The 72,089-nt window shown below is 34.8% G+C and overlaps 1 non-coding gene and 1 pseudogene across 1 annotated transcript; one reads left to right on the top strand and one right to left on the bottom strand.

Moving 5' to 3' along the window:
• The first annotated feature begins 13,989 nt into the window (after nucleotides 1–13,989).
• On the top strand, nucleotides 13,990–55,957 carry LOC119877416 (annotated as a pseudogene).
• Nucleotides 55,958–57,509: 1,552 nt separating this feature from the next.
• On the bottom strand, nucleotides 57,510–57,722 carry LOC119865257. Its single transcript, XR_005376643.1, has one exon. It is a non-coding gene; the product is annotated as a small nucleolar RNA U3 (small nucleolar RNA).
• Nucleotides 57,723–72,089: the final 14,367 nt, after the last annotated feature.

The following is a 72,089-nucleotide window of genomic DNA, read 5'->3' as shown; positions in this document are numbered from 1 at the left end:
CACACTTAATTATGTTAATAATTGTTACTTAAAAAATTTAAAGGACATTTATAATAATCAAAAAGTCTTTAAAACTTTTTGTCTGGGATTGTTTACCTTAAAAAAAGATAGACTGGTACCATACGCAAGATGAATAAATTAAGTGAAATAAATTTTATTTAAAATCATGATTTACAAGAGATCTTTTGTGACAGCCACATCAGAGTGATGGCAAAAGTCAGATGCTAGGAAAAATGTAGTGAATTACTACAATTGCAATGTATTAAATACTGTTGCTCATTCACGGTTCTGTAGAGCTCTGTGAGAGCGATGAAAGACATCACAGAGGCAACCCATAGTTTCAAATGACTTTGTGGTGAAGATGTGAACATGAAACATCAGTGAACAATATGAGACAGAACATAATGAACCACTAAATTACCTGATATAGACAATATAAATATTGACTAAGAAAATTTCAACTAATTTGATGTAACTGTAGACAAGATGAGATCTGAGGCAGCTTTGGACAATGGGCAGGATTAGAACAGACAAATGAAATAAAAAGAAAAGGACATTGAGGGTGAGAACAATGAACAATCAAAAGGGGTGGTCAGGTTAAGAACATTGATTTAAGATACAATGAGATGAGGAGATCAACTTAGTGCATGGGAAAGTGCAATGAAACTATAGATTTCCTGGGATCCCTGGGTGGCGCAGCGGTTTAGCGCCTACCTTTGGCCCAGGGCGCGATCCTGGAGACCCGGGATCAAATCCCACGTCGGGCTCCCGGTGCATGGAGCCTGCTTCTCCCTCTGCCTATGTCTCTGCCTCTCTCTCTGTGTGACTATCATAAATAAATAAAAAATAAAAAAAAGAAACTATAGATTTCCAAAACCAAGCAAATAAGTATTACCTTAAAATATAATGACCAGAAAGATGTCAACTACTTCTGAATTGTTTAATGACCTGATGGTAATAATGATGATGTTAGTGAAATCGCTAATAATACCTGCCGAGTCCTGTGGTTTTACATAACCTTATTTAATTCCCACAATATTTTTTAAGGGCAGCAATGTTGCCACACAAATTTTACAAATGATGAAGTAGAAGTTGTTCTTGGTTATATAGACTCTAAGAGTCAGAATAGAGATTTCACATCAGATGTGTCCTAGCAACTACATATAAATGGTAGCTAAAGGTCTTATTAAAATATAGAAACTTTGGTTAGTATAGACATTTTAACAATATTTATTCTTCTGACCCATGAGTATGGCATGTCTTTTCATTTCTTTGTGTCATTTTGAATTTCTTTCATCAATGTTTTACACTTTCGAGAGTACAGGTCTTTCACCTCTTTGGATAAGTTTATTCCTAGATACTTTATTGTTTTTGGTGCAATTGCAGATAGGATTATTTTCTTAGTTTCATTTTCTGTTGCTTTGTCATTAATGTATAGGAATGCTATGGATTTCTATACAATTGATTTTGTATCCTACTACTTTGTTGAATTCATTTATCACTACCCAAATCAATCTACAGATTTAATGCAATCCCTATCAAAATGCCAACAGCATTTTTCACAAAACTAGAACACAGAATCCTAATGTTTGTATGAAACCACAAAAGACCCCAAACAGCCAAAGCAATCTTGAAAAATAAAAACAAAACTGGAGGTATACAATTTCAGATTTCAAGTTATATTACAAAACAATAGTAATTTAAGTGATATGATATTGGCATAAAAAAAGACACAGATCAATGGGATAGAACAGAAAATCCAGAAATAAACTTGCAATTATATGGTCAATTAATCTTTAACAAAGGAAGTATGAATATGCAATGGGAAAAAGACAACCTCTTCAACAAATGGTGTTGGAAAAACTGGACAGCCACAAGTAAAAGAATGAAACTGGAGCATTTTCTTTCTCCATAAATGCAAATAAATTCAAAATGGATTAAAGACCTAAATATGAGACCTGAAACCATAAAAATCCTTGAAAAAAAGCAATGTCTCTCTGACATTGACTGTAGCAACCTCTTACTAGATATGTTTCCTGAGGCAAGGAAGACAAAAGCAAAAATAAACTATTGGAACTTTATCAAAATAAAAATTTTGGCAAAGCAAAGGAAACAATCAAAGGTAAAAGGCAACCTACCAAATATGAGGAGATATTTGCAAATGACATATCCAATAAAGGGTTAGTATCCAAAATAAATGAAGAATTGATATAACTCAATATTCAATACCCCCCAAAACAAATAATCCAATTAAAAAATGGGCAGAAGACAGGAACAGACATTTATCCAGAGAAGACATACAGATGGCCACACATGAAAAGATGCTAACCATCACTCATCATTAGGGAAAAGACAATCAAAACTATCATCCACAGGTATCACCTCATACCTATCAGAATGGTTAAAATAAAAAACACAAGAAACAACAAGTATTGACAAGGATGTGCAGAAATAGGGACACTTGTGCATTGTTGGTGGGAATGCAAATTGGTGTAGCCATTGTGGAAAATAGAATGGAGGTTCCTCAAAAAATTTTAAATAAACCAAAAAACCAAACCAAAACAAAAAAATAAACCAAAAAACCCCACCAAAAATCCTACCCTCTGATTCAGGAATTTCACTACTGAGTATTTACCAAAAAAACACTAATTCAAAGGGATGTACGCACCCCTACATTTACTGTAGCATTATTTACAACAGCCAAACGATGGAAGTAACCCAAATGTCCACTGACAAATGAATGGGTAAAGCAGAGGTGGTATATACATATATACCACCACTCATTTTAAATATATAAAATGAAATATTATTTAGCCATAAAAAAGAATGAAATTTTTCCATTTGCAATAACGTGGATAGATCTAGAGAGTATTATGCTAAGTGAATGAAGTCAGTCAGAGAAAGACAAATACTGTATTTTCACTCATATGTGGAGTTTAAGAAACAAAACAAATGAACAAAGGGGAGAAAAGGAAGAGAGACAAATCAAGAAAGAGACTGCTAACTACAGAGAAAATTGATGGTTACCAGAGGGGAGGTGGGTGGAGGGATGGGGGATATAGGGAGTGGAAATTAAAGAGTTAATACTTATCATGATGAAAAAAAATGATAGAAAAAAATTCAGACAACCTTAAATAGGAGGTAACTTATCAGAGCACACAAGAGAAATTAGACTAAAACTAAAAAAAAAAAAATTGTATTTGGGTAAAATAAAATATTTTAAGGATCACACATGAAAAAATAATGGCTGGGAGCACCTGGGTGGCTCAGTCAGTTAAGCGTCTGCCTTCAGCTCAGGTCATGGTCCCAGGATCGAGCCGGGCATTGGGTTTCCCTGCAGGAAAACCTCAGCAGGGATTCTCTTTCTCCCTCTCTCTCCCTCTGTGTGCTCCCTCTCTCTTTCAGATAAATATCTTTTAAAAATTTATGGCTGATAATTAATCTGGATTTCACAATCCTAAATCAGTGTTGCTCAAAACGGAGTCTATCAACTACCTGAACCTTCGTTCAGGTTGTCCATTTACAATAAAAGCACAGTGTAGATTATTGAGTGTGTTTAAACCAAATAAATCAGAATATAAAAAAATAAAAATAAATAAATAAAAAAATAAAAAAAATAAAAAAATAAAAAAGTAAAAAAAAAATAAAATAAATAAAAATAAAAATAAATCAGAATATATTGGCAGTTACATGAAGAACTGTAGCACATATTAATACCCACAATGGCATACCGACTAAATATTATTTCTCATTATTCTACTTTCTATATACTATTTCTTTATTTACATATAGTATAGCCAGTATTTGGAAAAGACATAGTACTTGGAAGAGCTACCAAGACAACTGAAACAACTCTTGTTTTGGGGGTAATTCTCATGGTTTGCAGGCAGAAAGCTTACCTTTGTTGATTTCTTCATCTATTATGTCTTAGATCAGAACCAGATGTTTGATTCCAAATGCCTGAATGAATTTCTAAATCAGAAGATTTTCATGTGCTGTTTTGAGGCTTTGGAGAAAATAGATGTCTACACATAGTTTGATCACTTCTTCCAGATGACCATTAACAAGATGGCCCAAGGTGGGTGGGAGGACAATCAGAGTATATGCTGAGTAGGAGTTCAACTTATATGTCTTGCTTTGTTCCATCCTGTCCTAAGAGGGGCTATACTCTATCTTCTCTACCCTTTTGAATAAACAGTACTTAGGCTAAAACAAACAAAAAAAAATCAAAAATAAAAAAACCAAAACTATTATACTTTATAGATATTTGTAACTTAATTTTTAGACATTCATATGTATATATGCATATATATATATATATATATATATAATTGATTCCATTATAAGCCTATACCATCCCACTTCTTTAACTCCATCCCTAGAAATATCCATGATTCTCAGGTTTATGTAAATCTTTTCTATCATGCTTTTACATTTTAAGAAAAAATCAATGCAATTTAAAATGCATGAAATTGCTAGAAAGTTCAAACTGTTGTAATAAATATATAATTTTATAACTGAATTTTTAGACAGCATTATGCTATTGAGATTTTTTTCACGTGGACACATGTAAATATAGTTCATTATTTTATACTGCTTTTCAATATTCAATTTATGAAAAAATCAAAGATTATTTACCCATTCCTCTACTGAGATAGAATTAAGATTTTTTTTTTACTTCATCTTAGAACAGTCTTATTTTGCATATTTAATAGCAATTCTCTAGGCATAAGTCTATTAATGGACTTACTGAACGGAAGGGCCTCCACATTCAACTTTATCTGGCAATAAAATTTGTCACCCAAAATATATCTGAAGTGTATGAGAATTTCTGTTCATACTCCTTCATGACAAAAATAATTGCCCAAACTGGGGGCCTGAGGGGCTCAATCAGCTAAGTGTCCAAATCTTGAATTCGGCTGGGGTCATGATCCCAGGGTCCTAGGTGCTCTGGGATCTCAGGTGCTCTGTACTCAGCAGGGAGTCTGCAGGAGATTCTTCTTCTCCCTATGCCCCTCCTCCTGCTTGTTCTCTCTCCCTCTCTCAAAATCAATAAAATCTTTAAAAAAGATCATCTAAATTGACAGCGTCTACATTGGGGAAGTTTATGACATGCTTTGATTTATTAAGAATCATATTGAAAATATAATTTATACTTCGTCTTTTGCTTTATAAGATGTGTCATGACTATTATATCAAATATAATGTAAAGTACAGTAGAAGGGAAAATCATAATTCATTGAGGAAAATTTTAAGAGCCAGACATCCTGGTAGTTATTTTGGGATGTGCTGTTTTCATTTTAAGTTCATATTAAAGCTTCCAGGCCCTGGGTTACTACCTCCACTTTGCTGATGATGTCCTGAGTTCAGAGATGCTAAGAAACTCATCAAGGGATTTGTAGCTCTAAAGTAGAGGAAAATTACGTACACATTTTATGTGACTCTCTAGGCCATATCTTTTATAACAAAACAACGATCACACTTGCAACTCTTTAAAACTCATTTACATAAATTCGTTAATTTGGACCTAACTTAATTATATATAAGGATGATTCGGGTAAATTTTACTAGCTCTTGTTTGTTTGATCATTAAGTCAGAATATATTGTGAGGTATCATGCATATAAGGAATCTTAGAAAAAAAGTTTATCTCATAGAAACCTTATAGAAAAGCAGTTTCCAGGGATTCGAGGGTGGGGGAAATAAGGAGAAGGTGGTAAAAAGGTACAAACTTTCAGGTTTAAGATGAATAAAGTCTGAGGATGTAATCATTGATAATACTATGTTGTATAATTAAAATTTGTGAAGAAAGTAGAACTTAAATGTTTTCACTCAAAAAAGGAGGGGGATAAATATGTCAAGCGATAGACATGTTAATTAACTCAGTGGGAGATCTTTTTTTGCAATGTATATCAAATTATCGTGTTATATGCTTTATATACCTCACAATTTTGTTAATTATATCTCAAGGGACAAGAAATGGAATACAAGAGTTAGAAATAATTTTTCTGAAGTTACTGGTGAAAGTAAATTAGAAGTCAAATATTCTAATCACTGAATCCAATATTTCTTCAATGGAATTTACCTGAAGCTTAAAATAGACTAGTAGATTGACATTAGCTAATGAAATGGCATCAGCAATGCATATACTAAAATGTTGCTGATGAGGTTAACAGTTTTTCATTAATTCTTTAATATATAATATATGCTGTGTGGGTGGAGGTTATAATATTTAGCCTGGATACTAACTTATTTGACCCCACATTACTTTTTCTTATATGACATTATATGGTATATGTGATTATTATATATATATATATAAATATTTAAATTCAAAGAAGCATAGAAATTTTGGCAAATACTAATTTTACAATTAAAAGTACTTTTTGTACCAGAGCTCTCTACATTAGAAAAGATTTATAAATCCAGAGATTAGATGGTAAAAAATAAAAAGAATCAAATAAAGCAAAGGGAAAATTATATATGCCAGAAAAAAAAATAATTGGAAAATACTCATCTAGGGACGCCTGGGTTGAGCATCGGCCTTTGACTCAGGTGTCCTAGGATGGAGTCCCATATGGGGCTCCCAGCATGGAGTCTGCTTCTCCCTCCGCCTATGTCTCTGACTCACTGTTCCCTCATGAATAAATAAATTTAAAAAAATAAAGTCTTTTAAAAAAAGAAAACACTCATCTAAATCATTCTCATAGTTCAGATAAAATTCTGAGGCTCAAATAGGTCATGTGCTTTCTCTTTCACACAGTTCATTGAGAGGATTGAGAACTTAGTCTTCGGCATTTTAGGTAAAATTATTTTTTCTCACACACACAGGTTTTGTTTTGTTACCCATTCAGTCTTGAATGGAGACCCATTTGTTTCTAAAATAATGTAGTACAGTATCTAATACAACCATTCAGTGCTTCTTCCCCTGGTTAAATGTTTTCATGAAGTAATTCTGAGTGACACACTACTACCACTCATCAGATCACTCCACCAAATCTTCCAGGAATTTTAAAAATTCAGGAACATAAAGAGAAAAGCTTTAAGTAAAGGGATTTTATACACAAATGTTTATATACACAAATGCTGAGCTTTAAATGGATACACAACATAAAGTCAATAAAACCTTGTAATTTATGCTTTATTTATGCTTTATATTTACACTTTATACTTCACTTATACTTTGCTTTGCTTTACTTATACTTTATAATTTACATCGTTACTTTGTTCTGCACCTACTGTGTTTCTAGTATTATATCTCATTTAATGATTGGTCTTTTCATGACCACCCTGCAAGGAAGGCAGTAAAATCCCAATTTTACAGATAAACATAGGGAGCAACATAAAAATTAAGCATTATACCCAATTGATGTAGAACGATTAAGAAGGTGAGTCAGGATTCAAAGCCAAACCTGTCTGTATTTTCTGGTGAAGTATACTGACTCAGCCTTCAAACACCATTTACCTCATGCTCAATAATTGACATATTTTTCTTTATCATGAATGAAAATGGTTTGCTCTCATTTCCAAACATAGCATCCTGGCATTTTCCACAACTCCATTGTGTGTGTGTGTGAATCTTGGAGCAGTTCAGAAATTTCAACCTCTCCTACAGTTGAAAAATCATCTCTCTCTCTCCATTCCCTCTTGGCTCCAAGTCCTTGATCATGCAAAATTGTGATTCCATTGTTTCTTACGCTTGAGAGAATCACCCTGGCTTGGGTTGTGGACTATTTATCCTGTTTCCTGTCTGATACTCACAAACGCAGAGCAGAGAGACCTAGGACAGCCAGGGAACAAAAGTGGGGCTTAGCTGCTTTTCATACTCCCTGGTTAGGCAAACAATCTGGCCCCCTTGTATTCTAATACTCCTTCGTTTACTACAATCAACATATTTTAGTGCAATAATTTCAAATACTCACATCTATTTTTTCCTCTTTTTTATGAAACAGTTTTTAATACCTTCCAAAAGTTGAGGACGGATTCCAAGAGCATTCGCAGATAACTGTTAGTCACTTTTTTCAATTTTCTTGTTGCAGTTTAAAGAAAAGCTTTAAGTTTCTAAAGTTTTAAAAGTTTCTAAAGTTTTTAAACAGCTTAAAACCTGTTTTAAGTTCCTACTCTAAAAGTTGAGACATTTTATTTAGGAGAAAAGTTTGATGTGCAGTTTCTAAGTTTGCACTTCATGTGTTTTTGCCATGCAGCATGCTTTGAGATTTTTTTCTTTTGATGCTCTTGAAATTCAATAAATTTAATAGGTGACCCTAACTGTAAATCCTTGTGACATTTTAAAAATAATGCCTAGTTTAAAATACATTTAATTTCACTGATGTCTTTTACTATTTAGAAGATATATGTAGGGAGTAAAGAGAAATCTAACTTATAAGTTTGATGAAAATTTATCTCTTGTCCGTAAATTATTTTTCCACACTATATTACATGTATAAATTAAGATACTGCTGATCAAGAATTTTCATTGGGAGTGTAGCTATCTATTTCTGAGAATATCTTTCTTTTTTCTAACCTTTGGTTTGAAAATCACTAAACATTTTTACTCCACAGTCACCACAGCCTAAAACTCCATGATTACTTTGCAGGTGTGAGGGAAGCAATTGGAGGAAGTGCTATTTTGACCAAACTTCATCCTCATTTAATTTTGACAAGTTTGAAGGCATGTTTCATCTCTACTGATTTAAAGCTCTTGGATTTGATTTGTATTTTCAGGCAGAGCTTTGGAGAGTTTTGTTTTTTCAAACTCTGAAGAAATATCGAACCCATCAGACTTTGAAAATCAACAGTAGACATAATAAAATTCCTCAATGCCTCCCCATAGTCTTTCAAGACAAAATCACAACTTTCTAGTATGGCAAGAAAGCTCTCCCTTTATGACTCAGGGCTCAGAAACGTTCAGTTGACCTCATCCTTGAACAAAGCCATTGTCCCGGGCATACATGATGACTACAATCCTAAGCACTCAAGGCTCTCTCTAACGGGTTGACCCATGCAGCTCTCCTACTCAGTACATTCTTTCTCTGACTGCTTCTCTCCTATTAACACCTCCAAATTGCTGCAGAAATTAATTAACATCAGTGAAGCCCCTGTATGTCTGAATGTTGTAGCAAGAAGGAACCCAAAGGTCACATAAAAATCAAGCTATGGAAGCAAATGGATCCTTTTCTGAACATTAAAATGGAAGTAACTTATTTCCAGAAATTGATGTGATCTCTGGGCACTGTCTCATCTACAGCTCACACTGACTAGAGCTGTTTTCACTTTGAGTCTTCAATTGATGTTTATGTGGCATAATTGGTACTTAATGCACATGAGCCTGAGAACTTCAGAGACTTCTACATTAAGAGCACTGGAAAGAAACCTTAAATAAAAAGTAAAAATTAAGCTTAAAATGGTAATGTACCGGTGTTATGCAGGTCAGAATAAAGATCTTATTTGGGTTAGCCTTTCTGCTCCCGTTCTAATGTGTAGAGAAAAAATTCCTTGGTGGAGTTTGTTTTGTTTTGTTTTGTTTTGTTTTGTTTTGTTTTGTTGGAGGGGTCAGTGGAGGAAGAAGGAAAATCAATTAGACTGCACTAGCTAACACTTTCATGATGGAGTCCAGCTAAGAAAGGACGGAGTTCAGGAAAGGGTGGTAGTCTCGAAAATGGACAAAGTAAGAACAGATTCACACTATGAAATTGGCACACTTTATTGATGAATTGATTTTAGGACTTTGAGGTAGGGAGGATAGGTAGAGGAAATGAAGACAACTTCCACATTTCAGGTGAGTAAAGGCAGTGCTATTTCCTGAGATGTAGATGACTGAGGCAAAAATTAGGAATTAGAGAAGAGATTGTAAAAACATAGAATGAGTTCAACCACTGGGAACAATGAATATTTCAAAAAGCATATGGAAATATAGTTCATAAAACAAATCACCTTCCTGTAGTGCTTTATGACAGCAATGCAGATATCAGAAATATTGTCCTTGTGGAAATTCACATCATAGGAAACCAAGAATTCATTTTATTCAAAAGAGTGCCAACTCTGCCCCCCGCCATTATTACACCAGTAAACTATTTCACTAATAAAATATTTGGTAAACTAAGTTTTAACATAATTTTAGCACTTCATATATGAATATCCATATGACTCTGGGAAAAAATAGAACCAATTTGGATCTAGTAATTATAAAACATAGCTCCAGAAAATATCTATTAGCAAAATCCATTATGCCTCTAAGGGTTTTGGCAAATTGCTCCCAATAGTGCTTTTAGTAATGCTTTTATGTCTTCCCAAAGCCACATGTTAGACACAGGGTAGCAGTCACTAGTAAAATTAAGTTGAGGAATTGTTGAAAATCCACAGCAGCTCATAAAAGGGCATCTTCATATCAAAGTAACATGTGGTATTTGGCATCTTAAAATTAAGTGGAGTGAAAATTATGTACAGACCTGTCTACATATTACTTTTATTCAACAAAGCAAAAGATTATTTTAATGCTCTGAAAACAAGAGCATGTAGAAACATCATAATCAGTCCTACAGTCTTTACTAGAGAGATGAAACAGTACTGAACAGAAATGAGTCTATGAAATAAAGCACAGCTATATTTTCTTATAGCTCATAAAGTACATAAATAACAAATTTTTCATTAATGATGAACTTTGAAAGTCATCCCAATATCCTCAGAGTAATTTCTGATAACCTGCTCACCGAACCCATTTTTTGCTTCCTGAACCCTCTCATTGCCTTACTTTTGAATCAAATATCACAGCACTGCTGTTTATATTGCCAAACTTTAAAAAAATCATATATAAATAATATGTTAGTCTTATTCTATGTATATATATATATATTTTTTTTTTTTTAGAAAAAAACGTTTTTAAGATTTTGTTCATTTATTCATGAGAGACACAGAGACACAGAGAAAGAGGCAGAGACACAGGCAGAGGGAGAAGCAGGCTCCATGCAGGGAGCCTGACATGGGACTCTGTCCGGGGTCTCCAGGGTCAGGCCCTGGACTGAAGGCGGCGCTAAACCGCTGAGCCACCTGGGCTGCCCTTATTCTACATGTATTTATAAAAATGCAATATATGCTGAATAATTCCAGTGTTCTTCCTCTTCAAAGAGAACCACTTCTTATAATCATCAATGAAACACTAGTTGTTTGGAGGTTTTTTTTGGCTTACTAGTTTTATTTTCTCCAGATCAGTCACTCCAATTTACCAGAACTTGTTACACTCAATGTGGACAGGAATTCTCCATTTATTAGAAATAAAGTCATCTTTTCTGGGACTCAGTTCACTCATGGAATTCAAATCCTTTTTGTTAAAAAAAAAAGGAAAAGAAAAAAGAGGAATTTTTTATAGCTTTTACCAAAAGGGTCTGAATTTTATGAATTAACTGAATCCCAGGAAACTCCTCTTCTTTTTCTAGATAGAATCATTATAAATGTTCAATATATATATTTGCTCTATGCATGAATGAATGAACAAATAAATGAAAAGCAAACTTTCCTCCTTTTGCTCATCCCCTAACTATGGCTATGCTCAACGTATCATCTGTGATCCTGTCAACATGAGTCAGTTTGTATCATCCTCTGGCTCAAAACTTTCCAATAGCTCCCACCTTGCCATGAGTAAATTCCCATCATTATTCTGACCTATAAAGCATAAAGAGGTTAAATCCTCATTTCTCCTCTGACTTCACCTCCTCTGTCCTACCTTCGTTCACTTTAATTTAGCCCTCAGCCTCTGGCAACCCACTATGCTCATCCCAGACAAGGGCCTTTGTACTGTGATTACTGTACTCTTTACACAAATGTTGCTCAGTTGTCAAATGCAAGCTATTCGCTTAAATGTAAACTTCCCAATGAAACATTCCCTGACCACACTATTTAAAAAGCATATATCCTCCATCACTCTCTTTGTTCTGTTTTATTTTTCTCCATAGTATTTATCACCATCTAACACTTCACAAACTTGCTTATTTCTTTTCACCGATCTCCTGTTTTTATAGATTATAATTTATATACACTCCAAGAGGGTGGAGTTTTTGTCTTCTATAGCCCTCATGCCTAAAACAGTAATACATAGTAGGTGTGCAACAAATTCTTTTGTATGAGTGAATGAATCTAACCAACTATCCTGACAGCTTTGAATATTCACATAGTTCTTTCTGTATATGAACCGATAACTATATATAGTTATTTTGACTTAAGCAATAATTTTAAAAAAAACACATTATTATTCAGGCAGTTCTTTTGGGGCACTTCATTTTCAGCCAAATAAACCAGCAAAGTGAATCATGACTAGAAGAGTCAGTAGTCAAATATATCCCACATCCTTTAATGAACTTTATTAAAGGTTTGTGCATAGACTCTAAAATTATTCAGTCTTCAGTTGAGGAAAACTTTCATTATCTTCAAACTAGTAAATAGTTATCATAAAGCTATCCACAACTTCTGCACTGGGATTGTCTATATATAATAATATCTGTCTCATTTCAACTCACATCACAATACTTATCTACATTCCATTCTTCTGAGATGCTAAAAGGGAAATCCACATGAAATTGTGGTTGCTCTTTACTACAATTGCAAATGATGTTTTGATTGTCATTGACTTCTATACGGAATGGCAAAATGGTGGTATTGGACACATAATAATCTGTCGGCATGGCATGACTGAGAAGAAATAAATAAGGATATCTTGAACCAAGAGCCTCTTTTCTATGTTTTAATATCTCACTTGTAGTGAGCCATCTTTCCAATTAGTGCTAAGTATGGCCCACAGGTGACCCAGTGATGAAATGTCTCTACATTCTTTTCAAAGCTTGTCAGTGAAATGAATTAACAAAAGGATGAGTGACATTTATAAATTAGTTTGGTTAAGTTCCAAGCATACCAAATTAAATAAGCTTTGCCAAGCTTGATTTATAGAGAGGACTGTTTGGTCTTTATGATAGCCAAAAGGAGAATCTTTAATTGCAAAATATATTTTATACAATTTCTATGGAAGACAAGATTTCTTTTATTTTCCAAACCTTCCGTTTTTCTTGAAATTATTAGTTAAACCAGACTTAAAGTTTCTTTATATGTCTACCTGACTCAGAGTCAGCAAAAATCAACAAATGTGCCAAAGGAATTTTGCGGCTTCAGTCAGGAGAAAATTATTGAATCTTTGATTCTTTACCATTATGCTATCATAATAAAAAAAAATGTTGTTTGAGGGCACCTGGGTGGCTCAATCATATAACAGTCTGGGTTGCCTCAGGACATGATCCCAGGGTTCTGGGACAAACCCCCATGTTGGGCTCCCTACTCAGTAGGGAGCCTGCTTCTCCCTTTCCTTCCTATTTGTCTCTCTCTCACTATCTCTGTCTCATAAATAAATAAATAAATAAATAAATAAATAAATAAATAAACAAATAAATAAAATCTTTTAAAAAAGTGGTATCTTGATTTATTCAAAGAATATTTATTATGCACCATTAGCTAGACATTGTTCCATATTTCCTGCTATTCAGGAGTTTATTCTTTAAATGCCCAAATCACCAAAATAATACATATAACTGAAAAGTCCATACTGCATGAACAGACTGTCTGGAAAATTCAGAAGATGCTATAATTCTCAAGGGCCAGGAGAAGAAAGAGGGTCTTTCTGAAAAGATGGTCATGGCAATCAGTTCTGCCAGGGAGTAAACAATGGCAATCAGTTCTGCCAGGGAGTAAACAGTTTGACTCAAATTCATTAAGGACAAAGTCCTGATAGCACCCCCTACCCTCTCTAAAGGCAGCGTGTTGTCTTTTGTCGTTTGCCTGATATGGTATAGGAAATCAAATGGAATATTTCAAGAGCATCTAGGGTAAGAAGATGCTGGGAAAAGACCAAATGGCATTGTAGGAGGACATAATTGTGTGTGTGTGTGTGTGTGTGTGTGTGTGTGTGTGTGCGCACCTGTGGGTATTTTTGTGTGTCAGTAAGCCCTAGGGTATGAACATCCAGGTATGTCAGCGACCACAGGACCGTGAGAGTGTAACCATTCCACCACCAACAGAATATTGCTGTGATCCTGGTCAGCAGGTCCAGGCACTGTGCCCACTTGATCCTACAGATAATCAAGAATCCATGCCTACAGGTTAGTCATTGTTGCCCAGCTGCAATGTGACGAGTATCATCCAGTAATCTATACTGTGCACAGCAGTGCTAAGTGGCACATGTGGGGTAATATGAAACTACTAAGGAGGTAGACAATATTGGATACAAGGGGATATGGCTGGCTAAACAGTTTTCCAACAATAAGAAATGACAGTTTCAGACTGACATGGCTCATTCACCACTTGCCCCAAACAAAGCAACCATGCCACCAACCCAAGTACTACTCCTATAAGCTGATCAGTATGTCTAGAAAAGCCATCCTCACTGAACATCTCCCAGTCTGCTGTTTCACCAAAAGTATCTCTTGATCTCATCTCACTAACTCTAACCTGCATGCTTATTTTAGAAATAAATACATGGGTGTTCATCTTCAGGAAGCCTCAAATCCAGTCCTCTTGCATGATCACAAGATAAACAAAGATAAAGTTATATGTCCGTGTGACTGGAAAAAGGGTGAGTTAATAATGTTTCCTGAAATTCTGTACATAGTGCCTCTTATTTATTTTTTAATCAAGAGGAAAAGAAATATATTTTGACTAGAGGAGTATGAGAGGAGATGTATGTTTTATTAAAATAAATTGTTCATAATCACTGAAGACCTCTACAATTTAGAGCTACACATTTCTATGACAAATGCAGTATACGGACATATTGCTAAATTATTGAGCAATATACAGGAAGACGTATTTATGTTTTATATACCTGGCGTGTGATTCAAGAGACACTAGAACAGCAAGAATGGCAAATGGCTTCATCTTGAATTATGACACTTCTCCTTTGATAGTGCTACTTTGAATGCTGAGCTAAGAAGGATTCTGATGTAATTAATGTCTTGAACCAGCTGACAAGGGTGACAAGATCTATGAGCAATGACAGTGGAAAAGGTTGAGGAGGCACATGTGTCAAATATTTGCTCTCCTGGTGCTAAATAGTATAAAATAAAGTCTAAACAAGAATCATAAACTATACCCCAAAACAACATCTTAATCTTCCCCTTAAAATCTGCTCAGTCTTATTTAGTTAAGTTCATGATAACTCCATCTACCCAGTTGTTCAAGCAAAACCTTTGGTATTATCCTTGTATTCTCTAGTTCTTTCATAACACAAATCCAATTCATTAGAAAATTCTATCGGCTCTATCTTTAAGACATATCCAGAATCCAACTGCTATTCATCACTCCTACCAGAACCACCTCATTCTAGGTCACTATCATCTCTTGTCTAGGTTACCAAGAGCCATTCCTAGCTATTTCTGTTTCTACTCTTGCTTTCTAGAGTCTATAATTCTCAGCACAATAACTGTATTAGTTTACTATTGTAGCTGAAACAAATTACCACAGAACTAGTGGCTTAAAACAACTATTTATTATCTTATAGTTTTCCATGGTCCAAAGTCCAGGAACAGTGTGGCTCAGCTGGTGGGTTCTCTGTTTCAGCCAAAATCAAGGTGTCAGCAGGGTTGTGCTCTTTTCTGGAGGTTTTAGGGAAAACCATGCTTCCACAATTGTTTGGATTGACAACAGGATTCAGTTCTATGACATATAAATCTGAGATTCCTATTTCCTTTCTGGTTTTTGGTTGGGTGTGGTTCTCAGCTTCCAGAAGCTGCCCATATGCCTTGGTTTATGGCTTTTTCTTCACCTTTGAAGCTACGAATAGTGACTGGCATCTCTCCTATACTTTCAATCTCTCCTCTGCCTTCCTCTCTCTTCTGCTACATCCCTTTGACTAACACCAGATGGAGAAATTTCTCTGTTTTAAGGTCTTAAGTGATTATATTGGACAAGTCCAGATAATCTGTGATGATCTTACTATCTTAAGGCCTATAATCTTAATTACATTTGCAAAGTCCCTTCACATTAGTACCTAGATAAGTACTAATTGAATAACGAGGGGAAAGGAACTTTGGAGAACAGGTTTAGAATTCTATTTACCATAGCAATTAAAGGAGCCTGTGAAAACATAAAGTAGATTATTCTTCTCCTCTGCTCTATACTGTATAGTAGGTTCTTATCCCGTGCAAAGTAATAGTTAAATTTCTTAGAATGGCCTACAAAAACCTACACAATCCTTTATTCCATTATCTATGACATTTTTTAAAGATTTATTTATTTATTTTAGAGTGAGAGAATGTGGGAGAGGAAGAGGGAGGGTGAAAGAGAGAAAGGGAGAGAGGAGGGGGGGGAGAATCTCAAGCAGACTCTGCACTGAGCACAGAGCCTGATGTGGGCTCAATCCCATGACCCTGAGATCATGATCTGAGCCAAAATCAAGAGTTGGCTGCTAACCAACTGAGCCACCCAGGCACCCCTATGACTCCTATGACTTCATTTCTTATTATCCCCAGTATTCATCTTTTCCTCTAAGAAGACATTTATTGAGTATCTTAGCCTTTTTGAAGAACTTTAATAGTCACATTAAGTATGCATACCTTTTATCTAAAGTACACTAATTTTTAAAAGTTTGTATAAACCAGTGTTTCTCTATCTCAGACTATTTACATTTTAAACCAGATAATTCTTTATTGCAGAGAGCTGTTCTGTATGTTACAGAATGTTTAGTACATCCCTGGCTTCTACTCACTAGATCTCATTAGCACACTCTAGTTGTGACAACCAAAATGTCTATAAAATGGGCAACGTCTTTAGAGTGGCAAATCCCACTGGTTCTAATTTCAGAACTTTTAAACAGTTTATATAAATATGTTATATTGAAATGGCAAAGCAGAAATGCTTGAAGTTTCTGTATTAATGAACAATCTTCATTCAATCAGAAACATGAATCAAACATAAGTTAAAAATGAAAACAAAGTATAAAAATGAAATGGGTGGGCTATAGCAATTACTAACATAGAAAATATAACTGGGCTGGTAAACAATACATGATCATCATAATCAGTCCTTTGTATAATAGATTAGCAAAATCTGTCTTTACATAAATGCCTGATATTAATATCCAATCTCCTGGTTTTAGGAAATCCATTTTCAATAAACTAAGGCTGCATGTTTAAGAAGTCTCTACTGAATATTTAAAATACATCATAAATAGATTTTAAAATAGATTTTAAATAAGAGCTTAATGCATGTCCTCTGGCATTCAGTGTAAGGTTAGTTACTACAGAACTCTAGGGTATTACAAGATTTGGGAAAATAAAACTCTAGTAAATGAATCTAAGTTATCCTCAAATGTTTTGGTGGAAAAATTATGTATGATGTAATGTTCACAAGCTATTTTTGATTTCTGGACAGGAACAAAAGTATCAGTTCAGAAAAGAGCAAAGTCAAGGGCATATTCTAGTAGCAGCAGCAGAAAAAGAGAAATCAAACCTTCAGATACAACTACCCACGATAATTGAAAAAGTTATCTCCAAGGTCATCAAAGAATGTATGTATCTTTAAATTAAAACACCATTAAAAGCACAAAGAAATGCTTCATTTTCGCCAGACAGTAAGCATATGAGTGAAGTTCAGAAATAAAAATTAAAAATCAATTACACAATTATCAATTATTAATATTTGTGAACAAAACAACTATGCCTAGAATATTATTAGAACTGGTATTTCTAATATTTAGCATTCTTTTAAAAATTTATTTATTTATTTATTTGAGAGAGAGAGAGAGAGAGCATGAAAGAGCATAAGTAGAGGGAGGGACAAACGGAGAAGTAACTTCTCTGCTGAGCAGGGAGCCTGATATGGGGCTCAGTCCTAGGATTGAGGTTTCAGAACCTGAGCTGAAGGCAGACACTCAACCGAGCCACCCATGAACCCAATATTTAACATTATTTCTAAAATGATTTAGTCTATATAGTCCATGTTTTCAGTTAGACAAAAAAAGATACCATTTTAATTGTTATTGTTTTATATTTAGAGATGTCTAGCATCCATAATTTTAGAGAGACCTTCTTTTGTCAATACCCAATCTGCCATTCAACCAACATTTCCTGAGAGTCTTCTCTATGCCAGGCGCTGTTCTTTTGCGTTAGTGAACAAGAGAGATCTGGCTCCTCAGGTCATGGATCTTGTGTTCCAGCAGAGGAAGAAGGCAAATAAACAAATTAGGAAATAATGAGTAATAAAACACTAGGCAGTGATAGCAATAAGGATGAAAGGATAGAAAGAGCTTGAGACACTGTTAGATCAAGTTGTTGGGCAGGACTCCCAGACAGAGTGATTCCCAGGCTTAAAGGACAAAAATATTTCTCACATTCTGGGAAAAAGAAATAACCTTCAGGCTGTGTAAAATTAAGCACTCCTTAGCAGCAAGCTGAAGTGCAAGGCATGGTGTTTCTCCCTAGAATCATGGAAAGGAACAAAGTAAAAATAAACCAGAAGAGGCCACAGGTTCTGCTTATTAGCATGTCAGCAGTTGCCATAATCTTACATACATCCTAGAAATATGACACTTTTATGACCTTGGTGATTCTTCAGGCAGAAACGAGTCCTGTGATTTCTAAATTAAAAGTGCAAAGTTCCAATCAAATGGACAAGTTCAAGTTTCTGTGGAAAGGAATTCAAAATTCCAAAATAGAAAAAAATTGGTAATCAAATACCCAACAAAAGTTCAGAAGACTCTAAGATCAAAAAGAAAGATGTGGTTGAAGTCAAAGAAATAACTGAAATGTTTATATGTCCTGGAGTCAAGGGGAGAGGTGTTAAGGAAATGCCCAAATCCAGAAGTTCATGATTGTCTTGCAATTTTGAAGAACATACTGATTTCTTTTTTTTTTTTAATTTTTTTTTTAATTTTTTATTTATTTATGATAGGCACACAGTGAGAGAGAGAGAGAGGCAGAGACACAGGCAGAGGGAGAAGCAGGCTCCATGCACCGGAAGCCTGACGTGGGATTCGATCCCGGGTCTCCAGGATCGCGCCCTGGGCCAAAGGCAGGCGCCAAACCGCTGCGCCACCCAGGGATCCCAAGAACATACTGATTTCAAATATGCTGTCTGATTTTCTTCAGAGGCAAACTAGTATCTGCCAGAACATGAATACTGAACTTGAGCTTGAAAACTTTTTCTATAAAAATGAATCTAATATTCATGCGTGGGAACCCACCTTTTATTTTGTAGAAAGATACCACAATCAGCTCTTATTCTTGAAAACCACAGGACTCTAAACATACCCATTCTCTATCTTTTTTAAAGATTTTATTTTATTTTATTTTTTAAGATTTTATTTTAAAGTAATCTCTATGCCCAATATAGGCTTTCAATTCTCAACCTCAAGATCAAGAGTCACATGCTCTACCAACAAAGCCACCCACGCACCCCTGCCCACTCTTTCTATCCTGATTTGGGAATATGAGTGAGTCCCATGGTAGGGGCTAGAAAAAGCTGAAACTAAGAATGAGGTAGGCGTAAAGGTCATGGGATAAGGTAAAGAAGATGACTTTCTGTTGTTATCTTCAAAGATACCTTAAAAAATCTCTCCAAATTAAAGATCTCCAGTTCTTTGCCCCATTATAATTTATTTATGGCATATACCACTTACCTTCTCCAAATTTCACTCCTAGGCATTTATTAACCCCCAGTAATTTCTTTATCAAATTAATTATCAACATTAAGTTTTTACCATTGTCAATTATTAAATGTGTATTTTTATTTTTTAAAATTTATTTTTAAATGTGTATTTTTAAAATCAGTAATATAATCAGGCTATTTTCCATGTTTCCTACTTTCCATTAAAATTCTTAAGCATTTCTGTGGACTCTGATGGACCTGCATAAATATGATCAAAGGAAAAATTAGATTAAAAAACACAATCTGTTGGTTTAAAATAAAAACCCAAAAGTAGAATGAATAAAATATTGGCATTTAGTTACTCCAAATACATTGCCAAATCATTTGTAAATGCCCGTGAATACTTGTAATACACATTGTTTTTTAAAGTTACTCATTGAGAAGTTTTTTCTATTTTCAGTAATAGAGGACTGCCACATGGTTCAAAAGCAAACAAGACCTATAACAAAGCATAAGGGTTTGTCCTTATTGTGAATATATGTATTTAAAAGTGGTGATAGTGATCTCTAGGGTGATATATGAATAATTTCCACTTGGTAGATGTGTTAAATTTGTCAAGATGTCAGAAGATCATTGAGGAAAGAAGGAAATAATAACTTGTTATGTTAATAAAAACTTAACTGGCACAGTGATTCTTAAAATAGAACATTTTTCCTCCTCACTGTTAAGATGAGAATTCAGGCATAACTAAGTATTTGCAATCAAACGCCATACCTGTATATTGAAAAAAGTTAGTATTGACACTTTAAGTATAAAATGACAGAGTGATTTGTTTTGTTACCAGGGATTTGATAAATTGCAGTTTAGCATGAGTAATTCCTATAAGCATATATAAATGAAGTGTGGATAAAAATATTGTTTAGGGAATTTTGTATTTGTGTCTATTAATTGCCTGAGTTTTCAAGGATGACTGATGCATTATAATTCAAACTTCAAATGCCCTTCAAATTAACAGCCTGTACGTGAATTTAAATCCTTACAAAGAAATAGCACTGGAAGCTCTACTTTCTATTTTGAGGGTATCTAGAAATATAAATCAGTCTTTTTATTTTTAAGCTTAAACTGTCTACTGACCATCAAGCTTTATATGCATCTGGAATATTTTTTCTAAAAAAAAAACAAAAACCACAACAGTTTGTTTAATGGGTATACTTTCAAGGTTAAAGAGAAAAAAGGAAGTTAAAAGTCCTATTCCAAACTTTCAAAAATTCACTTTATCAAAATCAAACAGTAGTAAAATGAATGAATAAGTGTTTCCTGCTCTCTTCTTAGTACCAGCACATTTTAGAATGCATGGCAAGGAGATCTTCTCAGTGATTCGACTCAATCTTGATTATTTAAATGAATAATCAACTCAAAACCCACCTAGTTTTTACCTTGGAACAATCCTTTTTCCAAGTCTCCTAATATTTCCTGGCTCACTGAATGAGGAGTGGTGATTTTAAAGATATTTTTGATAGCTTTTTTTTTTTTTTACCTGTTTTTGTGATTTCATTTCCATTTCCAGACAAAATAGGGGAGTGCTAAAAATAACAAACGTGACTAATTCTCAATTACCTGCAATAAAGAGAAGGCAAATGGAGACCCGGCATGATGGAATAAATTACATCCACTGATAGCTTAAAAATCCAATTTTAACCATTACTTTCAACTTCCCTCTTATTAACAAATAAAATTGGATTTCTCTAAATTCCATTTCCTCTTCCTTCATCTGAAAAATCCCCTGATGGAGTTGCTGGCATGAAGATAAATGTCCCAAAGATTTGTAAATGGAGACAAAAAAGTAGCAAAAAATATGGGTCATTTATATATTTAATATCTCACTCCAAATAAAGAAAATTAGAAAAAAATAACTTAATTTTCTTAAACATTATTTCAAAGTACTTAACCCACTCACTTCAAAGTCAAATTTTAAATGGGCACTAGGATTGGAAAAACATAGAGGATACTAATATTCCTCTGAACTTTAAAAACACAGGCTTTTGTATATACTTAATAATACAGAACTGTATCTTCATAAATGGCTGCAAAATAATTTTTAAAATTCACAAATAGGAACACAGTCATTTAAAATATGAATCTCCTATTTCATTAAACTCATTCAGTCAAATTCACTGTAATTCATTAAATTCATTATAATTCATTAAATTTCATTAAATTCATTGAAATATGAATCTCACAACAAAATACTGTGAGAAAATGTGGATTTTGCACAGAATGTTGATCTAGAAATCATGAATTTTGAGGCACGATTAACCTTCTAATTACCTTGCACCAATCATTTGATTTGGCCATAGATTCCTCATTTGTGTAATGAAGAAGAAAATGAGGATGTTGAGAAGCACATGATCTCCAAATTCTATTCTAGATTTGATTTCTTAATCTAACAAGGAAATATAAGCTGTAAGCAAAAAATCTTAGAAGAAAACATAATTTTTATTAGTTGACAATCTGTGCCTGACATCTGTGTTATACTTAAACATTTTCTTTTATCCTTTAAAATTGAGTGCTTACTGGATAGATGGAGAGATAGTGTATACATATGTAATAAAGCAAACATATGAAAATAATAATTATTAGATTTATGTGGCATATATATTTATATGAGTGTTCACTGTACATTTTTTTCAACTTTTCTGCCTGAAACTTTTCATAATAAAATTTCGGAAATAAAAATCAGAATTCTCTGAGAAATTCTCTACAAGTAAATTTAAGGTAATATTAGAGGAGAATTAAATACTACATTAATTGATCTTCTCTGAGCATATCAAGTGTTTTGAGTATGTGAACTACTAGAACCTTTAATATGGGAACAAAGGCAAAAGAAAAAAAAAAAAGATTAAATCTCCTTATTGCCTACAGCCCTGTGACAAGTCCTTGAAACAGGTAGAGTGACCTTCCTCTGCAAGCTCAACTGTCTTGATGTTGACACTTTGCTGAGGGCAAAAGGCAATTTTAGCCTGACCCCAGGGTCCTGTGAGTCTACTTTAACATATAAAAATTCTTTTGGGAACTTCTTTTGTCTCGACTTGCTAAGATACATGTTAGCAATCATCCTCTAGGCATATGGCCCAATGATATACATGTAAAGGGTTTCATGACTCAGAGTTTACTAAACAGTAATAAATGACCTTTTCCTAATGATTGCTAGTCCCCTTAAGGTTCTGGAAACCCTGTTTCCAAAATATCCTGGAGGCTTGTGCTGTCCCTAACCCCCTCCCAACTTGACAGTATATAATCAATCACCTGTCACAACTCCAGTGCAGCTCTTTCTGCCCACTGGTCCTATGCTTTAATAAAACCACCATTTTGCCCCAAAGACTTCTCAAGAATTTTTTCTTGGCTCTTGGCTCCAAATTCTAACATTTCTTACATTACCTTCACACATTGCTGGTAGGAATATAAAATGGAACAACCACTTCAGGAAACAGTTTGGCATTATCTTAAAAATTTAAACATTTAACATTACATTTACATTTAACTACTGTGTAACTCAACTATTCCTATCCCAGGTATTCACCCTAGGAAATAAAAGAAAACATATTTGACACAAGGATAGCAGCTCTACACATAAGAGCCAAACACCAGAGAAAACACAAATATCTATTAACATGTGATGGGTAAACAGTTTACTGAAAGGAATATTCATCAGCAATAAAAAGGAATGAGGTATTTATACATGTAGCAATACAAATGAACTTCAAAATCATTATGCTGAGGGAAAAAGGCTAGGCAAATGTACATATTCTATGTCTGCAGAAAATTCAAACTAATCTACAGAGACAGAAAGCATATCAGTGGTTGCCATTGGGCAGGGTGAAGGAGAAGAAAGGATGGATTACAAAAAGGCACAAAGAAGCTTTGGAGGATGATAGAAACATTTATTACCGAGGATGCATATGTTGAGAATTGCCAAGTTTTGCACTCTAAATATGTGTACTTCAATGGACTTCCACTAGACCAAAATTATAAAAAATGGCATAGGTTGGGCTTTTCAATACCATTAGAAGCATTATACAGTAATGTGAAGGACTTTATAATAAAAAAATGATATGCACAGGGCTTTCCTTGTGTAGAATGTCTATCTAATGGGCATCATTTCCAAATAACCTTCATGGGCATGGGTCTTATTAGGTATGCCAGTTTTGGGCTTTTGTGGTTGTGCAATTTGAGTCCTCACAGAGGATTCCATCCATTCCAGGCTTGTTTAATGCCCTGCTGTTTCCATCTCAAAATTCTTCATAATTTTTATTTTTATTTATTTTTAAAGATTTACTTATTTATTATTTGGTGTGAGGGGGGAGGGCAGAGGGAGAGAAAGAGAGGGAATCTCAAGCAGACTTCCAGCTGACATAGGGCCTGATATGGTACTCAATCCGAAGATGCCAAGATCATAACCTGAGTGGAAATCAAGAGTGCAATGCTTAACCAACTGAGCCACCCAGATGCCCCTCTTCATAATTTTTAAACAAGAGGCTTCTCATTGTCATTTGCCACTTGCACTTGGCCAATTATGTAGCCAGTTCAGTCCCAGATCATGGAATCTTCATGGAGGCAACTAAAAGAACGAAGCCACTTGCTAATAAAGAGTACATCTGTACTCAAGGCATCTGTATCCATGTTTTAGAAATTCTACAAGGGACAAGATACGGGAAATTAGATGGCACAGTGTGGATTTTTTTTTTTGTATCATTGGCAGAATAGAGTGTTGACCCAAAGTACATGCTAAACATAGACTTTCCTGATGAAACCAGGAAAGAAGAACTATTTGAGTTCTCAAAAGTTAATGAGAAATTTTTAGTCGGTCAGATTTCTTTTACTTTTTTTCTTTCTGTATCAGGATATAAATTATACCTCATTCCCTGATATGTGCTCAGTAGTTATAGGCCATCTCTAAGAGTTATTTGAGCGTGATGACGTACATGTTATTTGCTATGGGGCTCTGCAGAGACAAACATGTTAAACCATCTTCCACAGATGTTTATTACACCACAATTGCAGAGACAGCCATGCACTGTACTAAATTTCCAAATATAAAGCAGAAACAGAGAACGATTGTAAGCGTACTGATGTTATTCAATCTCCTCCCTCCTTTTTTTTTTTTTTTTTTTTTTTTTTAACCAACAGACGTGATGAACATCAACAAAGTGATCCCTGCACTGTCAACAAGTGGAGCTAATTAATAATGTATCCCTAAGGTAACTTGCTGGGATTTCTTTGTGAAACAAAAGCTTACCTTCTCTGTTTCCTTCTCCCACTTTAAAAGCTTCAGGCTTTTGCATATTACTGAGTAGAGGCCAAGAAAAAGCCCTTGCCTTAGCTACAGAAACTGAGAAGAAAAATAACAAGTCCTGGGTCACTTGCTTGATGTCTTATAGCTAGATGCAGCTGCCTTTTACAGCCTGTTTATTAAAAAAAAAGTTATGAGACTTTGCTGAGCTATGAAACGTCTTGTTCACCACAGAAAAAATAGACAAAAATTCAGGACCTGAAAGCAAAAAGTAGGTGAGGAGGTGTTTGCCTTAGTAACTATGAATTGGGCTTGCAGGATGGGTAGATGTATAATAATGGTTATCATACTGCATATTTCAGCTCATAGGCAAATTGTTCATATCATTGAAGAGACTACTGTAAACACATTATTAGAGGTTCGAATCAGAACTCAGAGGATGGAGGATGCGATATGTCAACAAGCACAGTAAATTATTGTAAAAGAGTCATGTCAAGTGGCCTGAGCATTTCACCAAAATGAGTTTTATGCCTTAAATACTGACAATATGTTCCATCCATGGTACAAGGATGACCCTGAGCTGATTATTGGTTGGTTGACTGCCTGAGGAGTATCTCATCTCAAAATTTGCATTAGCACACAGCTCAAGAAATTTGACTCTGTCCTGGATTATCCTAGATCCAGAGTCTAAGGCAAACCAACAAAATTACTAGACTAACTCAGGGATTCCAGGTTCCAAGCCAGGATTCCTCAGCCTTATTCAGTCATGACCTTCAGGCTCAGATGATCACCAAATATCTCATATCATGATTTCAATTGCTGTAGTCACTTTTAAAACCCATTTCAGTGAATACTCTATAAATTTAAAATAATATAGATTAACTGAAATCCTTAACTCAAGTTAAATGTGGCCACACTGCTGAAGTGGACATTATTCATATTTTCATCTTTGTCACTGAGTTTTGGCAGTCACTCTTTTCAAACTTTACTTTTATCACATTGAGTTTTATCCCACAATCTTGAAGTGCATACACTATCTCTCTCCCCCAACTCCAACAAAAAAAAAGCAAAGGAGGAAAAGATGTAGAATTAAATTTGCCTTCCTAAAAGGCAGGAACTGTTCATCCTACCTAGGTATAAGGCTATAATAGAAGTCTGCTTAGCTATCTTTCTGGTAAGATCACAGAGAGGGAAAAAAATTTCAGAATGCCAGAATAATAAAGTCCTTAGAAGAAAGCTATTCTAAGTCCTGCTTCTACTCTAAAGGCAAAGATTTTCATTTTCACAATAATACTATTTTGTGGAATAGGAGTGCAAGTGAGAAAAATACATACTTAAAAAAGCAAGCACATAATAACATAATTTTACATTTATTTGGAAAAGGGCAATGTCCTAATAAAATCTCTATTTTTTTATACTGACCCCACCTTGGTGTTGTCTATACCAGTTTCTCAGCCTTGGCACTGTTGTTATTTTGAGCCAGATAATTATTTGTCTTGTACATTCCAGAGCATTTAGCAGCATCCCTGGTCTCTACTTACTATATGCCAGCAGCAGCAATCCATAATCCATGACTCATGACAATTAGAAATGTCCCCAGACATTGCCAAGTGGCTCCTTGGGGGAGCAAAATCACTCCTGGTTGAGAGAACCACTGCCTAAATGATACTGCCTAGAATAACAAATGTCATAGTCTCCTCACACAGGCTCTCTGTATATAGTGTTTTCTCTTCCTGGCTTGATCTTCTTCAGACACACACACACACACACACACACACACACACACACCTCTTTCAGATTTTTAAAAATGACTTTTTAAGGGAAATGTTAAAATTTAAAAGCTATATTTCCTTATTTGAATTCAGCCAATATTTACTAAACACTATATGCAGAGCAGTGTGCTATTCATTAAATAAGTTATAAAAGTGAATAAGGAAAATTCTCTTCCAAAAAGGGTTTGCAATCTATTAAAGAGGGATTCAAATTACTGGAACACATTGCAAAGTAAATTAGCACCATAAGAGGGGAAAGATGGTGAGGAAATTAAAAGAAGATATGACACTTAGGCTATTGCTCAAACAATCTCCTCAGGGCTCCTTGTAGAGTACTGTGCCCCAGCCCTGCCCTGCTTCTTGAGGACATATTTAAAAACTTCTGAATATAAATCTATCTCCCCAAACCACCTTCTCATTTTTAGGAGTGTTAAGAGACATAGAAGCACCACAGATTTCCCTCAAGTGACAATAAATTTTTGAGTACCTAGGTGGCTCAGTCGGTCACATGTCCGCCTTCTTTTGGCTCAGATCATGATCCCAGGGTCCTAGGATGGAGCTACACAGGGCTCCCTTCTCAGCGGGAAGTGTGCTTCTTCCTTTGCCGACCGCTTCCCCTGTTTGTGCGCTCTCTCTCTCTCTCTGTCAAATAAATAAAGAAAAGCTTTACAAAAATTTTAAAATGTGACATTAAATTTCAAGGCACTTAATCAGAGGTGTGTGGTTATTCATCACTATTCAATGTTAATACTCTTACCTCACGTTCCCTGCAGATGACTATTTGCTCTTCACAGAACTTTGGTAATTAACTGAGAGAATTACTAACTTCATTCTGTGGGAAAGAACTAAAGACCCAGAAAAACTCAGACTTTTTTTTTAAGACTGCTGTGAGAATTAACTTACATTCTCCTTTAAAAACCTAATATTGTCAGCTTAAAGGTGGATTAAAAGTTATATTCTTAAAAAAAAAGTTATATTCTAATGAGTTTTTTATTGAAAGATTTATTTTTTTAAGATTTTTTAAAATTTTTATTTATTTATGATAGTCACACAGAGAGAGAGAGAGAGGCAGAGACATAGGCAGAGGGAGAAGCAGGCTCCCTGCAGGGAGCCCAATGTGGGACTCCATCATATATTATATTCTATTACATTATATTACATTATATTATATTATATTATTATCATATTATTATCATATTATTATATTATATTATATTATATTATATTATATTATATTACATTACATTACATTACATTACATTATATTAAGGACCCCGGGATCATGGCCTGAGCCACAGGCAGATGCTCAACCACTGAACCACCCAGGTACCTCTAAATATTTTATTTATTTATTTGGGAGAGAGAATGAGAGAAAGCACAAGCAGGGGGGAGGAGCAGAGGGAGAGGGAGAAGCAGACTCCCCACTGAGCAGGGAGCCCAGTTTTGGACTGTATGAGTTAATTTAATGGTGGGGCAAGTATAGTGGAGAAATGCAATAGCTCCCAACCTGTTGACCTTATACCAAGTCACAGAGCGGCAGGATGTAGAATATTTTGATAGGAAAATCATCAGAAAAGACGACAACCTCATCCATGTAATAATCATGGATAATGAGATCAGGGGCAGTGGGTTAACTGCAGGCTTCTTTGGTATTTTGATAGCGTTCAAGAAGGTATTTAAAAAAACTTTTCTAAATTTTGAAATAATTTTGGCTTATGGAAAAGTTGCAAAAATAGTACAGAGTTCTCACATCACACAGTCTGCCTTAATGTTAACATTTAATATAATTTTGAATAATTGTGTGAATTAATATTGATAGAATACCATTAAACTACAGACATTATTTGCATTTCTTTTGTTTTCTCTCTATTGTTTTTTTGTCTGGACCAGGATCCTACCTTGCTTCTAGTTGTCATGCCTTCTTAATGTCCTCAAACTTGTCACAGCTCCTTAGTCTTGGTCTTTCATGACCATAACATGATTGAAAAACATTAATCAGTTATTTTCTCCCTTAAAAATATCCCTTAATTTTGGTTTCTCTTATGTTTTCTCATGATTATATTAAGGACACTCTTTTTTGGCAAGAATACCACAAAAATAAAGTAATTACTTTCTCAGAACATCATATTTGAAAAAATAAGTAAATGACAATACATCTCATTACTTATGATCAATATTGTATCTGCCCAGATTTGTCTGCTATAAAATTAGTAGAACCTTCAGAAGAAACACTGCCCTATGAACACATTAGTTTTAGCCAGTGAACCCATTTTGAACTTCTGACTCTCAGAACCATAAAAAATTTTTTTTGCATTGTTTTAGACTACTGAGTTTGTGGTAATTTGTTATATCATCAATAGGAAACTGATACAGTACCCTATTATTCGTTAAAATAAAGATATCCAGTTTGTTAGATATCAGAAGAAAAGGTATTTGTATTAATCAGAGTTTATGTCCTTTGAAAAATAATTTGACCTAACACTCTGGAAAACGAAGAAGCTCTAATTCCATAGACCACAGTAGGCTGGAAACTACAGACTTTGGATCTGAAAATGTCAGCATTTACATTTGCTTTTAATTCTATGATTAGCCTGCTCCAGAATCAACAGAGCCATAGTACCTCCTCAAAGACATAAAAATCAGGAAAAACTTTTCAACTCAGTTGGGTAAATTAATGAAGTAGAGAGTACATGAAGTGAAACCCAGATTTCATTGTAATGAAGAAATTTTAGAAAACCATTCAAGGTTATCTAACTAAATTCTTTGGCTTGAATTTAACTGAATAACATCTTCCACATATAATTTATTTTTTCTGCAACCAAATATATGTGTTTGCATGCATGCATGTGCCTACATACGTATATATTCATAGGTGATTAAATACGGAGTTAATGAGGTTTTTTAAAAAAATTTTATTTATTCATTTATTTGAGAGAGGGAGTAGGAGGGGTAGGAACAGAGGGAGAGGGACAGATTCTGCCCTGAGTGGGGCTCAATCCCACAACTCTGAGATCATGACCTAAGCCAAAATCAAGAATTGGAGGATTAATTTACTAAGCCACCCAGGCACCCCTGGAGATAATGTTTTAATTTCATTAAAACAATAGGTATTGGGGATCCCTGGGTGGCTCAGTGGTTTAGCACCTGCCTTTGGCCATGGTGTGATCCTGGAGTCCCTGGATTGAGTCCTGCATCAGGCTCCTGGCATAGAGCCTGCTTCTGCCCCTCTCTCTCTCTCTCTCTCTCTTTCTCTATCATGAATAAATAAATAAAATCTTAAAAAATAAAAAAAACAATAAGTATTACATAAGTATTTTCTGTTGATGGGAAACATGATGTCGATAACAATGAGAAAAATATTCACATTATTCTTATTTTTTTCCCCTTGGACCACTGTAGCCATTCTTTAATATCAATTTGATCTTCTCTGGGTTCATTTTTCAAAATATCGACTTTTTTTAACTTCAGCTTTATCGAGATATAATTGACATATAATCTTGTGTAGGTTTAACATGTACAATGTGATAATTTGATACATATATATATTGCAAAATGATTATCACAATAAAGTTAGTTAACACATTCATCACTTCACAGAGTTATCCTGTGTGTGTGTGGTGAGAACATTTAAGGTCTACTCTCTTAGCAACTTTCAAGTATACAACACAGTATTATTAACTACAGTTACTTGAAAATCAAGCGCTTATTCATCTTATAACATAAAAATGAAAATTTGAATAATTTTATCAACATCTCCCTATTTCCCCCATACCCCAGACCCTGGCAATCACCAATCTACTCTCTATTTCTATAAGCTTGGCTTTTAAGATTCCACATATAAGTGATACCAGGTAGTTTTTATCTTTCTGTGTCTGACTTATTTTACTTAGCAACTGACTATGTTATCCATGTTATCACAAATAGCAGGATTTCCTAAATTTTTGTAGCTAAGAAATACTCTATCATAAATGCATGCATATTATACCTATATATATATACACACACACACACACACACACACACACACACATATGTATATATACATATCACATATGTTTTTATCCATTCATCCTCCAACAGACATTTAGGTTGTTTCCAAGTCTTGGTTATTATGAATAATGCTGCAGTGAACATGGGAATGAAGATATCTCATCAAATTTCATTTCCTTCTGGGATATATACCCAGAACTGGGATTGTTGAATCATAAGGTAGTCCCATTTTTAATTTCTTGAGAAACCTTCACACTGTTTTCTATAGTTGCTAAACTAATTTATACATCCGCCAACAGTGCATGAGAATTCCTTTTTCTCTACCACACTATTCTTAAACATTTCATAAATTTTTCCCTTTTCTTGGATATTAATTGAAAAAGTCATATACTTCTGTGGTTACAGGAGTACTGTTTTCACTTTGGATATATCCTTTATAATCTTACTTTTGCTGTTCTTCTTGACTGGGGCATAAAATTAAAGCTTGAATTTATTCTCTTGACTATTTCTGATAAAAAATAAATCATTACTCTTTTAAGTTTACAATTTTTAATTGTTGCTATTAGGTATCTAGATTTTGAAAGTACTCCCAAGCAGTTATCCTCATTTTGGTAAAATAAATTTAATTTCAGTAATACTGCTTAAATTTAGAAAATTCTAAAGGATGTCTTTTGGTATTGAATGAAATATAGTTTCTTTACATTGACTTAATTCATTTCAATTTATTTCCTTAAAAAAAAAATCTGCAGTGCAAAACAGAAGCTAAAATAAGACCAGATGATAAAGGTGATGATTCAGATAAATCTTTTAAATCCTACTTCATTTAGAACATTATCAAATCAAGAAACACTCTTATTTTTTCCTTAGTTCCTAAAATACAATTGGGAAAACAAGAATTTCTTATCAATTTTGGAGAACTCAAATGAATATCCTTATTTTCTAAAAATATATTTTGCTTCTCAGAACACAATGCAAGAAAGATTTTGTTTGCAACCTTTATATTATCATATATAAAAATGATCATAAAAATTTATATTAATTTCTGTTATCAGTTATGGAATAAAACATTTTTGAGTGATAAACATAACCAATATGTAAAAATAAACAATAAGATACGGAGAAGATAGCTGGAAGTGTTATTAAGCTTTTGGCTAGACTTTGCTTAGGGCAACACAGGCCAAGAATGGTAATAATAAACTGTACTAAGGCAGCCCAACATGTCAGGCTGAAGCCTGATGAATGAGATGGAAACACAAGGCACCACTGAGCATGCTTTGCTTACACTGATTTAAGTGTAAGAGATGAAACTTAGAAAAGTAAAGCTTTCCCTTAGGCAGGGAAAGAGATGCATGAGTGCTTCTCCAGGGGATGGGCAGCTGCCAGTCTAGAAAACAAGCTAACTAGTGTACCAGTCACAGCCAAGAAAGCCAGGAAGCTTTGCCAGGCAGGCAAGGATGATTAATATTCAACCATTTATTCACCCACCGGGACACATTCACACTTCAGATAGCAAAAGTTGAACACAAAAAGCAATTTTTTTTCCCTTTGCAGTCTTTTGTGATGGCTTGATTGTTAACTAGCTTGCTTAGTGATCATGGTGATCAAATTACTCATATTGTCATCACTTTATTTATCCTCTCATATTCTGGAAATATACCATTGAATTGTTGGTGATTTGTTTCCTGTTAAATATTCTATATTCTACGCTGAAATTTTTAGAACCTTGTAGTGCCTTCACATGCTTCTTGGTCTAAATTACCTTAGAAAATTAACAGGAAGCACAGCTCTCTTAGAAGCTCAGGGACACTTTATATTTCCCAACATCAATGAGAAAACTGGTACCCAAAAACATAGCTACAAATTCAGGAGGTTAAGCAAAGGTGATAGGGGACCTTCACTTATTTGTTATGCTACCCTTCCTGTGTCTTATTTGCTTAACATTGCTCTATTGTTATTAGAACCCCTACAGTTAGGTAGAAATAAATCATAATTAACATTAAATACTTAACCTTTTGGGGAAGAAGATGCCTAGGTGAGTCTGGCACAGATTAAGCCTTCCATGAGAGTCTAATTAGAGTATTACTTATTCTCTAGCTACGACTTGCAATTATTCAACATAATCTTTGATCATCAGCTTATTTCAACATCTAAAAATACTAAGGTACAGTTAGGAGAGGTCTTTTTGAGATTAGCTCCTATACTTCCCTGAAACAATTAGGGAAGTAAAATAAGGAAAAACCAAGATTGTCTTCCTTGGATGATTTAGAACATAAAATGCCTACCTCTATTTCTGTAGCACAATTCTTTTACTGAAGTTCATGATATGATAAGATTCACAAGACTTAGGAAATTATATCCAGACTACTTTTATGAATAACTGTGTACTTAAAACTTCTGTGTCCTTTGTAACATCTGGGAAATGTTGCAAGAATTTTTAGAATTCTTTGAATCCACTAGTCTATAAAATGCACAGAATGTAATAAGATCCAATAAAAATATACCAGTAGCAGTCAGAAAGAGTAGTTACAACTTTATGCCTTAAATCATAAAATATAGTTACCAAAACAAGGAACGGAAGGTTCTGGGTTTGCATAGCGCTCAATTCCTTCCACTGCTCCCATCCCTGCCAAAACAGACTGAAAAAAATAAGTGAAAAACATACTCATTAATATCTTCCAACTTTCTGAATTTGGAGGAAAAATGGTTAATAATGAGAAAGGTCAAGGGGCAAGATTTCATGCTTAGAAGCTCTGACATACCACTTTGTGAACTATAGCAGAGATAAGAGGAGTAACTAGGGCTTCCTATTCTCCAGGACATTGTACTATCAGAGAAAGAGATGAGGAAGGTTATATAGGGACCAATGATTAATACTTTTCTTTTTCTTTTTTTTAAAGATTTTATGTATTTATTCATGAGTGACACAGAAAGAGAGGCAGAGACACAGCCAGAGGGAAAAGCAGGCTCCTCACAGGGGGCCTGATGTGGAACTCGATCCCTGGACCGAGATCACGCCCTGAGCCAAAGGCAGATAGTCAACTGCTGAGCCACCCGGGCGTCCTACACCTTTCTATTTCTTAATCAGATTCTGAATCTGTCAAAAAATAAGGCAAAAGAATCAGTCTATGGAAACAAAAAGTTATCCCTGCTAGTGATAAAATGGCATAGGAGGATGTAGCAAGAGTTGCAAGGTAGTGAGCAGGCTTCCTAATTCTAGGATATTGATTTAGATTCACTAGCCCATGCAATAACAACCAGAGTTGAAAATCTGAAGACTTCCCCCTGTGAAGTCTCACCCTTGTAAAAGTTAACAGGATCTAAGAGCAGACCAGTGCTCATGCTTCTTATAAGTACCTTGGTTCCCAAAAGGAAAGAGTGACTTGTCTACATGCATGTCTATTTCTGTGGCCCAAATACCAAGCAAAACTCCTTCCAGCTCATTTCCAAAAGTAGTGGATAAAGGTGGTCTACTTAGAGGAAATGTTCTCTTGGTAAAAGCTAGAGAATTGAGGACTAAGCTCCCTTCCAACTAAGATTATTCTCCTGTCTGCACAGAGTGGGTTCTGCTAACAGAAAAGTAATTGAGTCTTAGAAGAAAGATCAAAGTCTCAGATAAACCCAGCCTCATCCCAGCTCTCTTTATAGACCCCAGAAATGCCAGGTCTCAAGAAAAGGAACAGAAAAAAGTGGTGAGTGGAGTAAGGAAAGGCAGATTGGTCCCAAATAATGTAAGTATCAAAGGAACATCTCCCACATTTCATTAGAACAAATAAAATGTTTGCATAAATATGCCTGTATCAGAGAGATAATTGAAAAGTAACTTTTGCAAACATACTATAAACACACGTGAATGAAAGAATGAACCAAGAATGAAAGAAAAACAACAAATGCAGAAGAGAGACAACGAACTCTGCACAGGAAAAAGTATCATCTAAGAAATAAAAGCAGCAATACGTAAGTGGAGAAACACCAAAAAATTGACATAATATAAAAAGAGCTCAAAATTGTATAATTAAAAACTCCAAATTAGATGAAAACATATGGACACATATGAAAACATCCAGGACTTAAGGAAACAAATACAGAAATAAATAGTTTCATTACAAATATATTGCCTAAGTTAAAAAGAAAGTGATGAGTAGAATAGATATGGATAAATAAGAAAAGATTTAACAGAACCATAATGTGTAGGAAAAAAAAAGTCAAGAATAAATAAATGACCAATGAGAGGTGAAAATTAAAGCAGGCAAAAAATGATTCAACATAAAGATAATATCTTTCAAATAATGATTATAAGGAAAATGGATCTGAAATATAGGAAGAAGAAATGACTAGACAGATTAAGAATATACAATATCTCCCCAGAATCCTGATAAAAACAAGTATGTAAATTATAGCTAACTATTGAACTATAAAGATAAAAAAGGTGGAAGCAATTCAAGATGGCAGCAGAGACCCTGGAGTCACTTCCTTCTACGGATACATCAAATTTACAGCTACATTCAGGGCAATTCTCTCTGAAAAAGACCTATAAAGTAGATGAACAGCTCCTCCACAACAAAAAATAAAAAGGCCACATCAAGATGGGTAGGAGAGGCAGAGACATGGTCTTGCCAAAAACTCTAACCACCAGTGCCACACCTATAAATGGGAGGGATCTCACAAATGTAGAGCATATTCCTGAGGAGTGAAGGGTTCAAGCACCATATCAGGTACTTCAAATCATGAGAAATACAAAGAAAGATGAGCCCTCAAAATGTCTGGGTTTGAAAACCCATGAAACTTATATCCAGGGGACACCAAGAGCTATGAAAAACTGATACTGCATTCTTAAGGGGCTTGAGCACAGACTTACTTATCCTAGGACCTAGCACAAAAGTAGCAAGTTGCAAAGTACCTCAACCACATGTGAAGGAGATTACTGGCTAACCTTAAAACATCTTCTGGAGGAGTAGGAGTCTGTTGAAACTCTCTCCAGGGATGGAGGCACTGGTAGGCACCATTTCTTACAGGCTCCCTCTACCTTCATAGCACTGCATGCCCCAAGCTAGGGCTTCCTGGGGCCCCACCCTACTAAGCCTGGCAGGTGGGAGAACCCAGGCCATGTGTTCCCCCATGGCCCTTCCCTGTTAAATCCAGTGGGCAGGCAAACCCTGGCCTGGCATTCTCCTGTGGTCCCACCAAGGCTGGTGGGTCCATTTAGTCCACAGAATGGATACCCATTGAATGCCCAGTTCTAATGGCCAGAGAAACTTTTATTTCTGGGCCCTGTGGGACTGAAACAATTTGAGACACAGTTCTTAGCAGGCTATAATCCCTAAGGCACTGCACAGAAAGCAGACTGAAACATTCCTCTGTCTTCCTGTGACCATTCCTTAAAGACTAGGAGAGATAGCTGTTTCACCTAATGCATAAAAATAAACAGAGAAAGCCAAGTAAAATAAGGAAACAGAAGAATATGTTCCAAATGAAAGAACCAGATAAAACTACAGGGAAAAAACCTTAGTGAAATGGAGATAAATAATTGACCTGATAAAGAGTTCCAAGTAATGGTCATAAAAATACTCACTCATCTCAGGAGAAGAATAGATGAACCCAGGGAGTGCTTCAACAAACAGATAAAAAATATAGGTAAGTACCAAGTCACAAAACTGAAGAAAACAATAACTGAAATAAAAAATACGCTAGAAGGGTTCAACAGGAAACTAGATGAAGCAAAGGAAAGGATCAATGACCTGGAAGATAGGTTAGTGGAATTCACTCAAACAGAACAACAAAAAGTAAAACGAATTTTTTAAAAAATAATTAAAAAAAATTTTTAAGAATAGTTTAAGGGATCTCTAGGACAATGTCAAGTGGAACAACATTTGGATTATAGGGGTCCCAAAAGGAGAAGAGGGAGAGAAAGAAACAGAAAATTTATTTGAAGAAATAATGGTTGAAAACTTGCTTAACCTGGGGAAGAAGGAAAAAGACATCCTGATCCAGGAAGTCCGGAGAGTTCCAAAAAGATGAACCCAAAGAGATGTACATTAAGATACATTATAATTAAAAGGTCAAAAGTTGAACATAAAGAGAGAGTCTTAAAAGCAGCAAGAGAAAAACAACTTATTATATACAAGGAAACCACCATAAAAATATAAGCAGATTTTTAAGCAGAAGTTTGCTATTTAGAAGACAATCACATTATATATTCAAAGCGTTGAAAGCAACAAACTTCCAACTAAGAATACTCTACCCAGCAAGGTTTCATTCAGAATTGAAGGAGAGATAGAGTTTTCCAGAGAAGTAAAAATTAAAGTTAACCACCACTAAATCACCCTTATGATAAATGTTGAAGGGACTTTCTTGAAAAGAGACGGCACTAACTGGCAACATAAAAACATATGAAAGTAAAAATCTTACTGGTAAAAGTAAATATATAGTTAGGATAGTGGACTAATGATCACTTGTAAGCTAACATAAAGGTTAAAAGACAGAAGTAGTAAAAACAACTATAACTACAACAATTTATTAATGAACATAAAAAATAAAGAGATATAAAATATGACATCAAAAACAAAAAATAAGAGAGGGGGAATATCATGCTTCTGGAATTTCAAACTATATTACAAAGCTATAGTAATCAAAATAGCACGATATTGGTATAAAAACAGCCACATAGATCAATGGAACAAAAAAGAGCTCAGAAATCAACCCATGCATATACGACCAACTAATTTACAACAAAGGAGGCAAGAACATACAACAGGGAGAGGACAGCCTCTTCAACAAATAGTGTTGGAAAACTGGACAGCCATATGCAAAAGAATGAAGTTGGACTAACATCTTATACAGTACACAAAAATTAACCCAAATGGATTAAAGACTTGAATATAAGACCAGAAACTATAAAACTGCTAGAAGAAAACATAGGCTATAAGCTCCTTCATATCAGTTTTGGCAATAATTTTTGGATTTGATTCTTTTTTTTTTTTTTTTAGATTTTATTTATTTATTTGAGAGAGAGAGCGGGAGAATGCAAGTGGGATGGGGAGGGCAGAGGGAGAAGGAGATGCAGACTCCTCATTGAACAGGAAGCTCAATGTGGGGCTTAATTCCAGGACCTTGAAATCATGACCTGAGCTGAAGATAGATGCTAAACTGACTGAGCCACCCAGAAGCCCTTAAATTTGATTATAAAAGTGGGGCAAGAAAAGCAAAAATAAACACATGGGACTCAATCAAACTAAATAGCTTCTGCACAAGCAAAGAAAACAACAAAACAAAAATGCAACCTACTGAATGGGGTTCGATAACTGCAAATCATAAATTCAATAAAGGACTAATACCCAAAATCTATAATGAACTCTCCCACACTCAATAATAAAAAAACTAAACTAATTAAAAATTGGGCAGTGGATCTAAATAGACACTTTTTCAAAGAAGACATACAGATGGCTAATAGGTACATGAAATAATTCTCCACATCACTGATCATTGGGGAAATGGAAATCAAAATCATACTATATCATGTCATGTATGTCAGAATGGTTACTATCAGAAAGACAAGATATAATATGTATCAGTGAGGGTGTGGAGAAAAGAGAACCTTCATGCACTTTTGGTGGGAATGTAAACTGGTACAGCCACTATGGAAAGCAGTATGGAGTTCCCCCAGAAAACTTAAAATAGAACTACCATATGATCTAATAATTCTACTTCTGGGTATTTATCTCTAGAAGTGAAAGCAGTAATTTGAACAGATATACTTACCCCTATGTTTCTTGTTGCTTTATTTATAGTAGCCAAGTTATGGAAAGAACAAAATTGTCTATCAGTGGATGAATGGTGTTAGAAGACGGAGGAGGATCAGCAAAGTAACCTCTAAACTGAGAAGGCACTTTGCGATTGAAAAACAAAACTATCCATACCACTTACATAGAGTTTTATTCAGGGTAACTTACTGACAAAGGGAGTGGATAGATGGATGATCTAGGTGCTATTCTCCATCCAGTCTGGACCTGAATCCACAGCTTTTAAAGAGGCAAGGGGCATTGTGGTGAAGTCAAAGGATAATTATGTAAAGTGGCACCATCTTTGTGACAGAGTATCTCTACTAGTTACTTAATGTGAATGCCAGTCATCTCTACTAGTATCTAAAGGGGCATCTTCTGTGTGTCAGTCATCTCTACTAGTTATTAAGTGGTGCCTTCTGTGTGTCAGTTTAGGGAGGATCCAGAACAAATCTTCTCGTGTTCTGGTCAGGGCATTTATTAACTTTCAATAGGCCTAAAACATAGAGGGCTAAAGATGGAGAAGATGGAGTCAGTGTCGTCAGCACTCCTACAAAAGGATAAAGAAGATGTGGTACAACAACAACAACAAAAAAAAAAAAAAAAAGAAGAAGAAGAAGAAGAAAATGTGGTACATATACTCAGTGGAATACTACTCAGCCATAAAAAGAAGGGAACGTTGCCTTCTGCAAAACCATGGATGGATCTTGAATGTATTATGTTAAGTCAAATAAGTCACAGAGAAAGATATATACAATATGAATTCACTTACATGTGGAATTTCAAAAAACAAAACAAACCAACTCATAGATGCATACTGGTGGATGCCAGAGGGGAGGGAGTTTGAAGTTAAGTGAAATGTGAGAAGATAATAAAAAAGTACAAACTTCCAGTAATAAAACTAATAAATGGTGGAGATATAATGTACAGGTTGGTGACTATATCAATCAGTCAATAATATTGTATTACATATTATGTATCTTTATATGGGGAAACTAGACTTATTGTGATAATCAATTCATAAGCATATGCAAATATTGAATCATTAAATTGTATACCTGAAACTAATATAATATTACACGTTAATTATACCTCAATAAAAAAAAACAAAGAAGTTAAAGGAAGATTTGTGACATCCAGGTACAAAAGGTAAACTATTTACAAAAGGTAAATTATCTAAGAGAATAAAATTAAATCTAGATCAATCTCAGATATCACCCAAGCAACAATCAATGCCAGAAGATATGGAGTAACTTCTAAAAATTTCTAGGAAAGACACTCTGATTCAGTACCTAAGACAAAATTTTTCTTCAAGTTGGATAGAAATAGTCAAACATTGTAACCATGCACTAATTCAGGGAAGAAAGTAAATATTAAAACAATTATCTAGATTTATCAGGAAATAAATCATTATCATGTCCTTTTATAACATGGATAAAACTGGTGGTATGGTTTGCAATGATATTTGAAATATTATTTTTTCTTGCTTTATACTATTTGAGTTTACTCAAAATGAACATATATTATATTAATAAAAAGCAGGAAGTCTGTACTTTTCATGTATAAATAGTAGGATTCCATCTAGGTAAAATTTTAAAACAGTCAAATTAATTTATACATACAGAAATAAGTCAGCATTTGACTGGATCCAAGAGTGCAAGTTACTTGCAAATGTGTCCAGGGGAGCTTTTGAAAGATGGAAATTTCTACTTTTTGACTGTGCTAATCTTACAAAGATACATAAATTTATCAAAACTCATACAACATTATATTGAAAATAGGTGCATATTACATTGCAATATGAGGAACTGGTGAAAAATAATCTGGGGCACAGTGATTGTTAGTCACATAGAAAATACACACACACTTACTTTATACCTAGTGTCTATAATTATTTTCCTACTAAATGTATCAAATGAATTTTGATACTACAATTTAGGTAAAAGGTTAAACCAAAGCTCCAAAATTTAAATCACTGCTCCTGTGTGTGATACAAAGATCCCCATGAGAAAATTTTCCTAAAGTCATTTCTCATTTCTAGTCATTTATACCTATGTCTTTATCTTTTCACAGAGATTTTTGTTAATTCCAATATATTACCATATAGTATTATTTCAGTTTCAGGTGTACAATATAGTGATTTAGCAATTCTATACATTGCTCAGTGCTCATCATGTTAAGTGTAGTCTTAATTCCCTTCACCTATTTCACTCATACCCTCACCTACCTCCCCTCAGATATACTTTATTATAAACAAGTACCCTCAAGTTAAAGTTATTTTTTCAACAAGAACATCTTTTACTTGAAGCATACTTCAGAATACATAGTTCCTTTTTATATATTTTTTAAACTTTATTTTTTAGTAATCTCTATACCCAAAGTGGGGCTCAAACTCATGACCCCAAGATCAAGAGTCACATGCTCTTCCAACTGAGCCAGTCAGACACCTCCAGAATACATGGTTCTAAAAGATAAACATAAAACATTCCATCCAAGAAAAATAGAATACACAATTTCCTCAAGTACGCACAGAAGAATCTCCTGGTTAAATCACATAAAAAGAGACATAAATACTACAAATTTAAGAAGGCTGAAATTGTACCAAGTATATTCTCCAACCACCATGGTACAAAACTAAAGATCAACAATAAAACAGGGATCCCTGGGTGGCGCAGCAGTTTAGCACCTGCCTTTGGCCCAGGGCGCGATCCTGGAGACCCGGGATCGAATCCCACGTCGGGCTCCTGGTGCATGGAGCCTGCTTCTCCCTCTGCCTGTGTCTCTGCCTCTCTCTCTCTCTCTCTCTCTGTGTGACTATCATAAATAAATAAAAATTTAAAAAAAAAGAAAAAAAATATAAAACAATAAAACAAAGCTGGAAAATATACAGTGCAAATATTAAGTATTTAATATGTAAATATTAAAAACATATTACTGTATAAGCAATGGGCCAAACAAATCAAATGGCAAATCAAAATATATCTCAAAACAAAAGAAAAAAAACCCCCACAATATTTCAAAACCCATGGGATGCAGCAAAAGCAGATGTTAGAATGAAATTTATGCTATAAGTGCTTGTATTAAGAAAAAAGTTCAGGGACGCCTGGGTGGTTCAGTGTTTGAGGCCTGCTTTCCACTCAGGGCATGATCCCAGAGTCCAAGGATCAAGTCCCGCATCTAGCTCCCTGCAGGGAGGCTGCTTCTCTTCCTCTGCCTATGTCTCTGCCTCTGTGTGTGTGTGTGTGTGTGTGTGTTTGTGTGTGTGTCTTGTGAATGACTAAATAAAATCTTAAAAAAAAAAAAAAGAAAAACGTCACATAAAACATTGCACCACAAAAACCTAGAAAAAGAAAGAAATTAGCCAAAATTTAGTAGAGGAAGGAAAAGACAAAGAAAAATCAGAAGAAATAAATAAAATAGAGACCAAATAAAACCCAATAATATCACATTGAAAGTAATGACCAGTTCTTCAAACAAATCAAAACAAAATTGGCAATGCTTTAACTACGTTAACTAAGAGGGAAAAAAAGAAAAAAAGATTCAAAACCAAAATGAGAACTAGAAGAGAAAACAATACACTAGATAAGCACAGAAAGACATAGTGTGATAATAGATTACTATAAACAACTATATACTAACAAATCAGATAACTTGAAAAAAAACAGATTCCTAAAAATGCACAAGTTACCACAATTAAATCATGAATCTTGAGTCCAAGAAACAGGAAATCTTAGAATAATAAGAATGAAAGTTGAATTAGTAAATAATTAGTAAATAATTTTGGATATCTGCAGATGCAGAAACAAATACCCAAAATTATTCACTAATTTCATTGTTAGACTCCAGCTCAGTATATTGTGATAGAGAAGAACTTGATAGAATTCAAACTATTATTTAACTTTACTTCTTTAGTTCTGAAATACAATTTCAATGAAGTATAAATTTGTCATTATCCTGGGTGACGGGCACTGAGGAGGGCATTTGATGAGATGAGCACTGGGTATTATACTATATGTTGGCAAGTTGAATTTAAATTTTAAAAGTGTAAAAAAAAATTGTCATTATTATTTTTAAGAGTTTAGTATATATTTCATATTTAAGACTTGCTCAGAACTCTTTAATTCATATGATTTTTATATTCATAAATATTTGTTTTACTTCATATATTGATGTTTATAACTACTGTTCAGATAGATGAAAGATTAGGTAGACTTTATTTTTTTTTTCTAGATATCTCCAAAAGTCATAGTCTTTGCAGTTCTGGGAAACCATCTTCAGAGTAGGATCGAGTGTGAAACTAATGAAGCTCCAGCCTTAGGCACCCCGACTTTTGGGAGCTTCTAGGAGTGCCAGAAGTTGCCATAAGATTGTACCCAGATTTCTGTTTTGAGATTTTCCAGGTAGCAGAACAGAGGTGGAACTCTGGTAGAGTATGGTGTATATCCTGAGTTGAGGTAAAAAGCCTCATGAAAGGGTAAGGACAAAAAAAGGGCAAGAGCTCACAGTCAGGATCAAAGAAGAAAAACCTACCCACAGGAAAATCTAGAAGATCTTCACAGAATCCACCTCCAATATTCAGCACATGTCTACAAGGAAACTACGCAAATCTGGGAAAAGAATCATCCTAAATGATTAGAGGGGGCAGTCAAGAATGCTCAAAGAAGGCCAGGAATAATTCCTTTTCACAGCAATGAGACTTGCAAACCTTATTACTATGGAACATTAGAAATGTTTAATCATAAGTGTTTTATCCTAGGAATGGCGAATAGTTAAGGTCAGACTAAATATTGCTCGGTCTAGCCCAACAAACCATAAAAGGATCACACTGTTTCCAAGAACCCTTACTGTATCCCAGAATAAAGTTCAAGAGGATATACAGAAATATAAACATTATCAAATTCAACAAGTTAAAATTCATATTGCTTGGCATCCAATCAGAGATTATGAAGCATGGAAAGAAGCAGAAAAACATGACACATAATGAGGGAAAAGTCAATTAATAAATGGACACAGAAATAATAAATATATAAGGATTAGTAGAAAAAACATTAGAACAGTAATGATAACTGTAATCACAAAGTAGACAAATGTAAAATATTTTTAAAATCCTCAAATTTCAACTGATAAAGTCTACCATGTCTGAGATAAAAATTACTATAGTGAATGAGATAAATATCAGAATTTGTGGAAGAAAAGATTAATAAATTTGAAGACATTATAATAGAAACTTCCCATAATGAAACACACAGAGAAAAGAGAATATTAAAAGGTGAAAAGAGAATGAATTAATGACCTGTGGAACAACTTCAAGTGGCCTAGGATACTTACAATCAAAGTCTCTTGAAGAGAGGAAGTATAAAGCTGAAAAGATATTTGAGGTAATAATGACTGAAGATTTTCCATATCTCATTAAATTGTAGACCCCCTGATGCAAAGAAACTCAACAAGCCCCAAATCCAACAAACATGAAGAAAACTGCCACAAGTCATAATATAATAAAATGTTCAAAACCAGTGACTAAGAGAAATATTAAACATAGCCAGAAAACAAAGACACATTATGCAAAGAGGAACAAAAATAAATATGACAAAAGATACTTAATTGGAAACAATGCAAAAGAGAAGAGAGAGAAGCAACATATAAAAGTATAATTAAAAAAAAAAACTATCAACTGCCAGTCTCTTCAACAACTGCTGGGAAAATTGGACAGTAACATGCAAAAGAATGAAGGTGGATTACTTTCTTACACCATACACAAATAAATTAAAAATGGATTAAAGATCTAAATATGAGACACGAAACCATCAAAATCCTAGGGGAGAACACAGGCAGTAGTCTGTGTTTGACATCAGCACCTTCTTACTAGAAATGTCTCCTGAAGCAAGAGAACAAAAGTGAAACTTTTGGGAATTCAATAAAATAAAAATCTTCACAGTGAAGGAGAAAAAAATAAAAAAAAAAACTAAAAAGCAACCTATGGAATGGGAAAAGATATTTGCTAATGATATATCTGACAAAGGATTAGTATCCAAAATATATAAAGAACTTACAGGGGGATCCCAGGGTGGGTCAGTGGTTTGGCACCTGCGTTTGGCCCAGGGCGCGATCCTGGAGTCCCAGGATCGAATATCACATTGGGCTCCCTGCATGGAGCCTGCTTCTCCCTCTGCCTGTGTCTCTGCCTCTGTCTCTGTGTCTCTCATGAATAAATGAATAAAATCTTAAAAAAAAAAAGAACTGACACAACACGCAAAAAAACCAATAACCCAATTTTAAAAAGGGCAGAATGTATTTAGAGAAATAATATTGAATAGTGATTATAAGCAAAGACCCTAGAGCCAGCTAGAGTTTGAATACAGTTTAGTCATGATATTGGGTAATTTACCTAGCCTCCAGTGCCTCAGTCTCCTTATCTGTAAATTAGGAATAATCATAGCACCCCATAGGTTTATTTTCAGCATTAATATTGGTGAATATAAATAAAGTGCTTAGAACATTACTAGCATGTAGTAAGAGCCATAATGTTGCTATTATTATTACCACCTTTTAAAAACACACATATATATACATATATTTATATATATCTTACTTTGTTAAAATATAATCCATTATATATCACAAAAAAATGGACAGAAGCCATGAAGAGACATTTTTCCAAAGAAAACATACAGATGATCATCAGAAAAAATGCTCAACATAACTCTTCATTGGGGAATGCAAATCAAAAGTACAATGATTATCACCTCACACCTGTCAGAATGGTTAAAATTAACAACACAAGAAAAAATGGGTGTTGGTAAGGATGTGGAGAAAGGGGAACCCTCCTGTACTGTTGGTAGGAATGCAAACTGGCACAGTCACTCTGGAAATCAGTACAGAGGTTCCTCAAAAAGCTAAATAGAACTATCCCGTAATCCAGCAATTGCACTACCTAAGAATACAAAAATATCAATTCAAAGGGATACATCTACCCTATGTTTATAGCAGCATTATCTATAATGACTAAATTATGGAAGTCGCCCAAGTGTCCATTGACTGATGAACAGATAAAGAGGTGATATATAGAGAAAGGCAAACCAGAACACAGAAAGAAGATACACCCAGCAGTGGTCATTTGACAATGAAAGTCATATCAGAGGAAAGATTATGTGTTTCTCTACTTTAAAGATAATGCAGGGGTCATAGTAAACAATAAAGGTGAAATGAGAGGTTCTGCTATCACAGGACCAGTTGCAAAGGAGTGTGCAGACTTATGGCCCAGGATTGCATCCAATGCTGGCAGCACTGGTGTATTCATTTCAAAAAATTAAGTTATTCTGCCCCTCAAAATAATTTTATATATACACACACACATATATATACGTATATTTACACATATATACACATATATAGTGTACACACATACACAGGAATATTACTTGGCCATAAACGAAGAATGAAATCTTATCTTTTGCAATGATGTGGACGGAGAAAGAGAAATACGTAAAAATAAGCCAAGTGAAATAAGTCAGAGAAAGACAAATACCACATAATTTCACTTGTATGTGGAATTTGTGAAATGAATAATGAGCAAAAGGGGGAAAAATAGAGATATACAAGCCAAGAAACAGACTCCTAACTAAAGAGAACAAATTGATGGTTGCCAGAGGGGAGGGGAGTGGGGGGATGGGTGAAACAGGGATGGGGATTAAGGAGGGCACTTGTTATGATCAATACCCAGTGTTGTGTGGAAATGCTGAATCACTAAATTGTGCCCTGGAAACTAATATTACACAGTATCTAACTAACCAAAATTAATATAATTAATAAAAACTTTTTAGAAGTTAAAAAATTTTTAAAAAGCGAAAAAACTGTCAATTTAGAATGTCTTACCAAACTGATTTCATTATTATTGTTTTTGATCTTACCATTAGTTTATAAACATGCCAGTGTCGTTAAAGCTTCACAAACTCTAGATAGTATTGTTTTTAACCATCCTCAACTGATGGCAAAAAAAAAAAAAAAAGGTATCTCATCTTAATTAAATAAATTAATTTAATAATTAAATAAGATCAATGAAATTTTAGGTATGTCAAACATTTTGCATTAAGATGTAGAACATTCTGCATATTGGCCACTTATATTTTTCTTTTGAGATCTGCAAAAAGGAATTCTACTACACACAATTTATAGAATGGAATCCCTAGTCACAGGGTTGAATTTGAGAAGCAGTATTCCTTAAGGAAGACCCTCAATCACAAGGTAGGGTTGTAAAAACATCAAGGTGTTTGGCAGATTATTATTTTTTTTAAAGTTAGGCAAAGAAGACTAAAAGACAAAACAGACCTTTCTCCATTGTCAAAATTCATATAAACATTTTGACTCAAAATAAGGTAAATGTGAGATGCAATTAGTGAGACGAAAAGACACAGGTGAAGTAATAAAAGACAAAGTTGGACACAGACCTAGTATCTAGCAGTGCGCTTGACATACACTAATTGGTCAATAAATATTTGTTTAATGACTGAGTGACTGAACAAACCATGAAAAACAAATTCGTCTGAATGTTCTTTCCCAGCAATAACATTTGTTTCTCTTGGAATTTTTTCTGCTAAAATCCTCGTCATGTTATTTCTTATTATCTTTTAAAATGTCAATCTCCCAGATGTTCCAGCATTTAGTACAGATCTGGACTATATTGAACATAACATAAATATTTTTAAAATGAACAAATGAAGGAAGAAAGAAATGAAGAAATAAGAAATGATAAAATATTTCATATGTTAGTGTTTACAACAAATTATCTATTCAACATTACCTATACAGAGACACTTTTACCACTTCAACAGCATTTCCTTCAAACTGGAGATAAGTTCTGGTATTTAGATGATGTCTGAATTTCCACATTTTGGACCAAATATAAAAGATCTTTACAATAATGGTCTCCATAATCTAGAGAAAAATGTAAATTTTTTTTACGGTTTCCAAACTTTTCCTGCATATCATTTTTAAAACCACATGTCAGATTGTAATACCATTTTACAAGTAAAACAACCTAGTTAATTGCTGATTTTTTAAAAAGCGAGTTTACTGGAGTCATTAGGATTTAAATAATTTATCCAAAAAACTGCCAACATGTTCATTTCAATTTGCTTTAAAAAAAAACTAGAGGGTGTTACTTTTGCTCTAGAATTAAAACACAGGTCTGATCCCAAAGGTCTTATTTTTTCCTGCTACAATCTTACAGGGTCTTCCATCCATGAGTGTCACTGAGCATCTGAAACTGCAATATAAAAATGCCTCAAGAACTTTTGAGTTTCACTACAATTTTTAGGCTGAACTTTACAGTAAAAAAAATCTTTTCAAGACAATAGTCATTCGAAAATAGTTTTATCTGCTCCCATATGATATCCCTTACAAATCTTGTCAAGAGTTCTGCTGAGTTCCAAGTGAAGGAAATAGTAATAGAAAAAAGAAACAGCGTTGTATGGTGACGGATGGTAGTGAGAGCTAACACTGGTGGTGAGAGTGCAGCATAACGTAGAGATGTTGAATCGCTATGTTGTACACCTGAAAGTAATGGAACATTGTGCATCAACAATGCTCAAATAAAAATATAATGAAAATTAAAATGAATTTAAAAGCAGGAAGAAAGAAACAGCAGAGATAAACACATAGATATGTTTCTTAAAAAATCATTACTTGTATATTGGAATTAAACTTGTCGCTTTTAAATTGGGCTTCTTATTGTCTTTTAAAATCAAATTGATGCAAAATATATGATTACATATTTTGACTTCTACTTTATTCAAAGAGCATTTATTCTGTAGAGAGCTTTTTCTAAAGTCCATTTTTCTTCTGTTTATTAACTTTAAGTGCCACAGGGTTTTACAACCATAGTTTTGATAAAGATAATTTCACTTTCTCTGCTTAAAAAAATTTACAGATAGATATTCGGTGCCGTGAGAGAGAACAACAGGACAATGCATTTTTACTTTAATTATGCATAAATACTGCTTTTTAAGGAAAATAATGCATTTTAAATTATATATAAGTTTTAACTTCTATTACTTTTATATTTCTTTATTCACTGCCTAAACCTGTTTCAAAGTACTAAAATCTTAGTGCAATTTTTAAAAATTAGCAGTATTCATAATTATCACTTAATTTTACTAGTTAATTACTGACTGCATTGCTTTTGTAAGGCATAGTTTAACATAAGATTTTCCAAGTTTCCAATTTGAAAGCCAAAAAAATTTCCGAATTCATATAGCTAGTAGACCTTTCTAACAGTTTAAAAGAATATTACTTGCTCTTCAATCTTGATGACATTTTATAATTGTCTTGTGACTTCTAAAGTGGAGGCATAACAAGGGAAATAAAAACTATCTATCAAAAGGTAGGAAGAATTGCCAGAAGTTATTTTGTTAAAGTCCAATATCCATTTCTAGGACTTGGTCAATAAAATTGCTTTAAGTTTTACCCTAGTCAGAAATTCTTTAACTACATTACTACCATTTTAAATGAATACTTACTTAAAAGAGGTACAGACAGAGCTTTACTTTTTCTGTAGATGGTCTTGTATCCAATCTGGAGGTATATTTATGTTAAAAATGTGAATATCTATTTTTTCTAATTTCATGTACGCTTCAAAAAAAAAAAAAAAGCTTGGTAAATCTTGTCAGACAACATTTCAGAGAAATTCATTGGCATCTACTTCCTTGGTAAGAGCAGGAACATTAATTATCACCAATCTTGGTCATCACCAAAGTACTTACCCACCTTGTCCAAATCATGTACACAGACTCACACTATGAGGTTTAGAAGGGCCAAAGTAAAAGGATGAATTGTAGATCATTTAGTTAACTTGTATATGTGTATCTGCTGGCTTCTGGGCACCCAGCTATTTCTGGGTCATTACTGCTTTGTCTGGAGGTGTATTTCTTGGCCACAAGTGACTAAACTACATATTGTCATCTTTAATGAACATGCTGTTAGCTATTCACCACCCCTTTTCACTTGCCATTTATGTTACCAGACAAGTATGCTTTGTAAACCTCATCCAAATTTTATTTTTGGAAGTGCTTTAAAAAGGAAAATTCTTGGCTGAAGAGTCATTGGAGTAGGGATATATTTTAATCTTTTCATGTGGGGAATATCTATATTGGACTCTCTAAGCTTTTAAGATGAGATCACTGAAATTTCAAATAATCTAGCATTCTTAAAGAATATATGGCTTAAAATAGATGTTTGCAAGAAAAACAGAGGTGAGATATATAAACGCTGGCTAAAATATAAAGGAAAGCTTTCATAAGGAAATGGGTTGTCCTGAACATTTTAAGGTTTGATTAGTCAGTGTCTCATCTCACTCTTCATTGCTGTAAATGTTAGTATTTTCTATCTCTAGCATTTTTCACTAACACTGGTTTTCACAGAAGATTACTTTTGAAGACTTTAATATTGTTAATTCGGTTATAGCCAACTCTAATAAATACAAATTCGAATTTATGAGCACAGTGTGGTGGTGAAGAAGGCTCTGGTGTTCTAGTACTTGGTTTTTCTTGGGCTCTATCACATGCTAACTTTATGATGCACAGCAATTTGTTTGGTTCCTCTGTACCTCCATGGCTTCATTTCTTTATTTCCCCCAAGTTTTTATTTAAATTTCAGTTAGTTAATGTACAGTGTAATATTAGTTTCAGATGTAGAATTTGGTGATTCATCACTTATATACAACACCCAGTGCTCATTTAAACAAGTTCCCTCCTTAATCCCTATCACCCATTTAACCCATCCCCTTGCTCATCTCCCCTCCAGTAACCCTCAGTTTGTTCTCTAGAGCTAAAAGGCTCTCTTATGATTTTTCCTTTTTCTCTTTATCCCCCATGTTCATCTGATATGTTTCTCAAATTCCATCTATGAGTGAACTCATGGTATTTGTCTTTCTCTGACTTATTTTGCTTAGCATAATATTCTCTAGTTTCACGTTGTTGCAAATGGCAAGATTTCATTCTTTTCATGGCTCAGTAATATTCCATTGGATATACACACACACACACACACACACACACACACACACACACTGTCTCTTCTTTATTCATTCATCAGTCAATGGGCAGTTGGGCTGCTTCCATAATTTGGCTATTATATACAATGCTGCTATAAACATTGGGGTGGGTGTGCCCCCTTTGAATCAGTATTTTTGCATTCTTTGGATAAATACCTAGTAGTGCAATTGCTGGATTTTAGAGTAATTCTATTTTTAACTTTTTGAGGAATCTCCATACTGATTTCCAGAGTGGCTGTACCAGTTTTTATTCCCACCAACAGTGGAAGAGGGTCCCCCTTTCTCCACAATCTCATTTACACCAATTGTTTCTTGTGTTGTGAATTTTAGCTATTCTGACAGGTGTGAGGTGATATCTCATCATGGTTTTTATTTGCATTTCCCTGATGATGAGTGATATTGGGCATCTTTCATGTGTCTGTTTACAATCTATATGTCTTCTTTGGAAATATGTCTTTTGCCCATTTTTTAATTGGGTTATTGGTTTTTGGGTGTTGAGTTTCATAAGTTCTTTATATATTTTGGATACTAACCCTTTATTAGGTATATCATCTGCAAATATCTTCTCCCATTCCAAAGGTTGCCTTTTAGTTTTGACTGTTTCTTCACTGTGCAACTTTATCTTGATAAAATCCCAATAGTTCAATTTTGCTTTTGTTTCCCTTGCTTTAGGAGACGTATCTAGCAAGAAGGTGCTATAACTGATATCAAAGAGGTTATTGCTCATGCATGGCTTCATTTCCAAACTGCAATAATAGTAACCTAAAACATAAGCTGTTTGGGGGCACCTGAATGGTGCAGTCAGTTGAGCACCCAACTCTTGGTTTCAGCTCAGGTCATGATCTCAGGGTCATGAGATCAAGCTCTACATCAGGCTCTAGTCTCAGTGCAGTCTGCTTGAGACTTTCTGCCCCTCCTCAACCTCCCTCACTCTTAAATTTAAAAATGTCTTTTAAAAAATTGGCTGTTTGGAGGTTAAATGAGATAATGCTGTGCTTTACAAGAGTAAACATTCAAATAACATTATTACTGATAGTATTGCAAATAACTTCATTGGGTCTCTGCTTCTGCTCTTGTTTGCCTACAATTTGTGCTTCCCATAGCAGCAGGAAAAATATATTTAAAAATTAAAGTAAATAATACACCACTGTGCCTGAACCCTTCAGGAGATTTCTGTACAGTTATAATACATTCCAAACCTCTTACCAAGACCTAAATGGTCATGGTGACCTGTCCCCAAATGTTTTTCTGGATTTGTCTCCTAATGCTTAGTGCTCTGGCAACAAAATGGCCTTCTTGCTTCTCTAGCACACCAAAGTCTTACTGACATGGCACTTCGTGCTAAGCTCTTCTCTTTTCTTAAAGCACAGGATGTGTGCAAGGTTCATACTTTATTTTCCTTTAGACCTCAGCTCTGGTGTTGGCAAAATCTTCTTTAAGCATCATATTCCCTGGGTTCTTTTCTTCGTAGAATTCAACACTAGCTAAAATTACCTAATTTATCCATTTACTATTTGTTATCCTTCTTTCAATTAGGCTAAAAGTCTCACAGGTATAGAGACATTTTCTATCTTACTTTCTATTACCTCCAAGGCCACGATTGTACTTGATAAATATTTGCTTAATGACTTATTAAGCTTAGCCTGGTTCAAAGGTGATATAATTTATGATAATTTGGCCAAAACCCACATTAGAGTAAAAATCTCTATGGCAGGAGAGGGTTTCTAGACTAGGAGTGTTTTATTTTGTTTAAATTTTACAACCCCTTTATATTAGGGCTATGTAAACCATGGGAGGTTTGTGACTGCTGTTTTTTTAAACCACATATGATCATTTAAGTCTCAAAATTCAAGTTCTAAGTCAATAATTATGTGAATATATGTAAAGGCTACAAGATGACAGAATTTTTATGAAAAATAGCCTAAATACTACCCAAAGGAACTGATTTCTGACAAGCTTCCCTAAACAAAACTTTCCTCTCCTATATTCATCTCATCCAGAATCCACGCTCTGACTCACTGTACTCAAGACATTTTGTAGATTTGCTGCTCCTTCCTCTTGTTTTTTTTTCTAATACTAACACTGTATTTATTTATTATAATATTATATAAAACAGATGACACATTCAAAATTGGAAAATGTGAGGAAAGATTAGTACGGGAATTATTTCCTAGAGATATGGGCAGGAGGCTAGTATATAGGCTGTTGTTGTTAACTGATCTGAGACTTCACAACCCTTTGATCTTAGAGTGACCAGAATTCAGAGTCAAGTGCCTGAGGAGGGTAGCCAGACCCCAGCTGGCTTGAGGGGAATTCAGCCAACTGGTTGCACACTAGCAAGGGAGTCAAGCAATCAACAGCCCATCTTACTTCCCCTAACCTGTAGACATCTCCTGCTGGTGCCTTACACTGGCCCACAGAGGTGGTCCATATGAACTATCTGTCCCTGCCCTCCTCCAACAGGGAGGGTGCAGACAAAGGAAAATAGATCTGAAGTTATGAAGAGAAAATGGGCAGCACCTCTTCCATTCTGTCCTCTCTAGAGTTGTGATCCACCCCTAATAAATTTGAAAGGATTAAACCCAAACCTACCAGCTTTGCTATGGAAGCCCTTCCTGAGATCTCTGTGTGCTCTGAATGCTACACATTCTCTGTACTCCTAATCTCTACTCCTCAGACTGTCACTGTTTCCTCCTCACAGTTTTGTCCTTTCAGTTGGAACATATGCTGATCCCAACCTAGAGCGAAGGAAGCAGCAAAAAAGGCAGTACATCTTAAAAGGCCTCTATATTTTCTCTTCCAAACTCTTCGAGGAAGTAATTTACTCCTCTTGCTCCTATTTTATCACCTCCTCTCTCCTTTAGTTTGCCATACTAACATGTTTCCACTAAATCTTCAAACATCCACTACAATTATTTTAAATTCAGCCTACCTCTAAACAAATAGCATTATCTTTCCTCAATTTTCCATCCTTTTTCCTCTGTCACCAAAGGCACCATCATCTACAGGGTTCTGCCCTTTGTTATCTTTCTACATGCTATTTTGAATTTTATCTTAACTCTGAAAAGTTTTAGTCTTCTTACTTTTCCTTTCTAATTCAATCCCTAATTTATTTAATACCATTACTTTAAATACTTTTATTTATCATCTTGCACATTGGCAATGCCTCCAATTCCATTTTTACCCACCTAATAATTATTTCCTCCCAATAATCCACTTTCAAGCCTGTTTTGCTTCTCTTGGTTATACTTTAGCTATCCTTCTTCTAATGTCATTGTAGAAAAAAATAATCTCAACATTTATTCTACCAAATAAATTGGTAGCCAAGTCCTTCCATATTTTCTGTTGTACTATCTCTACTATCAATTTACATCATCATCATCCTAGAAGATCTAGGCCTTGATATTTCTTGACTAGATGGTTGAGACTAACACATGTATTTCCCTCCCTCGAACTCTTCCCCAACCAAACCATCCTTCTCACCATGGGCCAGAACCATCTTGTAAAATCACAGAACTTATAAGGTAATTCCCTTGAGGAGAAATTTTCAATGGAACTTCCACTATATTCTGAATAACTCCAACACTAATGCATGTAAGCAATTTCCCAGAGAGTCTATAATCTTCTAGTTAATGTTTTATTTTTTTACTTGATGTTAAAGATTCCAAAGAATAAAACTTAATTTATTGGTTAAAATGAAAATATTATAAAAATTTTACAAAGTCACTGAGAGAAAAAAATAATTACTTGTGAAATGACTTAGCCTGATATTTTAGTTGTTTTCATGACTCACTTTCTGAATTTTTGTTAGATGTGGAGGAGAGAAGAAAGCACTGAAGTTCACATGGCTTTATGACATTTTCCAGTTAAAATATTTTCACTCTTGTTGGTAATTAATTTTACCTTTTCTTTTTTTAAATTCCACATCTGTTTAAGTTCATGGCAAGATGCAACTTTCCGACTAAACTGGGGATTTTAACTGTAGAATTAGGTCTTACATGTTTTGTATTATGGATGATGTTGATTAAAAGGGTAATAGGAAATGACTATAATTTTGATATTAATTATATATAATAGAATTATCCTTATAAGAGCTTTATAGAAAAGAATCTAGGTACTTTATGCAGAATTAATTGTACTTCCAAAAAAATTTAAATTATTTCAAAACGAAACATGAGAGTACAACAACATTAAAATGTAGTGGGGGAATTATATGAAAAGACATTTGAAACAATCGTGTTAAGGGGAAAGGACTGAGCATTGCACCCAGGGCAGCCTAGGAAGTTGTCAGGAACAGACACAACAGTCTCTGGAAGGAACTCCAGGAGACTAGCCACCACAGAGTCAGGCAGCCAAGGAGAAGCAAACTCATCTTTTGTAGATGCTGGCAGTGAGAACTTCACCTCCCTGGGAAGGGCCCTGGTAGATGAGAGTGCTATTTCTATGGATGAGTTTACCTGTCCCCATAATCTGAGGTATACAAATTTATTGGCTCCTTTCATTCTCCAAGCACACTCAGAGCCTGTCGACTGAAAGACATAGAAACTGGCTGCAGCAGGACTAGGCTGGGGTGTGATAAGGGCTTAACTTGGAGTCCCCTGCATTGCTGTTCACAGCAATGTCTCAGAAGCCCTCCAAGAGCCCCTCTGCTCCTCTGACAGACATCACCCTGAAGCCAGCCATGCAAACTGTGCCAAAGCCAGCCATGCAAACTGTGCTCAGCTGAACTGAGCACAGCAATGGCCAGCACCATGTCCACCACCAAGATCATCATGTCAGCATTGGCAGCCCACAAACTCATCAACTTGCTGCACTCCTTCTGCTTCACCCAGTGGATCAAGAGCCAAGTATGCTGCCTATAGGAGCAGTAGAGAATGACGAGCAGAAGACCCTGTCACAGAGGGTCAGCCAATCTAACAGCCAGGTGCACAAGCTTCAGGAGAAGCTGGAGCTGCTTAAGTGAGTACTTACTGAGCAGCCTGCTGCCCCTAGCTGTGGACCCCCAAGATGAACCCAGTGATGGAGTCACTGTCCTGATGGTCAGTATCTGGATGCCAGATCCATCCACCAGGACCTACCTGATGCTACAACTCTTCTAGTAACTAGGAGAGGTACACACTCCAATGTGGGCCAGTCCATGTAGAACTTCTGATTTGATGCCTTCCACCCTGACATATAAACCATGCATAGGGAGTGTAGCTTCATCCACCTGAAGCCTGACACCAACAAGAAGGCCTTTAGTACCCAGAACTCAGGTACTATAGAGGTGGAGGGTGAAGTGAACCAGTAGGAGCTGTGCTTGGCATCCCACTCCATCATCAGGCTGCCTTTGCCAAGGAGCTCCATGTGGGTCAGATAACGTGAAAATTCAGGTTGAAGGCAAACTTGAACAGTCAGTCTCCATGGCAACTACTACCCAACCCATGACTCAGCATCTTCACATTACCTATAAGAAGGTGACATCCTGATGCAGAGTAGAACTTTGTCCTGGGTGGGGCCTGGTCACCTGTGTGTCATGAAACCATCTCAGTAGATGCCCCACAACAGGTGTGACCACAGTTCTCCACAGGTTCAAGAGTGTTGCCACCACTTGTACCTGTAATAATATAGAAAAAACAAATAAAAGACTTTTCTTTTTCATAAAAAGAAAGAAGGGAGTCCATACAGATAAATGATTTAAATGATTTTTATTAGAATGAAATTTCAAATATATAAAACTAATTACTTACATGCTTATTACTACAAATATTATTTTAAGTTTTTAGCTATGATTTAATACTACTATACAGGTCTTGAAGCAAGAATTTGGCTAACAGCCATGTTCATTAGTATTTCTGAATAATGAAATCCTTGAAAAATTAAACTTTTTCACTTTCTCATTATTGTTCTTAGAATTATTTTATGAATCAAAAATATATACTAATGCAATACAGAATCATGACATTAAATTATATTTTATAGCAATTGTAAGATCAGAATAATACTAACATACTTTGAACTAGTAGCAATGTCATCAAGACAATGCAAATCATCTTCAAAAATAGTCTGTTTGATGTCAAAATAATATAAAAATGAAGGAATTATTAATCTGAAATAGTCACTCAGACATGCATATCTAAAAGTATCTAGTAAGGATTAAAATATCTGATGGAATAATTGCTAGGAAATATATTTTTACCTTCCTATCATTTTGTTATCTGATCAGTCATCCTACTGCTAGAGTATGCTCCATTAGCTAATTGGACTAGTTGAAATAAAAGACTAACTATGATCTTGATTAAAAACATTCAAGAATTGTTTTAATTTAGAAAAATATATGAAGTTAAAAATTTAGCCATGTTCAGCCAGCTGAAAATAACTGAATGTCAACTGGCCAAAACCTATTGCCAAGTATACATTTTTGCAGTTTTTGAAGTGTTAATAGTAGGTTTTAGCGTGTTATTAACTTCCAAGCTCAACAATAAGCACTCATCAGTATTCTCCTAACCTTTTCAGAATGAATTGTGCAGGACTTACTGTGAACTTCAGTGTTAACGTGACTATCTAGTAACAGTGGTCAAATTTCAATAAGATGGCCTCTCCCATATAAGAATATATCAATGAAAATAGTGCTTTAAATTTTTAGAACATTTTTAGAACCTTCATTTTTTTTTCTAATAAATGAATTTGTGAAATAGGGAGATCAGATACTTTTCTCCCAACTAACTAAAGGAAGAAAATAATTTATAAAAAGTTAACTGACTTACTAAAATGCATACAGATATGTAGAACAACAACAACAAAACAGAAAACTAGGCTCCTTGACATCCTATGTTTTTGCAATGAGCAACAAAACCTGATGTGCAGCAAGTACATTCTCTCAAAAAACATTTTATTATCACTGTTATCTCCATCAACAGCTCCACTGATAGGCTCAAGACAACCCATATTTCTATTTCTGTTACCATGGCAATTTTCTAATTAATATTAGCTAGCTAATCTTTCCATTCTTTCTTTTTTTATTTTCTTTTTTTAATAGAAACCACTCAGACTGTCTCCTCTTCCTCTTAACTCCTCCAAAGGAGGAAAAGTACAATCATCAATGGCAATAGGCAGTTGCAGAAGCAACATCTAAAGACAGCTTCATGCTCAGGAGAGAACACAGAGCTTCCTCCTTGTGATCCTTTCTTTCAAAAAGATATCTTTCAACGATATCTGAACAGCATGGCCCTGACTTTCCTCTGCAATAGTCCATCCACAGCATTTCAGTGATATCATTTTTCCCATAAGAGACTCTACCCAGACCTTCTGTTCCTCTGGAATGATGGTCACAGCAACTCTAATATGTTCATCTAAAATCTAGGAAATCCTAGATTGCCCAGCAAATGGTTGTATTAGCTCACATAAGTAAGATGATTGCTGAAAACACTGATTAGAAATTTAGGGTCAAATAATCTCTCCTTGCCTCCCTATTTTATCTGTTAATAAATATGTCTTAAAGAACACCACTATGTCAAAGGTTAAAAAAAAGAGGCTGTTCATAAGCTCAATCAAAAAGGACAGTGATATAGGCCTACCCCAAGAAACAGGAAAAAGTTCAAATAAACAATCTGATCTTACCCCTAAGGAATACAAAAAGAAGAACAAACAAAATCCAAGATGAGTAGGAGAAAGGAAATAAAAAAGATTAGAGCAGAAATAAATGACGTGGATATTTAAAACATAGAAGAAAACCAATGAAATCAAGAGTTAGTTCTCTGAAAAGATAAGACTGATAAACCTTTAGCCAGAATCATCAAGCAAAAAAGAGAAAGAGCTCAAATAAATAAAATAAGAAGTGAAAGAGAAGTAACAACTGACACCACAGAAATATAAAGAATTATAAGAGAATACTATAAAAAATATGCCAACAAATTAGACAATCTTAGAAGAAATAGATAAATTCCTAGAAACACATAATCTTCAAAAATAAACCAGGAAGAAATAGAAAATCTGAACAGGTTATTAGTGATGAAATTAAACCAGGACCAGATAGATTTACAAGTGAATTTAAAGACAAACATATAAAGACAAATTAATACTTATTCTACTCTTCCAAAAAAACGGAAGAGAAAGGAAAGCTGCCAAATGTACTCTCCAGGTCCAGCATTACCCTGATACCAAAACCAGACAAAGACACCATAAAAAAATAAAACTACTTACCAATATCCCTGATGAATATATTTGCAAAAGTACTCAACAAAAAATTAGCAACCCACATTAAACAATACATTAAAAGGATCATTCATCATGATTAAAAGGGATTTATTCCAGGGCCCAATTATGGTTCAATATTTGCAAATCAATCAATATGATAAATGAAAACAACAAAACAAAAGATCAAATTCATGTGATCCCCTCAATAGATACAGAAAAAGCATTTGAGAAGATTCAACACCCATTCATGATAAAAACTCTCACCAAAGTAGGTTTAAAGGGAACATACTTCAAATAATAAAGACCGCATATGAAACATCCTCTGCTGATGTCATACTCAATGTTGAAAAACAGAACTTTCCCTCTAAGATCAAGAACAAGGCAAGAATAATCATTCCTTCATTATTATTCAACATAGTACTTGAAGACTAGTCACAGCAATGAAGCAAGAATAACAAATAAAAGATATCCACATTGGTAAGGAAAAGTTAAACTGTCACTATTTACAAATGACATGATACTATACATAAAAATCCTTGAAGACTCCACCAAAAAGCTATTAAGAGTAATAAATGAATTCAGTTAAGTTGCAAGATATAAAATTAATACCCATAAATTGGTAGCATTTCTATACATTAATAACAAAGTAGCAGAAGGAGAAATTAAGAAACCAATTCCACTTACTATTGCATTAAAAAGAATAAAATACTCTGAACAAACTTACCCAAGGATATGAAAGAGTTGTACTCTGAAAACTATAAAACACTGATGAAAGAAACTGAAGATAACACAAACAAATGAGAAGATATTCCATTCTCATGGATTGGAAGAAATGATATTGTTAAAATGTCCATACTACTCAAAGCAGTCTACAGATTTAATGCAATCCCTTTCAAAATACCAATAGTATTTTTCATAGAACTGAAACAAATTCTACAATGGGACCACAAAAGACTCTGAATAGCCAAAGCAATCTTGGGAAAGAGGAACAAAGGCAGGTATCACAACCCCAGATTTTAAGATATACTACAAAGCTATAGTAATCAACACAGTACGGTACTAGCACACACACACACACACACACACACACACATACACGCACGCATGCAATCAGTAAAACAGAAAAGAGAGTGCAAAAAACTCACACTTACATGGCCAATTAATCTATGATGAAGGTGGCAATAATATACAATGGGGAAAAGACAATGTCATCAACACATGATGCTGGGAAAATTGAACAGCTATGTGCAAAAGAATGAAACTGCCCACTTTCGTATACCATATATAAAAATACACTCAAAATGGATTAAAGGCCTAAATGTGAGACCTGAAACTATAAAAGTCGTAGAAAAGAACACAGGTGGTAATTTCTTTGACATCAGCCATTGAAACATTTTTTAAATATGTCTCCCAGGCAAGGGAAATAGAAACGAACTAACAAAAAAACAAAACAAAAACAAAAAACTATTGAGACTACAGCACAATAAAAAACTTTTTGCACAGTGAAAGAAACCATCAACAAAACAAAAGGCAATGTACTGAATGGGAGAATTTGCAAATAATATATCTGACAAGAAGTTAATGTCCAAAATATATAAAGAATTTATAACTTAACAACAAAAAAATAAACAATATGGTTTTAAAAATGGTCAGAGGAGCTCAACAGATGTTTTTTCAAAGACCATATAAATGGTCAACAGACACGTGAAAAGATGTTCAACATCATTAATTATCAGGAAAATGCAAATCAAAACCACAATGAGATACTGCTCATATTTGCTAGATGGCTAAAATAAAAAAGATAAATAACAAAGCTGGCAAGAATGTGGAGAAAAAGGAACCTTTATACATTGTTGGTGGTAATGTCAATTGATAATAGCTATTGTGGAAAATGCTATGGAAGTTCCTTTAAAAAATTAAGAATAAAAACACCATATGATTCAATAATTCAACTATTGGATATTTGCTGAAAGAAAACAGAAACACTAATTTGAAAATATATAAGATATATTCACTCCTATGTTTATTGCAGAATTATTTACAATAGCCAAGATATGGAGTCAACCTAAGTGTATACTGATAAATAGACAATGAAGATGTGATACACACACCACACGCATATACACAACGAAATATTATTCAACCATAAAGATTGTGCCACTTGAGACAACATGGATGAACCTAGAGGGTATTATGCTATATGAAATAATTCAGACTGAGAAAGACAAATACCATATGATTTCAATCATATATAGAATCTAAAAAACAAAACAAATGAATGAAGAAACAAACAAAAAACAGGGTCAAGCCTGTAAATACAGAGAATACACTGGTGGCTATCAGAGGAGATGGAAGTAGGCAGTTGGTCAAAATGTGTGAAGGAGAGTGGGAGGTACAGGCCTCCAGTTGTGGAATAAACAAATCATGGGAATAAAAGGCACAGGATGGGAATATAGTCAATGATACAGTAATAGTGTTGTATGGTGACAGTAGGTACACTTGTGGCAAGTAAAAAATAAATAAATAAATAAATAAATAAATAAATAAATAAATAAATAAAAGATATAGAATAATTTCATGGAATTCATCATTAGGAAGACTATTCAGGATTCAGTTAAGTAGTAAAACATCAATTGGTCGCTCCCTTTGTCTTCCTGTATCCTCCCGGAACCTCACTCCTTTGTTCCTTTGCTCTTTATCTAAGTGCATCTGCTTCATTGTTTTTCTGAAGATCCACTTCTCCACTCATCTAATTGCACATGGCCAATTATAACTTTCATAAAAGTAATATTAATTCTTGGTCGGTAATGATACCTGGCTTAGACTTTCCTGTTAAGTCACCTAGTTTTCATGTCTGAGTTTTACTGACTGAAGAAAAATCTGATGAATATACCTTGTGTAGAGCCAGTTGCCTCACAGTTCCACTCCCTTCAGCTATATCTGGAGTTACATGACCATGTGATACATCAGGCTTCCTATTCTGGGTTTAGGAATGCTGGTTGTCTCTTATGAGAACTTACCCAGTATTTCTAGAATGTTAACTTTTGAAATTAGCAAAGATGTTTTATATTTTTTTAAGATTTTATTTATTTATTCATGAGAGACACAGAGAGAGAGAAAGGCACAGACACAGGCAGAGGGAGGAGCAGGCTCCATGAAGGGAGCCTGATATGGGACTCAATCCCGGATTCTGGGATTACACCCTGGGCCTAAAGCAGACGCTCAGCCGCTGAGCCACCCAGGCATCCCACCAAAGATGTTTGAAAGGGCTAGAATACTGTTAATCAGGGTATAGAGAAACAATGATTCCAATAAAATATTTTTCCAGCTGTAAATTGATATATTTTCTTGAAGAAAAAGTGCATCATTATCTTTAAAAATAATCATATATATTGATTCATTCACTTCTAGTAATTTGTATTAAGGAAAAAGGCAGAGGTGAGCAGCAGCATTACCATAGCAATGCTACTACTGTAAATACTGCATGATATTTATAGTAATTAAAAGCTAGAAGGGACGCCTGGGCAGTTCAGTAGTTGAGCATCTGCCTTCGGCTCAGGGCGTGATCTTGGAGTCCCAGTATCAAGTCCTGCATCGGGCTCCCTGCATGGAGCCTGCTTTTCTCTCTGCCTCTGTCTCTGTCTCTCTCTCTGTATCTCTCATGAATAAATAAAGTCATTAAAAAAAATAAAAGCTAGAAAGAACCTAAAAATGTAAGGACAGAGAAATTGTTAAAAAATATTTCAATATGTGGAATACTATGCAGATTAAAACGATAATATAAAGGAATATTTAATGATAGACAAAATGCTGAAAATATATTTAAAGATAGAGGACAAATTTGTACATATCTGGAGTAAATAGATGAATAAATGTATCCTCTGAGGAATGCCAGACACATACTAAGTAAAACACATACTAAGCACCTAATAAGTACTAGAGCTTATCCTGGTTGGTTTGTGAATGTATGTGAACACATAGATGAGCATGCATAGAAATATACATAGAGTTTGGAAAATTTTTTTATGCCTCTCAAATCACCAATCCCTTCAATTAGTGAATGGAATAAATCCTTAATTGCGATACAGCTCTGTCTTGCTTGGTATATTAATCCTCTCAACCCTTTTGCCCAAATTTTTTCTTTGCATAAAACAGCTTGACAGTACAATGAAGATTGTGATACTATAAATTCCGAGACATGCAATTCCAAAAATTATAATGAAGACATGAGGGAAAAAAAAAAAGAAGCAAATCTGGTAACTGGAATATAGAATTTTCTAAGTGATTCTCAAGTATATTTAACAGACTGTCATTAGTGTCAGTGTAAAGGGAAAAATATCCCTAGTGAATTTAAAGAATATGGTGTAAATTATCTGTCACACATGAATTTTCAAATTACTTTTCTGGTTTTATAAAATTTCATGAAGTTTTCCTCTCCCCCCCCCAATCTCTCTCTCTCTCTCTCTCGGAGTCCCAGGATCAAGTCCTGCATTGGGCTCCCTGCATGGAGCCTGCTTTTCTCTCTGCTTCTGTCTCTCTGTCTCTCTGTCTCTCTCTCTCTCTCTCACATACACACACACACACACACACACACACACAGAATAAATCTCAGAATTTGAACCAAGTTTTAAAATATGGCTTAAAATTTCTCTAGGTTTTTATTATAAATGACTTTAGTGTTTACTGGCAGTTTTTTATACTGTAATTCCCCATTCTTCAGTTCATACTTTACTGTATCTCATATTTACATGCAGTACAATCTTCAAGTCAAAATTTCATTAATGACATTTAGCTTATTCCTGCTTTCCCTATTCTTGAATGACTTAGAATGGGTTTCTATTTATTTCTTTCATGTAGTAAACTTGGCTAAATATATAATTTTGTGCCATTGACTTACCCTGTAACTGTCAGTAAACCCTACAATTGTTGCACTGGGCAAGTTTGGGACAAATTTGGTTTTAACATCTCTTATAGAATATGAAATCATGGAATCCTGTGCTTCTCAAAGGAATGCACTGTTACCACTGAAGACACATAATGGTATCACAGGTTTTATGGAAGCTTAAAAGACAAACATAGCACTTCTCATCTTTCTTAAGATTTCTTAATTACACAAAAAAGTGGTTTGGTTCTCTTTTTCTTTCTTTCTTTCTTTCTTTCTTTCTTTCTTTCTTTCTTTCTTTCTTTCTTTCTTTCTTTCTTTCTTTCTTTCTTTCTTTCTTTCTTTCTTTCTTTCTTTCTTTCTTTCTTTCTTCTTTCTTTCAAAGAAAAAGGACACAGTTTATAACAGTAAAACACTCACATGTATATTATAAATCAGGGTAGGAAAACTTCATGAAAGCAGACCATAAAAATATCATGCAAGCTGAAACCCATACAAAGCAATCTTTATCATTAGCAGGAAAAGTTGCAGTTGCTCTGTGATGTCTAACTTGCTTTGGATTATCTTTTCAAAGATGTTTGTTTAGCAAGCAGCCTTGGAAGATAGGCACAATCTACTGGAGGAGATTTACTATTCAATATAATAAAACTAAGTTCTCCCTCTGAATCAGTTGTATTTGCAGGGTGTAACATGTAAGGCCCCCCTCTCAGATCAGACTTCCCAAAGCTGAGGTTCTTTTGTAATATACTCCACTGTGTGTACAGGCATCACCTGTTGTTCTGTGGGAACTGGGGCTTAGACAAGCAACACCACAGTGTTACTCTGCCTACTGCTATTGTTCTAAGTGATACACTCTCTTTTCCACGTATCCAGGAGTCTCCTGTCTTCTGCCACTGTTTATTAAACTATAGCAAGCTAAATTTTCCATGGACGTCACAAATAGGTCAAGGATTCCATTCCTTCTACTATTCGAAATTATTAAGATTTAGAAAGCAATTACCAAAAAAGGGCCTTATATAATTAAAAAGGAGAACATTTTTGTATTATTTTCAGATAACAGAATCACACACTTATAGAAGCAACAAATATTAATTGTGAATTTGACTGAAATGCAAAATATTATAGCTTATTTTGACTGGTAATTTAAAAAATATAATAGCCTTTTTCCCTACCTAAAACAGTTGAAAATGAAGACTAATCAGAGACCCAGTCAGATACTAAAACTTAATATAAAGCTAACATAAAATGAAGTCACTGGGCTGTATAGATTACTTTGCATTTGAGTTGGGAGGCACTCCTAAACTTACTAATTTCATAATTTCATATTTTCATATAAATTGGGATTTTTAAAAAATCTTAACTTAATCTTTGTGTTATTATTTGTAGTTAATAATATTGATAATAGTTTCTTTTAGGAGATCTTAAAAATCACTTAATGCATAAAAATAGAAATAAACAATTCCATCATGAAAAGAAATATTCGTTTATCTTTTTTTTAAATTATTACAAAGACAATACATTTTGGCCATAGAAAAATGAGAACCTACAGATAAGTCAAAAGGTGAAATAAATTTAAAATCTCCCACAAGCACACCTCTTAAAGAGAACTACTGTTAATACTTTCACAAACTTATTTCCACACATTTTTCCATTATATATATTAGTGTCAATATTATATTCTGCTTAGTAACTTGAATTTTTTACTTAACCATACATCATAAATATCAATGCTAATAGATATTTATCTGCAATATCATTTTTAACTAGATTAAAGGTGTTGCATTTTATTAATGCACTATAATTTATTTAATGCCTATTTATAGATATGAATGGTTTTTTCCTATCTTTTTTAAGATTTTATTTATTTATTCATGAGAGACAGAGAGAGAGAGAGAGAGAGAGGCAGAGACACAGGCAGAGAGAGAAGCAGGCTCCATGCAGGGAGCCTGATGTGGGACTTGATCCCAGGACTCTAGGATCAGGCCCTGGGCTGAAGGCGGCTACTAAACCGCTGAGCCACCCAGGCTGCCCATCAATATCTTAATATAATAAATAAGGCTACAGTAACTCCTTCTCAGAACCATCAGATATATTGCCTGAATTTTATAATCTCAACTCCTGACTTTAAAGCTTATTTTAAGGACTAATAATCATTTTGTTTCTGTAATACATTTTGCTTGTATCACATCCTGCTAATGGATCCTGTTCAGGTTCCTAAATGTGTCTGTACAGTCACTACCCTCCTCAACAACTGGTCCCATAGTAAAAGAAGGAGGAGAGACTGATTCTAGTCCAACCACAATCTACATTTTCTAAAGAAATTCATGATTGGGTACCTGCGTGGTTCAGTTGATTAAATGTCTGCCATTGGCTCAGGTCATGATCCCAGAGTTCTGGGAACTAGTTCCACATTGGGCTCCCTGCTCAGTGGTGAGTCAGCTTCTTCCTCTATCCCTGCCCCTGCTCGTGCTTTCTTGCACTCTCACTCTCTCTTCTAAATAAATAAATAAAATCTTTAAAAGAAAATAAATAGACTCCTTATCAATAAGATCTTAACAATGGCAGAAATTCAGATGGCATGGATGAATATCGTGTGGCCTGATTTCATCTGCTCTTGGTCTAAAGAAGGGGCTAAAAATGAAAAAAGTGGGCTCTGACATCTAGGAAATGCTCTGTACTGTCAACTAGGTCTTGGTTTTCTCATATTGAACATGAATAATTTTTTTTTAATTTAAAGATTTTATTTATTTATTTGAGGGTGAGAGAGAACATGAATGGGAGGAGGGGCAAAGGGAGAAGGAGAGGGAGAAGCAGACTCCCCACTGAGCAGGGAGCCCCACACGGGTCTCCATCCCAGGACCCTGGAATCATGGACTGAGTTACTCAGGCACCCTGAACATAAACAGTTTTATAGAATATCAACATCACATATGACTATAGATTATGATGGTTCAAGACCAAAGCAAGATCACTCTATAATCATGTCTTAACATAGATGAAAACCTGAACATTGTCCAAACAACAAAAATAACCCAAACATTCCCCTATCCTGCCAAACAAGTGACTGTTTTAACAATTATAGCTTTAGCCTCATTCTAGCTTTCCTTCTTTCTAGATAAGATTAGCATAACCAATCATAAAATTACCTTCACTTCCTGACTACATCCAATCTGGAGCAAAGCCCTGCTTCCTTAAATCTCCTGAAAATCATCAATATAAGGAAAATAAGCCTAAATATGTCAATCTTTTTAGTAGTCTCCCATTGAGATGCCCCATGGTTCTCCATGATGTGAGCTCTTTTACTTCACTGTGAATCATAATACCAAATTATTCAACTGCAGGTGTGGCTGGAAAGCAATTACACTTTTAAAATAGAAGAATTTCTGGCACAAGATAAGTGCTTAATAAATATGAGTTGTTATCATTATACGAAGCAGCTTATTGTAATGTCACACCTATGGATTTAGAAATCTGAGGAGCTTGGGTGGCTCAGTCTGTTGGGTGTCCTACTCTTGATGTCAGCTTAGGTCATGATCTCATGAGTCTTGGGATTGGAGCCCTGCCCTTTCAGTGAGGCTCCATGCTCGATGGGGAGTCTGCTTGAGATTCTTTCCCTCTGCTCCCTCCTTCTCTCTCTCCCTCTCAAAGAAATAAATAAATCTAGAAAGAATGAAAGGGACACCTGGGTTGCTCAGTGGTTGAAAGCATCTGCCTTTGGCTCAGAGTGAGCTCCTGGTCTGAGGATCGAGTCTCACATTAGGCTCCCCACAGGGAGCCTACGTCTATGTTTCTGCCTCTCTTTCTCTCTGTGTCTTTCATGAATAAATAAATAAATCTTAAAAAATAAAGAAAAAGAAAGAAAGAAAGAAAGAAAGAGAAAGAGAAAGAAAGAAAGAAAGAAAGAAAGAAAGAAAGAAAGAAAGAAAGAAGAAAGAAAAAGAGAAATCAAGACCTCCCAGTGCTGCACTATCTTGGCCAAATCCCAAATTTCTCTAACCTCATTTCTTCATTTGTAATGTGAGTTACAGCAACATTTTCCTGCAGAAAGTTGAGTATTATTAGATGAAGACCTCATTTAATATTAATTTTTCCTATATCTTCCTATTTATTCTATAAATTCATCCTCTATTTCTAGGACAATAAGTGAACTCTCAATGGAACAATCCATTTGTTTTTAGTTTTCTCATGGATATACACAATAAGCAGAAATAAAGGCATGAACAAACCTTTTAAATATGGGATCATTTATGCACATCCATTTTTAAAATATTTTTTCAAACAAGCTACTTTAAACTTGTAAGCAGAGGATAAAGGAATGAAAGAGTGAAGGAATAGCTTTGTTCCTTGGCCAAGATAGAAGAGATCAGAACCAAACAGAAACATTTCTTAGAGACTAGATGGCAATTTATATAGAGCCATTCCTACATATATTTAACACATGGTTTTAAAAATTCAACTTATAAACAATTTCAATAATGATTTACTACATAAATAAAACAACACTTGAAGATAAACACTGTTAGCCAATGTACTTTCTGAGGACATTTGGCATGAAAAGATGGTAATATAACCTTTTATCTGCTTTGAGGCACAGGTGTACTACAGAAAAAAAGAAGGAAAAAAAAGAAAAAACTTTTTTATAAGGCCCTTTCTCCACCAAGAGTTGAATAAGAGAACAAGTGAGGGTGAAAAAAGACAAGGACAACAGGCCATATCCGAAACAAATATAAAAATAAAAATGTGTGTATTCCAACTAAACCAGTGCTGGTATTACATAAACACTTTAATTCTCTTGCTTCAGATATCTTTAGGTTTACTGAAGCATATTATATACTGTTTTTCTAAAAGACTGATGTTCTTCTCTAGGGAGGAAAAAAACTCAGAATAAAGGACTAACATGAAAAAAAATAGTGAAGAAAATTGTGTCCAGTGGAAACGAATTTTCAGTACATTAGAAAACATATAGTCAGTTTGCTTAATTTTGAATTTTTTCCATTTGGTTACCTAGAAGAACACTTAATGGAATTTTAACCACATAATTTAAATTACCTCAATTTCTGGTGAAAAGCAATAGAGTAAAATATCAATTTGTGGATTTACTAACATTATGAATCTACTAACATTATGGGTTGATCAGGAAATCACTCAGGAAATAGGAAATAGATGTAATTGAGGAGCAATTTTATTGGAATTTATTGATATAATTTCATTCATGTCATTTTGTGAATTCTGGAATCTTTTTTTTGTACTTGTATTCTAATATACTTAAATACATACTCCACTTGTATACATATAATTGTACATTCCAACATTAACCATCCCATACAATATATTCATATCAATTTAAAATTCATTTGTTTATATAATTTCTAAATGTAGATTTTGCATTTTCTCTTATACATGTTCATAATTATTCTTTTTTAAAATTGATTATCGAGTTTATATCAGGTTACCGTTCTATTTACTGATTGTTCGACACATAATGAAAACAATGCAAATGTCCTATTGGTTTCACCATATGTGGACATATTTGAATTAAAAAAAGCTGGTAAAACTTTGGTATTGGTTTGGGACTTCCATTGAAGTTTGGGAGGGCTATAAATAGTTAAGTCTCTAAAAACCTCTCTAGGGAGTATGTAAATGGGAAAAATTATTAATTTTTAATGTGTGTGTTAATGAATTTATGAGCCAAACCAGTTGTGCAAAAAGTCAAGTTTTATATTTTGTGCAATGACATTATTTTTGACTCAGAATCAATTCCATCAATCTAATAGGAAATAAAAATAACTTTAGTTTTTCCTGTATTTCTCCTTCTTCCTCTTGGAGCTGATCAGGAAATTGATTAGGAATTTAGGGGTGGCCCTCAGCTTGACTAAATTTTAGACTTCTTACTGACTTTAAGCCCCCTTTCTTCCCTTTTTTTCTGAGCATTTATTTTGTAATACTTACTTTATAGAAAACTTACAATTAAATTTGTTTTCTCTGCCCCTTGGAGATGTAAACCTTTTTAAAAGCTTCCTGCCAGTTTTACACTCTAAGAATGTCCTTCTGAAGGACCTATGCACCATCTTTTTTAAATCGAGGATGATAACACCCCTATCTGCCTTCTCTGTGACAGAGAAAAGGCTTATCTTCAGTGGGAGCCAATTAACAAGCACAGATGGTCTAATCACAGAGAAAAGCATCTGCAAACTTGGAATAACTCAATGTACTCCACATATCCCATTGATCACTTTCACACTGATGTCCTCTAGTATTTTCCTAGCAGTTCACCCCAGCACTTAAAAACCTCCCACTCTTGGAATGCCTTGGTGGTTCAGTCAGTTAAGTATTTGCCTTCGGCTCAGGTCATTATCTTGGGGTTTGGGATCAAGGCCCACGTTCTGCTCCCCACTCAGCGGGGAGTCTGATTGTCCCTCTCTCTTCTCCCCCTGCTGTGGTCTCTCTCTCTCTAATGAATAAATCTTAAAAAGAAAACCCTCCCACACTTTATTCTTACAATCAGACACCAAACCTTTCCATTCATTCTCAAAAATTATTTGTCTATTACACTCGCTCAGGAGCTCACCTACACATGGATAAATCATTTTCTATTCTTCTCACTAGAATGCCCCTAGATCAGATCTGCATGGACCAAAAACCAATCCAGTCAACCTACACAAAAGTGGCATTTCTTGAATAGGTTGTGAAAATGTCACTGGAGGAGCCCCAAACCATCACTGGGGCTAAACAGCCAAGAGCTGGGGCATAATGTTGCAAGAGTCGCCAACATTCTTGCCTCTCTTAGGCTCAGAAGCTACTTGCCAATTGCACTGACTTGGCATATTGTTGCCTCTGCTTTCCCTTGAAATAGGAAATAGTTCCTTCTTCTATTGATGCCACTGATGGTACTACGGACTGACACCCATTGCCAGACTGGATCCAGTAAGGATGTGACTGCCTCATGGTACCCTTGTGGATGTGCCCATTCTCTAGCTGCAGAGGACCCTGGGACCGTATTTTGTATTCAGTAGTGAGAAATGAACTCTGCCATATAAGCTGGAAAATCCCAAAATTATCGGGAATTGTCTTAGATGTTAAGCTCTAAAATAATGACAAAGTTCCATATAAGTTCCTTTACCTATCAGTCTTACATAAAAATCTAACATTACTTTCTCCATTATCTTGTCATGCCCTTGCTTCCAAAATATTCACTTGTTGCAGTGATATGAATGAACCTGGACGGTATTACGCTATGTGAAATAAGCTAGACACATATAAATAATGATAGTGCACAACATAACTTATATGAGGAATCTAAAATAGTCAAACTCAAAAAAAAGCAAAGCATAAGAATGTGGCTGCCAGAGGCAGGATGAGGAAATGGGAAATAATAGTCAAAGGATACAAAGTTTCATCTATACAAGATGAATAAGTTCTGGAGATTTATTGTATAGCATAGAGTATATAACAATAATGTATTTTATACTTAAGATTTTGCCAAGAGGGTAGGTCTTATGCTAGGTAACTTTATACATACAAAAAATAATAAATAAAGAGGGTGGAAGCAAGTTTTTGGAGGTGATGGATATGTTGACAGCATAGATGTGATTTCATGGGTATATAGTTAGCCACAAACTCATCAAGTCATCTGCACACATATGTACAGCTTTTTATATGTCAACCATACTTCAATTAAAGTGGTTAAAAAAACAACAAATTTTGGAGAGGATGTGGAGAAAGGGGAACTTGCACTGTTGGTGGGAATGTGAACTGGTGCAGCCACTCTGGAAAACTGTGTGGAGGTTCCTCAAAGAGTTAAAAATAGACCTGCCCTACGACCCAGCAATTGCACTGCTGGGGATTTACCCCAAAGATACAGATGCAGTGAAACGGCAGGACACCTGCACCCCAATATTTATAGCAGCAATGTCCACAATAGCCACACTGTGGGAGGGGCCTTGGTGTCCATCAAAAGATGAATGGATAAAGATGATGTGGTCTATGTATACAATGGAATATTCCTCAGCCATTAGAAATGGCAAATACCCACCATTTGCTTCTATGTGGAGGGACGTGGAGGGTATTATGCTGAGTGAAATAAGTCAATCAGAAAAGGACAAACATTATATGGTCTCATTCATTTGGGGAATATAAAAATTAGTGAAAGGGAGTAAAGGGAAAGGAGAGAAAATGAGTGAAAATATCAGTGAGGGGGACAAAACATGAGAGACACCTAACTCTGGGAAATGAACAAGGGGTAGTGGAAGGGGAAGTGGGTGGGGGGTTGGGAAATGAACAAGGGGTAGTGGAAGGGGAAGTGGGTGGGGGGTTGGGGTGACTGGGTGATGGGCAATGAGGGGGGCACTTGGTGGGATGAGCACTGGGTGTTATTCTATATGTTGGCACATTGAACTCCAATAAAAAAAAAATTAAAGTGGGGATCCCTGGGTGGCGCAGCGGTTTGGCGCCTGCCTTTGGCCCAGGGCGCGATCCTGGAGACCCGGGATCGAATCCCACGTCGGGCTCCCGGTGCATGGAGCCTGCTTCTCCCTCTGCCTGTG

Source organism: Canis lupus, chromosome 22 (assembly GCF_011100685.1).
Source record: "Canis lupus familiaris isolate Mischka breed German Shepherd chromosome 22, alternate assembly UU_Cfam_GSD_1.0, whole genome shotgun sequence".
Classification (NCBI taxonomy): Eukaryota; Metazoa; Chordata; class Mammalia; order Carnivora; family Canidae; genus Canis; species Canis lupus.
Note: the sequence above shows the minus strand (reverse complement) of the source record. Positions and strands in the feature narration are given on the sequence as shown.